Source organism: Fundulus heteroclitus, chromosome 19, assembly GCF_011125445.2.
Source record: "Fundulus heteroclitus isolate FHET01 chromosome 19, MU-UCD_Fhet_4.1, whole genome shotgun sequence".
NCBI classification, from domain to species: Eukaryota; Metazoa; Chordata; class Actinopteri; order Cyprinodontiformes; family Fundulidae; genus Fundulus; species Fundulus heteroclitus.
In genome coordinates this window covers 17638619-17710707 of record NC_046379.1, presented here as the reverse complement: position 1 = coordinate 17710707, position 72089 = coordinate 17638619, and the positions used below count along the sequence as shown (strand labels likewise).

The 72089-nt window shown below is 42.3% G+C and overlaps 2 protein-coding genes across 2 annotated transcripts in view; both read left to right on the top strand.

The window, feature by feature from the left end:
- Positions 1–17143: 17143 nt before the first annotated feature.
- spred1 (sprouty related EVH1 domain containing 1) lies at positions 17144–63849 on the top strand. Its single transcript, XM_021315925.2, has 7 exons — positions 17144–17720; positions 17816–17940; positions 39114–39366; positions 45297–45465; positions 51129–51175; positions 60424–60567; positions 61821–63849. The coding sequence occupies exons 2-7, from the start codon at positions 17909–17911 to the stop codon at positions 62499–62501; spliced, it is 1326 nt and encodes a 441-aa protein (XP_021171600.2). The 5' UTR covers positions 17144–17720; positions 17816–17908; the 3' UTR covers positions 62502–63849.
- Positions 63850–69678: 5829 nt separating this feature from the next.
- Positions 69679–72089, top strand: part of fam98b (family with sequence similarity 98 member B) — a 7654-nt gene continuing 5243 nt past the window's right edge. Inside the window, exons 1-2 of the mRNA XM_012861583.3 lie at positions 69679–69856; positions 70068–70216. Of these exons, the coding sequence (XP_012717037.2) occupies positions 69819–69856; positions 70068–70216 (187 nt within the window). The 5' untranslated portion in view covers positions 69679–69818. The remainder of the gene's footprint in view (positions 69857–70067; positions 70217–72089) is intronic.

The following is a 72089-nucleotide window of genomic DNA, read 5'->3' as shown; positions in this document are numbered from 1 at the left end:
CTGAACTGCATCATAACTGTCATGTTGGTCAGAGGACTGTGATAAACCCACATCCTTTCAGGAAGCTTGCTAATTAGTGGCAAACAGGGGTTAGTTTTCTACCCTGCATGTGATAGATAGAAGACAAACAAACCATAAAGTCCAAATTCCCCCACACTTCCTCAACACTTTTAATTACCCCTGTGATCTGAGTACAATGTCGTAAGCTCAGACTAGAGGCACCTTTGAGGGGCGGTGTAATATTTAATATGTAGCAGCTGAATGCAAAGGATAGGTTTTGTCACATTTAGTTTAAACTAACAGTTAGCTCTTTGCTATCTAGCTTTTTTTTTCTATGCTTCATTTAGCACAAGCAGTGGCCTGCAACCGTATCTATTTTGTCAGATCAACATCATTATTTTATAGGGATCTTAATGGTTAGGCAAACGAACACAAAATAGCACACAAATGAAACGTGGACCAAAATGATGTATTATTTTTTTTTTAAATGTAAAGGTGTAGCAAGTCAACACTTTGCAAAATCTTCTTCAACAACTTCTCTACCAGATTTGCACATCACTGACTGAAATCTTTGCCCATATCTCTTGGCAAAATAACTCAAACCCAGTCAAACTGGATGGAGGGGGTCTGTGAACAGCCATTTTGGTCCGGCCCTTTGCTTGACATTTCCAACACAGCAATATCCTTTGATCTAAACCAGTCCACCGTAGCTTTGGCTGAATTTTTAGGGTCACTGTCCTGCAGGAAGATGAACCTCCACCCCGGTCTCATCTTTTGCAGCCACAAACATGACTTCCTACAGCATTGTAATGTACTAAGCTCAGTCCATCTTCACGTTAAAATTCAACAGCTGCCACCACCATTTTTTTTTTTTTTTTTTTTTTTTTTGTTAATCAGACATAGGTATTGCATCGCTTTTATCTAAACAAAGTGAAATTCCAAATGAAAATTAGAAGGTGAAAGATGCGCGTGAAATGGTATCTGTTGATTGTGGTTGGGACTTAGCTAATCTTATAATTAAGTATAACTCTGTATGTCTTTGGTTGATATAGGTCTGGCTTAGCTAAGAAGTAAAATAAAAAAAATAAAAAAATGTCCATGTTGAATAAAGGAAAGGACTGACCAAGTTCCTAAATGTTGGTCATCTCCACCAAAGTTTCCAGTTTGGCTGCATCGTATCTGAGCTTCTGTGTTCAAATTTGCTGTGCTCAAAGGACTCTGCGGAGTGTATTGGGACCTGAGGGGGTTAAAGTGTAAGGGGCAGCAGATCTGGCAGGTCCTAAAAGAAGCAGCGAGCCTGCTTTGTTAGTTGGAATTCGCAGCACCATGGAACGACTTAATAACAATGCGTGAAGCAATGAAAATTACACAGCTCCAGCGAGAGAGGAAAAATTAATTGCTCTCAGGTTGCACTCCAGAGAAGTTCGCTCATTCAAGCACAGACAGAGTCATGCATAAGCAGGAAAGCAGATTTATGCCCCTTGCAATACACACCCACACTGTAAGCGCACAGACACATATGTGCATGTGGAACCTTGGCTGTGAGCAAAACCAGGCCTTAGGACTGTGTGTGTGTGTGTGTGTGTGTGTGTGTGTGTGTGTGTGTGTGTGTGTGTGTGTGTGTGTGTGTGTGTGTGTGCTCTTCAGTGTTGTGGAGGTAAAGAGAAGAATTAGGGCCTGGGCCACATTCCAGCCCAACCTCCCTGGGCGAGAGACAGTATTCAGCATTCTTCTGTCTGTCTATCAGGCCAGGTGCATTCCAGAAAACATACAAAATGCTCATGCCTGGACTAACTACACGCTTGAACAACATAAGTTCAACCTGAAATCCCTAATTTCCAAGTTCATATATGTTTTGATGATGCTGCATATACGCAGCAAAATTATTTATCATATATGAAAGGCTAATTGGGTTTAACTCTCTTTGTACACTGCATCACAAAAGTATTCAAAATCATCAATCAACTTCTATAAATGTAGATTATTGTGATTGTATGTCATAGAATAACACAAAGTGGAACATGTAATTTAATCTTATTAAATGCAGCTGCTATGGGAAGGCCTTAGACAACACAGCGAGACAGATCAGGAATAAAGTAATGTAGAAGGTTGAAACAGGGTTAGATTATAAAATAATGACCCCAACTTTAAACATCTCACAGAATAGTTTGGTAAATTAATTTCAATGGAAAGAAAATTGCACAACTGCAAACTTATGAAAACATGACCGTCTACCTAAACTGTGGCAAACTTTAAAATGGATGTTTGCAGATGCTTTCCATCCCATCTGGCAGCGCTTCTGGGCAGAACTTTTAGTCTTCAGACACATTAAGCCGGAGAAGAAGAACAAAGAAAAGCCTCACAGCCGTGATTCAAGCAAAAGAGCGTTTTTTTACAAAGTTGAGCAGAATAGGAGTGCATGCCACACTTTTAAGATTTTTATTTGAGAAAGATTTTGAAGCGCATGTTTCCTTTATATTCTAATTTCACAATTATTAAGTACTTTGTGTTGGTCCATCATTAAAAAAACTAAACATTGAGTTTTATGGTTATAGCATGAAAAAAAAAATTAAGTGGTGAGTTGCCTTCTGTTGCCTTGGTGACATGTGAGGTTTAATCAATGGAAATTTAAAATCATTTTTCTTCTTCTTCTTCTTCTGCAAAGACTGAACACTAAAGCAATGGCTGTCTCTTTAATTCCTCTTGGATGATTCAAACATTTTTTATTGCATGGATTTTTTTTTTTCTGTTTGGAGGAGGACAAGCTATTTAAAGAGCAGGGGCTGAATTCGCTATGAATGTACAGCCAGCTTCTTTTTGAAGTTCATACAGAGCTGCGATGCACTGTGAGTCACTCCTGACAGTGCAGACGGGGGTGGACGGTGTGTGTGTGTGTGTGTGTGTGTGTGTGTGTGTGTGTGTGTGTGTGTGTGTGTGTGTGTGTGTGTGTGTGTGTGTGTGTGTGTGTGTGTGTGTGCGCGCGCGCGCGTGTGTCTGTTTGGGTCTTTTCTTTCTTTCTTCAGGGATATCTGATCTCTGTAGATTTGAAAAGAATAAAACAATAATTGTGAGTCTAAACAAACCCGGTGCAATCAAGATGGACATGAAAAGAAGTAGGCCTGTTATCAAAGATGGGGTAACAATCTCATTTACAGACTGATGAAAACCATTGGAACCGGGCTAAGTTTAAAAGGCCAAACAGCTGCAGAACAAAAAAAAAACTCCACTGGGCCTCAATGTCCTGCCTCAATCTGTCCCATCTGGCAGAAAAAAAAGATTGCCTTACAGTCGAGGGTCTCCAGTGCTTGACGAATCTTGAATCAGACTGCTGCTTGTCATTCCGCCCTCACTGTTACGCTCACTTCCCTTATTCATGCATTCCCCATCTCCTTCCTTCCATGTTTGTCATCCTTCACCTCCCTCTTTTTTCTTAGCCATAACATCTTAGTTCATGTATTTTGGATCTGAGCCAGCCCTCCGCTCATCTCCCACTCTATCTTCCACCGCCACTGAACCCACGTCAGCCCATTCCCTCATCTGGTCCCATGCGGCAACTTTTCATCAGCGGAGTGCCTTCCTGGCCCGGATGCCATCACCCTGCTCTGGAGCAGGTTTAAACCAGGCTTCCCTCCTCTTATAAGCGCCACCCCCTTGGCTCCACCAGAAGTGGTATGTTCCATGCTGTGGCCTGCAGAGGTAGAGAGAGAGAGAGAGCACATTGTTTGTAATCTGGCATTACAGAGGTCACTTCCTGACTCGTGCGTCTGCTCCTTCTCACCCCTCCTCTTCCTCTTTCTCTTCCCACTCCTCCTTGGGTGCCCATCGGTTTGGCTCAAAAGCCTTAGGCTTTTGGACAAACACCGTCCGTCCTCTTTTGTGTAGGAATGCTTCGACATCTGAAAACAATCAAATAATCTGGGCACGATGTGTCTCTTTACGGGAGGGTGCTGGTGGTTCCCAGATGAGTGGAGGATTAAGCATCAGAGCCCAACAGGGGGAGATAAAAGAGGGAGGAGGAGGAGGCTACACAAATGTGGATGGGAAGAGGACTAGTGGCGGGGAAGGAGGGACTATTTGCTGAAAATATGAATGAAGAGACATTGACTAAACATATGTGTACATACAATTGCTTCGTTTTTTGCTTTTTATTGAAGTTTAAACATTTGAAATCATCAAATACATTTTAATATCAGATCTCCCACAAAATCGGAATATCAGATCAATCATAACATAACATTACCGATTTTGGACAATGCTGACTTCAATCTCAGTGCCCACGGTGAGGCCTGATTACTGCTAAGCCTACAGAATCGAGAAATGACTTAAATGGAACCTGTCTGACTAAGTAGGTTAAAGAACTCAAAAACCAACACACCAAAGGAAATTCAAGGACCAGCCGGGAACTAAGCCATTAGCATCTATCAGTCCGGAAAGGATTAGAAAGTCATTTCTAAGGCTGTCAGTCTCCAATGAACCACAATGAAAGCCGCTGTCCAACAATAGGAAAAACATGGAACCTGCTGAGGAACCTGCTGAGGAACCTGTCCGGGAGTGGCCAGTTTACTATCAGAGACTATCAGAGCCAAAGACTTATCAAGGAGGTCACAAAAGAAGTAAAACTACGTCCCGTCTGGTTTTGTTATACAACTCTTTTGAATTTCATTATACAGGTCTCAAAAAAAACGGTGAAAATGTTTCATATTTTTGTCACTCTTTACAAAGTGTAACTCATATATCATATAGTTTAATACACATAGAACGAAATGCTTTATTTCAAGCCTGCATTTCTTATAATTTTGATGGTTATAGCTTACAGAGAATGACAACTCAAACTTTTGTGCCTCATGAGGTCTTTACATGCACCAGGCTTTATTCAGAATACAGCCAGTGTGACATGGGCAGAGTCCTCAAATCTCTCTAAAAAACACAAAAGTTGTATTTCCGTCTGTACATAAGTTTTTAATTTTTTTAAACTCTATTGAAGAATCAAACATGGAAAACAAACAATTACATAAACAAATAAACAAAGTGTGTTTAGTCTATATTTCCGGAGCACCCAGAATGGACCCATGCCAGGTTCCAAGAACATTACTGCACTTGCTTATAAAGTTACAGGCTTAACAACAGATATTGAGCTTACTGCGTTACAGGATGAGAGACATAAGGCACACATGTGCAGTCAGGGCAGTTTGCCCCAATCCAAATGACAGGAAAACAATTTAATTTGGAAAACAATTTCATTCCGATTGAGCTTAATCTGATCATAATATTCCAATTGCAGAGTTTACACACCTTTTTTATTCCGTTCGGCCGTTTATTGCCCTGTAAATACAGCCAATTTCAGGTCACAAACCAAACTCCCAGGCTGTAGAAGATTTAGCTCGGGTGAATGATCTGGACCAGTGTTTTAATCGGTTTGATCAGACATTCACCCCTCCCCCAGAACCATCTCTCTTGTTGTAACCCCCCTTATCTTCAGTGACTGCCTGGTTTTCTTCCCAGAACTTCACCCATCTCAGCTCTCAGCCACTATCCCACCCCACTTCATAGGGTTCCAACCCACAGCCCCTCACCCCCACAACTAGCTTGTCCCTTTTTATACCTCAGGAGGGAGCAGCAAAACATCAGGGTACAACCTCTCCACATACATACCCATAACCGCTAGGTGTTGTCTTGTGGGTGTGGGACTGAAGCGCAGACAAGAGAGTGGGAGCCACATGATGCAACAGTAAATGAGGGTTTATTTAAAAAAAAATACATGGCGACCCCAGGATCGCGACAAGGAGATGACCAAACGGGGGAAGCATAATGGACGACTTGACAATGAGTGTGTCTGAACTGACTGAATAAACAGGGGAAGAGACAGAAGGGAAGACAGGTGGAGCAGTTAGCACAGGTGAACAGTGTAGAGATAATTAAACGGAGGGAGAGAGAGCAATAATCTGACAGAGACACGAGTGAAAACACAAACAGCATTGCACAATTAGGAACCTAAAAATAGTCAAAGACCTAGGGATCCTGACAATAACGAAAACAAAGATTCATAACTGATTCTTGGTCTACCTGCATGACACACATCCAGTCAATTAAGTACAGCACTCCGGTCTGCTGAAATAATAGAATTTGTACTGTAATACTTTTTAATAGAAAAACAACACTTTGTTAACAGTTTGCACATGTTTAAATAAATGCTGCAAACTAAGAATGGTTTTGCTTTAAAAATATAATTAATGATTGGGTATTTTCATCAATTTACAAAATGCAAAGTGGGCAAAGAAAAGAAAAATCCAAATCGCGTCAATAATTTAGTGTTACTACCCTTTGCCTTCAAACCAACTTTGATTCTTATAGGCATGCTCAGGCTCTGTTTACACGGAAACAAGATTAGGTGTACCCCAAAGGTATTTCATTGTTTAGACTGTCCCTCCAAACAGATCCAGCATTTTGGGAGACCATAAACAAAATTATTTGGAAACTGGTCCCAGAATGGATCAATTTCAAAATGACGGTTTTGTGTTTTCGTGTGGACATGCAAGCCGCATCTTTTCTGAAACGTTGACACTGTAGCTTTGCCTCTCACCATAACCGCATGCTCCTCAGTCTCACAAATAACAACAAATATGGAGGTGTGTGGTGTTGTGTTCATACTAAGGCAAATATTGACTTTGTTATGGCATTTAGTAGCTTCCTTGGACCCTTTGTAACGAGTTCACTCTATACGCCATACGAGACAGCTTCAGGTGGGAGATGGGGGTGGGGCTCAATCTTTGTCCGTCGTAGATGCAAAGCTATTCCGTGCTTTCTATTTCGATGTGACTACTTCACATCTAGGTAAGTAAAGCAGGTAGTGCCATCTAGTGTTAGCAGACACAAATTGCCAGCTCCAGTCAAAACAATTGGCTGTCACGCAGTCTGTGTCACACGTCTTAAAACAAAAGATGCCGCACAGACACACTGGAGCCAAAGGCCCAGCTCTGAGTCCAGTCTCCTTCCACGACATGTGGTGCCAGCAACCAACCCAGAAAGCTCGGTTCAAAACCCCAAAGTGACATGCATGAGCATATGTGTTGCTGAGCATTGAGAGCCGACAATATTAAGACCACATCATAAAGAGAAGAAGACGGGCAAGAAGTAAACAGCTATTAACAATGTTTTTCTGTAGAGCCATGACTGGTACTGTTTTGTGGAGAAGTCTGTGTGGATGTGTAGTGAGAATCAGGACAGTGAGGTAAACAGCGGATGAATATGTTGTGAACATTGTTTACGTACTTGCAAGTATCGAAACCTGATATAGTGGAAGCGAACTGGTCCGCAAACAGTTTCTAAACTTAGAGAGAATGATGCGCTGAACAAAAAGTCACTTCCACAATTATTTGTTTGCAGATTAGCGCAACTGTGCCCACGACTGGTCTGATCCCCTGCCATGTTGCTGTGTTTACTTCACATGACTTGTATACAGATGCCAGGTGTTTTTTTTTGTGTGTGTGTTTCTGCGGCACCATCACAGCACTACAGTGTTTTCAATTATACTGCATCCTCTCGTGTGGACACATTTTTTCTATATTATTCATGAAATTATACCACTTATCTTGGTGTGGCCTTAGAAAAAGTCAGGGATTGTTGTAGGATTGTAGTCAGGTGTATGACCAACCAATTGTACCAAACAGGTACTAATGCTAATCAATGTCACATGTAGGTTAAAACACCATCATTAACAGAAAGAAACAGCTGTACGGGAGGCTTAAAACTTGGTGAGCAACATTCAAACACTCCCAAGGTGAGGTTGTGGAAGACAGTTTCATGTCACAACACTATGCCACGACAGAGCACAGCAACGAAACACAAGGTAGTTATACTGCATCAGCAAGATCTCCTCCAGACAAATATTTCAAAGCAGACTCGTGTTTCAAGATTTGCTGTTGAAGCTCTTTTGAAGAAGCCCCAAAGAAACCGGCTACTTTGAGGAGCGTAGATGCAGTGAAGAACCAAATTAAACTTAGGGTGGCAGATGAAAAACACATGAAGCTTATGTCCCTTTAAAATCGGAAGATCTCCAGCTGTGCCATCAGCTCACAATGGGCAAAAATCAGTGGGACCCTGGTACATCATCTACTGTCTGGAGAAGTGGTCTTCACTGAAGAGCCTCAGCCAGAAGGACATACCTCTGACATGGAAGCAAGGCGAAAGGAATTCAACAGTACACAAAAACATAGTAACTTTGGCTGTAGCAGAAGGCAGTTTGTTCACCAAACGGTCTGCAGGCAACAGTGAAGCATGGGGAGGTTCCTTGCGACTTTGGGGCTGCACTTCTGGAAATAGTATGTATCATATGGTAGTGGGTATGTATCATGAAGAGCAGCTACATTTTATCTGGACGACTTAGCTGCTCTTAGAATTGTTGCTAACATTTACATTTACATTTTCTTATCTCTATTCTATGTTAGAAGTCATGCACTCCTGGGGGACCAGCTAAAGTGGGGGCCTGAAGTAGCAGCTTAGTTTTCATATAGCTTTGGGTGACTGAAGACTTAGGAGTATTTTTACAAGCTTTGCATATCTTCAGATTGGAATCATTGCCCATTTTACCTAGCAAACAGCTCAAGTTCTATCTGATTGGATGGAGTGACCGAAGTCACAATTGAAGCTGCTTTCGAGTATATGTCTGGTCTTTGCAAGACCATTCTAACGCATGAGTATACTTCTAAACTATTCCAATGTAGTTTTGGTAGTAATTTCAGGCTATGTCCTGCCCGAAAATGAATCTTCATTCTTTTTTTTTCTTTTTTTTGCAGACAGGTTTTCTTCCAGGATTGACCTGAGTCTCATCCATCTTGCAAACAAATCTGAAGTGTTGAGGAAAAGCATCACCGTTGCGTGTTGCTGCAACCATCATTTTGCTTGAAAGCAAAAGAAAGAAAAAAAATGGTCTTGGTCCTCATGTGACCAAAGCATTCTCTGCCACATGTGTCCTCTACATGGCTTGTGGCAGGATGCAAATAAGACTTGTGTGGCTTTCTTTTAAGGCTTCTTCTTGCCACCCTTCCATAAAGACCAGATTTTTGACGTGCATGAATAACAGTTGGTATGTTCCCTCACCTGGGTTTCCCAGCTCCACCACAGTTAAAATGGACCTCTTTGCAGCTTTAGGGGATCTGAATACTTTTACAAGGGGCTTCTCACAGTTAAGATAGAATCATCATCATTTAATGCTTAGCAAAAACACAGGATAGTCCTTGGTAGTAGTAACAGCAGAATTAATCTGACTTTTCAAACTTTTTGTTACCTTTACGCATACATACAAATGTACATAATTAGAAAATGACGGCACAAGCACACATGCCAAACTTCTTGTTCTTGTCCTGTCTCTTGTGCTGTTCCCTTTTACCCCCAATAAGAATTGCAAACAGTCATCTCCAACTTCCCCTCCAACATGTTCATTAATCCCTTCTATCCTGTGGGGCTGGATGATGATTACAGGGAAGCCAACCAAAGCCGCCCAAATAAACACCCCTCAGGCAGTAACAAAAGCCTGTCCACCTCACCCTAAACACAGCTTCCCTGGCTAGATCAGGTTTCAATCAAACCCACGCACAACACACTAACAAAGGGAAGTAGCAGTGTCTCGAGCGGTGAAAACACCCGGAGTGGCTGAAACTTATTTAGTTTCCCATTTTTGCAGATCAGACGTATGCAAACGGCCTACATGGTTACAATAACTGAACAATGACTTTATTAACTAAACATATTAGAAAGCCTCAGGTGGGAGACTTCTTCACAAACCATACAAATGTAAGGGTTGTTTCCCTCACAACAGGAAATACTTTTTGGTTTCTATTCTTTTTCAGCAGAAGAACTTCCCAGCGTGTTACTTTTGAATATTCACAAAGGTGGAATTCCCTTTATCAAACTGCAAACTCACACAACTTTTGCAGATGTGTAACTCTGGGGATCTCTGAGCTGAATTAACATCGATGCCCAGGTAGGGCCACAAGACTAGCACTTTGTGCTTGACACAGACCACCGAGCTTCTTCTCGTCGTCTGTTAGACGATATTCTTGAAACAAAATCTTGTGAGACGTACTTTCATGGAGACTAAAAAAAAAGATTTCAGGACTAGCATTAAGGAAACCCTTCCTGCCAGAATGTCAGAGGATGAAAGCAAGTATGTTGAACATCAAACATGCCTGAGAGCCCTCACTTCCTTCCCCTTCAGCCACTACACCTTTTTTACTCACCACCCTGCAATTAGCCTGCCTAAAAGTTGCTAGCTTCCAAGGCTTGGTCTGCACTAATCATAGGTATGCATTGTTGCGGTCGCCTGCATGGTCTTTTAAAAATCAGCCTCTCTTGTTCCAGCCACACCTTTTCGTTAAAGATTGCCAGGAGTCAGCTGTTGTTATCCAGATGGGTCTAATAAAGAGACAGCTTGAGAGGCCTCATCGTGGAAACAGCAAAAGCTTTTTAAGAGAGAAACCCTGAGATCAAACAACAGAGGCTGAAGTTCCTGAAATGTGGGTATTCAAATAAAAATCTAGTTTAGAGATGTAAGCAGCTGTCTTTATACGTTCCTTATGAATGTCCATGGGTCTCATCACGCAATGTCAACATAATTACACAGACACAACATGTCTCTACTGTAGTTACTTTAGGGGAGAAGAGTGCAGAAACTGCATGTTCAAGTCTATTTATAAGGGAGTTTTCTCCAGATATTCCAGTTTTCTTCCAAGGTCCAAAAACCTGACTGTCGGGTTTGTTTGGAGATTCTCAACTGCTGTGAGCAAATGCAAGTGTGTCTGTTCGTTCTGTAGGCCTCTATGGACTGGTGACCAGTCAAGGTTGTACTATACCCTGCCAGCTCTTTGATAGGTGGATGGGTGTGAGTGATGGATGGACGGACGGACGGACAGACAGTGGGTAGGTAGGTAGGTAGGTAGGTAGGTAGGTATATTTTATTTCTCCAGTTAACTCCTGTTGTGTGTTCGGTGTCTTAAAATAACACGTCCTGTGGGTGACTGAGTCTCATGCTATAGCATTCATTCAGTTGTCATATTGCACCCACAAACCTCAGTGTTTTTATTTATTTTTTTATATTTTTTTGTTGGGCGGCGGGGGGGGGGGGGGGGGGGGGTACTTTGTGACAGACCACTAAAAATACGGCATAATTGTAAACTGGAAGGTTTTTTTGGACGTATGTGGAGTACTTTTACATTCAGCCCCAATAAATCCTTTCCAAAACCACCTATTACTGTAATTGCAGCTCCAAGTCTTTTGGGTTATTTTCTCTGCCAGCTTTGCAGATCTAGAAAACTAGCACTCTTTGCCCGTTAAATCCCACTTTTCCCATTATTGGCATATTGTATAGATGTATGTGCAAATAAGCAATAGAAAATTAGTTTGGGTTATAAATAAGTGAATAGTTTATTTATTGATCGTTTTACTACTTGTTGTGCCCCCAAGGCCTTGCCCCCTGAAAAAAGAGTCACATTAAAAATCGGCACCACTTGTTACATTTCTGTAAATTTAGGCCTGGACCATGGCTTGGCTATTTCAACCCATAAAAAAGGCTTGTACTTTAGCCATCTTATCTTAGCTCTAGTTGTATGTTTAGGATCGCCATTCCCTCTGGAAGGTATGCCTACACCCCAGGTTCAACCCTTCTGTAGCCTTTGAAAAGTTTTACTCTTGGACTGACCAGTACTGAACTACATCAATCTTCCCATCAAATTGGACCAGCTTACCTGTCCTTGCTTAGGTTGAGAATCCCCACAGCATGCTGCTTCCACCATGTTTTACTGTGACGATGCTGTGAGGGGTACGCCTATTGTTTGTTTTCCTCTACTTATTGCATTTTGCATCTAGGTTGGTTGCACAGACATCTATTAACGTTGACCACCTTACTTGCCCCTCCTGAAGCTCTTTGCGGGGTTATGCCATATTTTGTGACTGGGATGACGTGTTTGGTAATATGCAGTGTTTGCTTTCCACCTTACACAAGGTTTACATGTAGGCCTATATAACATTTTGAGCTCATCTGAGGAGAGCCACAGCATTTTAAAGAACATGAGCTGCAGGCACTGCATAACACTTTTCAACTTGTAGTTTGCAAACTTTCAATTTGTCAACTTGCAAAACATGTCACCGTGCTACAGTTGCTGAAAAACAACTGAACATTACCCTTCACAGGTCCCATAAGAACATAATCTAGAAATCGTTTCAACTTTCTTTCTAAAAATTTAAGCAAAGTTCTGATCTGAAAGAGGTTTGTGTTACGATGAGTGCATCCCATTTTCCGTGGTTTCTTGTTGGAATCGGAATGCTGGCTTGTTTACAGCCTTGAGGAAAACCGTGACTCTGATTGCACTTGGGAGTGAAGTCAAGGGATGCCTCTGTTAGCTAAACATCCTGTTGCCCTGTTTAAATACACTACATTGTGTGGTGTAAAGTGTGTGAAAAACACAGGAAATGCATGAGGGTCATCCGCATTTGTGAGATGAGAAAGCGGGCTGACTTCCTGAACTCTAAATACTCTAAAGGATAAAGGCATGCAAGTGGGAAAATTCATGGTCACTTGTTTTTTTTTTCTGCTTCATTTCGGACAAAGAACACTTTATTTGGACTTCCAAGCCTGATCAGTCACAAATGGTAACCTAATTTAAAAAGGAAGAAATGAAGCAAAGAGGTCACGGTTTTTAAATAACAGAGTCAGTCCTCTGTTGCTTGATTACCCAGTGTGAGGCTCCACAGAGATACAGATTGTGCAAATACGGGCTTGTAACATTCATATCAAGCTGACATAAGTAATTTGGTTAAAAAAACAACACTGACAGACTATTCACCTTTGCTCTCAGAGTCAGCCCCAGAGCAGTAAACACCGCTCAAAAGAGAAAAACTAATCGAACAATAAAAAGCAATTCCACAGGATGTCATAGCTGCACATGTAAAGCATGCACGGTTGTCTATACACGGGGTGCATGAAGGGTGTTTTATATGGTGGCAACATAAGGCCGAGGCAAAAGCTGCATGAAAGCCAGAGAAACACAAAGAAACTTCTCACACAACATGCTGTCTCTATGACAACAACGCAGAATCATTTAGCCTGATCTCTTGGCTTTCCACACAGCAGAGAAATCCAATAGCATTTAAGTCTTACACAACCCAGCCACAGATTCTCTCTGCGAAGCTTTTGACACATGTGCAAAGAAAGGTTCACGGATCCATTCATGGATTTACACAATAACTTCCAAGACACCGTTATTTAGGAAACGTTGGTAAGCGTTTAGGAAGATTAAACAGATTATACTACTTTTGTTGACTTCTCTCAAATGAAATTAAAAAGCTGTATCCCAACAGCTGTATCTCGACAGAATAGTTGTACTATCACTCCCTATGTTCTTTCTACCATAAAAGCCAACTTAATTATTTGAATAATTCTGGTAAATAAACATCAATGTGTATGGCAAAATATTTCATTAATCTTGAACTAGAAAAAAGTTAGAATTTAAGCAGTAACGTCAGCGTAACAATTTGCTTACAAGCATTTGAGTATGCTTTAACCAATACTTCTGAGAAGAGGGTCCACTATTTTAATAGCCGATTAATGACAGATACATAAATTATTTACATTCCTCACAAAGGAAATTAAATTCCTTTCATTGGATTTACATCATGCTTTTTAAAGCCTTCCAAAGTCAACTAAAGGCATATATATATATATATATATATATATATATATATATATATATATATATATATATATATATATATATATATATATGCTGAAATATTGCTTTTGGTACTACGGAGTGTTCATTTATGAAATTTTAGTTGTTTTCTGGTGCTATTGTTTCCAACCAGGAAAACCGCCTTCACCCCCTCACCCCATGTGGGGTTGCCTCTGCAGTTTGTTATCAAAAAGAGCAGTTGCTGTCACTGTGCAGATTAGGTGCTAAAAGAGCCCCCTCATCCCACATTTTAATAGAAATGGCCACGCTCTGGCTCACAATACTGCTTATTGGTGTTGTCTACTGGGCAGGGGCGGCATTGTCAAGGTAGGTCCTTCCTAGAGGGGGTGGGTATGGACAGCTCTACATAGACCCAGTAATGGCCACTCGTTTTCCAGGACAAGGAGGGGCTGCTGCTCATAGAGTAAAATTCATGAGGAGTTCTCAGGCATGCACAAATCAACCAAAATACCACTTTGGGCATGATTTTGATTGATGAATAGCATTATAACCAAGTTAATAGCTCAAAATGTTGTTTTGCATGTTCTTTAAAGGGGACATATTGTGCAAAATCCACTTTTTAGCTCTTAAATACATTTTGTTGCGCACTTGGAGTCTCTAGGAGTGCAGAAAAGTTTAATTTAGTCTCTCCAAATACTGCATAGATATCTTTATGTTCTGTTTGGGTCATATTTTTTCAATCCATTTAGTTTTCTCTAGTTCCTATCAAGTTTTATGAACAATAATGTCACAGAATTAGCTGCAGAACTGCTAAACAAGGTCATGGACTTCTAACATGGACTTTTTCAAATCCACCAGTTTTATTTCTCACCGTGATTTTGCAGTCCAAGCTAAAGGATGCAGAAGCTAATCGTGGATAAGTCAAAATGTTCAGTTGTTGGGTATGGGGGTGAACAATAAGTAAATTTCAATATATATCGCCATATAACTTTATTCAATAAAGGTGATATGATATGATACATTTCCAATATTTCAATATACATTACAGTCTATGATTACAACATTTTTCATTGTGTGACGTTCTGGGTTTTATGCAGTTTTATGCATTTTTTAAAGCAAATATTTCTAAAATGTTATATTGGAGGAGTTTAATAAACATGGCACAATAATGATTATAAGTGTGTACAGGCATCTGTTGTGGGTATTCTTCGCAGTCTTTCTGAGGCTTTTATTTTGTTTACATCGATATTTTAACTATATTGTATCGACTGAAATCAAGAAATATATCGTGATATAAGTTTTGGTCATATCGTTCAGTCCTAGTTGGTTGTATTTATCCACACAATTCATTACACTGTCCCCCGGCATACTACAAAAATGGCCGAACGGGTTGGAGTGGAACGCCCTACCATCTGGATGGTGTGGGGGTGTGATGGGGCCTTCTTTGCATTGAAATGAGTTGCTCTCAGACGCACCTCAGAACAGGAGCAAAAGAGAATCCTGTGAACCTGCAATAACAAGGAATTAAGACCAAAGCCTTGCAGTTCCACTTTATATAGATCACAACTAAATGATTTAAATGTCAAAAGGAACATTTTAAAAGCATGATATACCCACTGTAATACATGGAATAACCCGAAAATATTAACTATTTATTACCAATTGCTAATGATTTGTATCACATTAAATCAGTGGCAGATATAGTACAGCCTCCATTTGTTAGTTGCATATGTTCCTTCAAAGTTTAAATGCATAAACCGTTGAAAAACACACTGTTATCAGCATGTATTGCTAGTAGTAGCTAGTATGACACTACTAGCAAATCTCAGAGTTTTGTTCGACTTGCAATTAGAAGACTTTCAACTAGAATGTGGCATAATTTTCAGATCCATTCTCCAACTCCAAAAATGTACAATGCACCATTATAGAGTTATATATACTTATATATGTTTCATTACTTATAGGCGGCTCTTTTTCTCTTTTTCTTACTTTTGTTCTAGCTCAGTTTGTTATTTTGTTAATTGCGACCCCCATTTCGTACTATGTTTTGGGCCTCTGTACCTTCCTAACACCATTTCACACCAGTAAACAAACTATTTTGTGCCCATGTGTTAAACCCCTAATGAAACAGCTGCATATTCATTAGTTAAGTATTCTTCATTGATTAGGGGCATAAATTGACTTAAAATAAACAAATCTTACATATTTTTAAATTCAATTTTACATAATCTGAAAGGTTTACGTTACTCTCTATTCTCCATACTTAACTTTTTAGTGTCTTTTTTCATACTTGACTATTAGAGCGAATGAAATATTACTTTTAAAAGTTTCATGCACCAAAAAAATGTTGGTAACCATTCTTCCTAACCTTTTCCTTGTGCACAGTCCACTCAGAGCTGCCTGCGCAACAATCCGTAGCATAAGCATAACTCAACCTTAACCCTACCCTAAATGCAGGGGACGTTTTGTAGGAGATGGGGGCGGGTTTTTCAGGACAGGGGTGACACTTGGGAAAACAAAGTGTCTTCAGTCAGAGGCTTCTTCAAATTTGCTGTAATACAGACAGCTACAAAAGATATTTCCTGCCAACAGCCATCACTATCTACAATAACTCTTTTTGGATTAATATGATTTACAACAACATGTAATTTCCTTTTGGGATCAATAAAGTGTAAACTAATTTTGTTAGAATTTTGCTGTGTCTGCAACCACAGCTGGATATATTTGGTGTGCAGGGTAAAGTAGCTTGACAAATCCCAAAGCTCGGAGATGGGAGGCCACCTGGGACATGTTTTGTAATGTTCGGAAACACTTTAAAGTCATTGGGGAATACATGAAATGCGTGACTTGGTCTATTTTTTTTTTCTTTTTGCATTAAAAATGCTATTATTTTTGCACAAATTTCCAGTTTGAGGAGCAAGTTTTAAAATTGCAAATGCTGGTATATATATATATATATATATATATATATATATATATATATATATATATATATATATATATATATATATATATATATATATATATATAGTTGGCAAAAAGAGACTTCAAGTGCGTCGGGTGCGGTCGACCACGACGAGGTTGCAAGAGATTAAACAAATAAAGTAATTTTAGTGGCTGAGAGCACGTGTCAACCCCACGTCTTCCTCCTGTTTGTAATATACTTTGCGTGATATCACACAGACGCTTCTATGCGTATTAATGCGTTATTGAGGGGAAACTTCTTTTGGGAAGTGTTGGGACTACTTTAGTTGTTACCCCCCAGCACACCGACATTAGCTAATTGACCACACATGGCTACAGGGGAAGACGTTTAAGCGCAATATTAATTCCTCTTCGACAAGTCGGAGTTCACTATATTTTAGCTGAGCATAATTTCTCGCAAGGGTGACATGTTTTCACTACGTCGCGGAAGGATCCGACTTTTTTCTCAAGCGAGGGTCGACACATCCGCCCAGTTTTCCGACGTTCCGTCCCCTACCTCCCCTCCTTCCCCGAGTTGAAAATGGAGTTCGATAAAAGCAGATGTCCACCAACTTTTCCTGGAAATTTCGTGCCTGTATCTGTTTGATATTTGCCTCAGTGTTCACATTTACAAGAGCCCATTTCTTTTGTCTGTCTGTTTGTTTGTTTGTTTGTTTGGCTTTCGGGATGCCTTTACTGCAGAATACTTGGACACGTTGACGGAGCGGACGCTGCACAGCGCTTTTTTTTTTCTTCCGAGTGTCGTCCTGGAGCTGAAGTTGGGCGAATGGATGCTCGACGTAAATAACCTGCCAAACGTTCAAGTCTGCGACATTTTCTCCTCTTTTTTTTTGTTTGGGAGAGGGAGATTTCTAAGCATTCTGTGCAAAGCGAAGAGCCACTGCGTGTTCGTTGAAGGAGGATGGTGCCGCTGGCTCATTTGTTGTGGTCGGATTTTACTTCCAGGGAGGATAAAATGAATCAACGGCTGTCATTCCCCCTCGTTGCTTTACTCTAGTCCCAGCCAGCAGAGCTAAGCTAGCTTTCACTCGGATGTTCGCAGGGGACGCTTCAGTAAGGCATGCCCCCTCTTTGTACATCGTTTCTCCGACATCCTTAATAGGGGCTTATTCGTTTTTTTTTTTTGTTTTTTTGTTTTTTTTATGAAGGAGGGAAAAAAAATGGTGATTTCTGTGGTATTTTATCCCGCCGTCACTGCGTCGTCGATGCTATTGCTAGGATTTGGATCCTCGTGAGGAAAAATGAGTGAAGATTCAACAAATCCAAACAACGAGTGAGTACTTTTTTTTTACTTCGATATACGAAGATATCTATCTATCAATATATATACACACACACACACGCAACACATATGTTCAATAAACACATAAATACAGCTGAAATTAGTAATCGGGTATGTTTAGTTAGAGCAGTGCTCTCTGCACGTTGTCCCACTGACATTTCTCAACGTGCTGCGCTGGTATTTCACAATGCTTTGCCTTCTAGGATATATCATTTAAACTTCTGAATTGAATGCTTATAGTCTATTTGGAAGAACAATGGCACAGGTTTATTGTTGTTATGACAACAGTGATACATTTGCAAACAATCCAATCGCTGCTCGTTCTCTCGCTTTGACACATCTGACATTATCTACGACGGGATCATCTATAACAGGCCTCTATATTGAAGCTACAATGTTAGTGGGATTATTTAACCCGGGTTCTATAATAATAATAATAATAATAATAATAATAATAATAATAATGATATTGCGCTGATCGCCACTTAAATTTTTTTTTTTTTTTAGCATTCTGATAATAGACAAGCTCGATTGAGATTTTAAAATGAATGTGGATATTTGTCAATCGCAGTACACCATGATCACACGGCGTTATATTGGCAGTGTGGATGTGTGTGTGTTAGTCAACTGCTGTCCGCCATGATTTCGGCACCTTCCCGTGGACGTTAAATCCTCTATTTAATCCCCGTGTTTGAATCTAGCCTTCCCTTACCCGTAACGCATATCGTAACCAAGCCATCGGTCGTTATCGTGGCATTTAAAAGAGCAGAAGATGGCTTTTTTTTTCTCAATCACACACATTTACATATGACGGTCCCCATTCATAAAAAAAAAAAAAACACGGCGTTACATTCACGCCCAGTCTCCCCGCGACTCGCGGACGCTAACGACGTCAATCTGTACATGTCGTGCTTTTTCGTTCACGTCGCTCGCATTTCTGGTCCCGGTTAGCTATTGTGTGAACGGGGCCGATCCCCCCTCCACCTCCACCCCCCCTTTCCTCCCTCCTCCACCCCCCTGTGAGGGCTTGTTGACAGTCAGTGAGAAATATCTGCTTCGGGAGGTGGTGCGGTCACATGATCTCCTCCATTCATAAAGTACCTGCCTGCCCATTCACAGCGCTGTAGACTGTTTCGCATTGCACCGACGGCCGCACAATGATCGCATTTTCTTTCTGGTTAAATACCGGGCAGTCACATGTAATGCAAGAGCAAGGTCTTATTTTATATAAGTGGGCTATTATGAGATAGAATCCACCCCCCCTCCTCCCCTACCTCCTCCCCTCCCCTCATCTCCCAGGGTTTGTTTTTGTTACAGGAGGAAGTAAAATATCCTTTGCGGCCATCTACATTGTCCAGGTTTGACGACTGAAACACACCCATTTCTTCTCCCCTTTCCTTCTGTCTGCCCTGTGTGGTGCTGATTGATTTAATGCATTTTGTCCTTGAAGTGCACTTATGTCAGCTTATGTAACGTATGCCATGCAGGCACATTTTCATATTGGACAGCAAGTGATCCAGCGTGGATCCTTTTTAACACAAATGTGTTGATTAATCGAAATCTCTTTGAATATTTTTTGTCGTTTTTTTTTTTTTGGTTCAGTTATTTTTTATTTTTTTATGTTTGATGGGCCTAGACAAGCTAAAACCTCTCGTTGTGTCGACTTGAAGAGGGGGGAAAAAAATGAACCATGCGCATTTGTAAAATTTCACCCCATCTCCTTAGAAACACGGCAAGGATCGTCAGCCGCCACTTTTGGATCTTATTTTTTTTGACGTGGGCTTATGCATTATCCATGGGTTTTAAACCACAGTGCCGGGTTTGTTCCACGCTGCATGATGGCGGCAGCGAAGAAGATAAAATGATCTGAACATCGTTGCTATGATTCCACCACCTTTTTGCTAGTTGCGTGATTCATGGTAACAGGAAAGGAACACAATACGGAGCAAAGATTGTCTTTTTTTTTTTTTAAAGACTACCAAAAGATGTATTTATACTTTCTTTTTAGCTATAGGAATTATAACAAAGACATTGTTAAGTTTCCCTTTTTCAGCTTCTAGCATTCAGGTTTTTTCCCATTGCTCAGATGCATTTAGATCTTAGAGGAGTCGGTTGCTAATTTCCAATATTCTTTTCTCAAATCCTTAGAATCCTTGAGTAAATGCTGCTTTTCTAACAGATTACTATTTATGTGTTTATTAGATTTGTGTGATAGGAACAGACACGCAATTCCCATAAACAAACTGAATACAACAGCAGTACAACCTATTAACAGGTTATATGGAAATCATACCTGTTTTCTTTCAATTGATATTTGCAATCATACTGTAGAATCAAAAACCTATAAATATTTCAATATGCAGCTTACATATTCATAATCAGATTAGTGGATTTGTCATTTTGGAGGCCCTTTTTGACATCAAGGAACCCCGTGTGTTCTCAGAGGAAGTGAGTACCGTACATGATTGATTGTGTGCATAATCTGGATTCAGTGTCCAACTGACAGTTGCTGTAAATAGACTGCGCTGTTTTTGTACTTAAAAATACTCAACCATACCACCTTTATTTTTCTTGTTAGACGTGTGGTTATCTAGCTACAAAGGTCATCCATGCAGGAATTGTAGGAGCTAAGACAGATAGCGTCAAAGAGGGAGTAAACAGCCAGACCCACGAGGCAACGGTGCCTGTTATTTTTGAGCACGGTGTTTATCAGGCATGAAATTTCGCTTTCTTGTTACGTGTCCTCTGTCAGTATAAAATCGGAACAAATGCCTGCAGATTGCCTTGCAGCGATCTTTGCAGCATTTTTTTTTCCCTTCCTCCTCTTAATCGTCTGTCAGAACAAAACATCTGGAAGTGCCCGCAGATCGCGCTAAATTAATAACCGCTCTCGTTTAGCTTTAGGCAAGGCAAGTTTATTTGTAAAGCACATTTCAGTAACAAGACAATTCAAGGTGTTGTACATGAAAAGAACATAAGGAAGAAAAAAAACGTACAAAAGAAAGCACAGTGCAGCAGAATCGAGAGAAGTTGGACTACTAAATTGATCTAATCTTTCAGTTTACTGCGACGGCATAAGTTCAACTTTAACATTCAAAAGCAACTCAAAACAAATAGGTTTTTAACTTTGATTTAAAGGATCACAGAGTTTCAGCACTTTTACAGTGTTCTGGGAGTTTGTTCCAGATAAGTGGAGCAGAGGAACTAAATGCTGCTTCTCCATGTTTGGTTCTGGTTCTGGGTATGCGGTAGGCTGGAGACAGAAGACCTTAGTGGTCTGGAGGGTTGATGCACTGATAACAAGTCTGTGATGTATTTAGGTGCTAAGCCATTCAGGGATTTATAGACTAACAGAAGTATTTTAATGTCTATTCTCTGAGATACAGGGAGCCAGTGTAAGGACTTTAGAACTGGGGTTATGTGCTCTACTTTCTCAGTCTTAGTGAGGACGCAGGCAGCAACGTTCTGCATTTTAGCTGCAACTCACTTTTTCCTCAATGTTTGAGCCAATTGAGGGAGAAAACATTTGGCTCCAGCTGCTTCCTGAATGTATATTAGTATTTTAAAATTGCTTCTTTTCACTACATTTGTACAATTAGCCCAAAGTAACTTTTTGGGGCCGAACGCCATGCTGTAGCCGGCCCATAGACTTCAAGTGACCTGACAGAACAATGTTATAACAGCTACATTAACACTACTGTAAACCCTCATGAGTGAAACACTGACTGGTTATGTGGAGAAAAGTGAGACTGGTATAGCCCCTGCTCAGCCCACTAATATAAAGCAGTGGTGAATTACAGGTAGGTCGGGCTCGTCACAGAGGTGCATTAAATCCCTCTCTTTGGTGCCGGTTTGTTAGGTTTTCAAACTACTTCTCTCAGACAATTTCTCCTGACTTCCTCCTCTTGACTGGAGGAATCTCCCCCCCCCAAAAAACCCTGTGCTTTATGAGCTCAGATTGGAGCTACAGACTACTTATGCCTTGGGTTTGATATTCTCATGTGCATCGATGCAAAGTTCGGCATTCCACACGCAACATCGTCACTCTTTGACGATGTTGGAAATAAATAGAATTGTTGTGAGCTACAAGCTTTGATACATCAGAAAATGTCCAAATATATGTCCTTTGAGCTTGCAGTGTGCGTAAATGTATTTTACGTGAGGTGGTGTTGTCTGGAATACGGCGGGTGAACCAAGCTGCCATAGACACACAGCGCAGCCCTTGTTGAGGACATGTTACCTGGCCTTGGTGCGGCGGTGTCCACAAGGCTGAAATGACAGAAGAGCTCATAAAGCCTCGTGAGATTCTTGGTTCGCGTCCTCTTCAGATGGCCATTGCAGAGATTTTACATGCCCTCGTGCATTTTTCTTTGTGAAAAGCCCGTTTCCTCCGTGCCACATGTTGCGGGGCAAGGCCTCATTGTTTGAGATTCCTGCCATATTGTCTGTTGCCAGTCAGGTGATCCTCGGCAACTCATCTCTCTGTCCGCTTGCTATCTGTGTGATTGATTTGGAAAGCTCAGTGTTCTGTCTGCCAATGAGGGTGTCCTGATCTTATCAACCCGTGAGCTGTTTTCACTCGCTTCAGTTTTGCAGAGCTTCCCAAAGAACATTGTTCCCAAACAACCCCCATCATGTCTGGAAGCGACAAAAGGTGGACGGCTCTTTCAGGTGGGCTTTATGTCCCGGGTGTCGGTAATTACTCATATTCTGTGGCTCTCATATTAAGCTGGTAAATAGTTTCATAGGCCTTTCAAAAGTTAGTATACTGTGGGATCTGGCCTCCTTTAGGCATGAGTCGTTATGAGGTTCTCGTGGTATGATGAGCTTGGTGAAAAATACTCCGCTCTCACAGTGTCATGGCATTTAAACAGAAATTTATAACATGATGCAATTGCTTGTGTTTAAAACAGAAAAGCAACAGCTGTTTCTACTACTGGTGAAATCAGACTCATAATATTATCCTTCCCATTTACTGCTTTATTGATTCTGATTCATAAACCTGACCAAAGAGATAAAACGAACACCCGCTAGCTTGAGGAGTTATCTTATTGCCTATTGCTTATAGCTTGATGTGTGTTGCAGAGAACGTTCCATGCCTGTCTTCATTAAGGAAGCATCTTAACAGCTGATGTTAGCTAACTACTGAAGATGCAGCGGTCAATTAGCTCGATTTGAAAATCGGCTATTTTTATCTTGGTTGGCTCCCATCTGTGAAAACCAGCCCAATACTGAAAAATCTGATTTTTGTTTTACTGTCCCCTATTTATTAAATGCAACAAATTTAAGAACTTCCACCTTTGCCTGTCTGTAAACACATCAACCACCAGGATGGACTTTCCTGCACTTTTTTAAGCTTAATGAGAAATGGATTAAAGGTTAGGCGAACATGCTTTGCTATATAAATAATCTTATTTTTTGTCATTTTCTTAGGATTCAAAACTACAATTTAAATCAAGAAACTCCAACCAGTGTTTTTTTATTATAATAATAAAAAAAATCAAATCAGTATTGGCAGGTCGGAGCATAAAGGAAATATGTACATTTCCCCTCACTAGTTTTGGCTATTTTGAGGTAATTTAAAAATCGCTGTTTGTGTTTCATACAATTAAGCTGTAGTTTGCTGCGCGCAACCGTCAATTTCTTGTTTTTTAAAGGCAGCCGCCACTCGGCCCTCCGTCAATAAGAGCACAACCAGTTACCATAACTGATTACAGCAACATGCTAACTTGCTCTGGCTACTCAGCCACCGTAATAACACTCTACACACAACATTTTTTTTAAATCATTCATCAAACGCTATAATCAGGAATGTGTCAGGGGACAGCTTGCGCCATGGACCGGTTGTCTAAAACTGTGACTTTGAACTGAAATTGGCGACGTATGCCGGGGCAACCCTAGGCTATCAGTAGCGTTAGCTTGTGCTAAATGACAACTCCTGTTCCCGTCGAACAGCAATGCAATACGCACAAAACGAATCACGAAGTACTTACATGTCCATCATCTGTAGATTTCCAGCAAACAGTAGGGACAGGATTTTCCTCCAGTAGAAGTCTTTTGGCAAATCCCGCCATATACTGTCGGTGGTTTTCCAAACAGTCCTTCCGGCTGGGGCATTGCCATCAGAAATAAAATAAAGCCACGCATCGCTGTTCTCCATGACTGGGAGAGATTGCAAACGTTTACTTTTGCCAAAAAAACATCTGGATGGGGTTTTGTAGTGCTTGGACTGTTTCTAGCAGCTGTAGGGGACACCAAATGGAACTTCAAAAACCTTCAAAAGATACATTTTCATAATAGGTCTCCTTTAAGGAAAACCGGAAATCTCAGATCGAAGAAGCCTGATCATTGCATCTCTACAAACAACCTTTAATATAGCTGGGCTATAAACTTAGGTAGCCAGTCTTAACAGAGAAAGGTGCTAATCACTTTTAAGTTGCAGCTGTAAAACACTGTTACCTGATAAAAGAGTGACGGATGGCGTTCCTTTATTTTCTGCCTAATATCCTCGAACAGCCGAACTTTTCCACTTCGTAAGCATGGTAAAAGTGTATCAACCTTCTTTCAGCCAGCTAAATGGCAGTGAGCAGCAATGGATTAGGGGTTCTGGCATCTCAGTAAAAGGACTTTACACCTCAAGAACGGTGTTAAAGAAAACAGTAGTTGTTTTTTGACTGTAGCATTTAAAAAGCCCCAGTATACCTTGGTGCCTGTACAGCTTTAGCTGTTTTAGCTAGCTGCGTCTACACTGCAGACACATCGCACCGCGGGGCAAACTCTTTTGAGCTGAACAAAAGGTCTTTGGTTTTGCTTCTGTTTTCTTTTTACGGAAGTCTTGGTTGTGATCAGCGTGGTTTACAGGAGCCAACAAAATGTTTCACTGGACAAACCTGAGGTTGCTTACGACAACACTTTAGCTAAGTGCACGCAAGCTAAATCCTCGGTGTTTCTCTCTCCACATGCTGTGACAAACGGCATCTCATTTCCTAAGGGTCTGCATTTCTGATCAGCAAATTTTGTCTTTTTGAAGACTAAATCGATGGCCCGGCATTTTAATAACACGCTTTTGAGCTGTGTTGTGTAGTTATATTTTTATTTTTTTTCTTTGCATTCAATGACTTATCTATCTAAATATAGATAAGTATGAACTGCGATGTTTGGCTGAGACAAGCAATCAAAAAAAAAAAGTCTTGCATCTTGATGGATTTCCATTCCCATGGTCAGCTTGTGGCTGGGATCCTCTATATTTTAAACCCAACCCACTTCCTCCTTATTATTTTCATTTCCTCTCCAAGTATTTTAGGTGCAAGCATTCAGTGGAACAAATATGTTGCTGGTGTAGAAAAGGTCTTTGCTTGAAAGATGAATGATGGTGTGGGGTGTGTAGTTGTCTCCACATGTGGACCTGAGCTGGATCTGAGGGTGTGTGCATCACAGCGTCCACATAGCAGGGTGGGGGGGTGGGGGGGGGGGGGTCTTTATTTCTTTGTCCTGGAGGGCCTGTGATGTTCACAGACCATATCTTAATGCCTTTAAGAAGTGCTTTTAGCACCAAGTTGGCTGAATTGCGGATATTGTTTTCAGTTGTGCTGCATGTGGGAGCCTGAAGGCTGAGCCTTGTCGGGAGCTCTTTGCCGAAGACGGTTCCTTCCTGTTGGGCCACAGACATAAAAGGCCACAGATGTGGATCCTAAACCTTGTGTCTTTGAGTCTCCAAACACTTTGAAAACAGGAAGGGGTTTCTGTGCATGTGTCTCCGTGCAGACACACAAAGCTGCTCTTGTGTGTTTATTTTTATAGAAACATTTGCCATGTGTGTGTGTGTGTGTGTGTGTGTGTGTTGAGGGAAAAGATAAGGTCTGATCCCGGATTGGTGAACAACGTCATAATAATTGTTGGACAAAAGTTACAGCCTTCCCAGCATTTCTAAAACGGATCAAAGTGTCCGAGGCTGTTATTTTTATGCGCCTTGTAAGTGTCTGATCCCATTCTCTCAACTCCAGCGACTATATTTAGTACCTGGAGCGGATTTGATCGGTTACTGAAATTGTTTCTTGAATAATCAAACGACAAGATATCTGTTCCTTTAATGAGATTTGTTTTTGTTGTTTTTTTGTTTTTTTTAGAACGTCAACTAGTCCAGGCTTGGATATTTCACTGCCATTATGTAACTGTGCTCGCATCATCCTCGCTTTGAGCCGTGTTTTATAACTCGTCGAGGCAGCTCGTAGGCCACCATCTCCGTGTGGCGGTTGCTCGTTCCTAAATAGCTTCAAAAGATATATTGACTTTTTTTTTTTTTTTCTTTTCAATTTTTCCCGCAGCTTACACGGCCCGGTCCTGTGGGACTACTTTCACATCAAAGCCGAGCAGACACGCCGCTTGCAGTTGAATTTCGTGGTTCCTCTTGTTGTAATGGCGAGCGTACGGTTTTAATTTACCGAATGCTTGTGGTTCGAATTAAGATCCTCTCAATATGCGGCTTTGATGAACGTTTGAGAACAGCTCTCCGGCATTCGATACACATGTGGGATTCTTTTTTAGATTTATAGTGTGCCACGGGGCAGCGGGAGTTTTGGAGCGCCGAGGTTTGCGGGCCCAATCCGGCATCGGACGGTCTGATCTGAGAGGGATCGTTCAGGATATCATCCTGGCGAGCTCAGGACTCATGTGGCCCAGCAAAGGGTCGGATACCAGCAGAACTTAGAAGCGAGAACTGTTATGATCTAGTGTTTTTTTTGTGCCGTGTCGTGAAGCAGATTAGGCTTGTTTTTATGTTGTTGCCCCCCCACCCTCCTCCTTTTTTTTTTTTTTTCTGAGTCAGTTCGTAGCTAAGCTGAATGTTCTTGTAGGGAGATGAGTCACCAGCAGCCTGAGGTGTTGAGAATAGATAGGGCAATTTTTCTTTCACTTCTCTTTCTATAACCAGCGGATTAGTTTTCACTGCAGCTAGTGTCATCCAGGCTTGCGTTGCCTGCTTGGCGTTTGCACTGTTGTTACCTGCTTTTGTTAATGGCCAACAGACGGCCTCTTGAAAAGTACTTTTTACCCCGCCTTTATGTTGTAGCTCGCAACAGCAAACCGTAAGCCTCGTTGGCTCTTTGTTCTCCGCGCGGCTGTCCCCTTTTTAGTTTTGCGTTCGGGTTGTTTAGGGGGGCTGTGGCTAATTAGGTGGCTTGTTTACACCAATTAGATTAGATGCACTGGTGGACTCAATGGGCAGATTGTTTTTGTTCGGATCAATAAAGTATGTTTACAGTCGGACAATTGCGTCGGATTCAAAGCAGCGTTGCTTTTGTCCCCCTCTCGTTTGGCCGAAGTGCGTTTTATTACGTTTCATGAAAGCCACTTAAATACACATATGGAAGAGCGACGTCTTGTCCGGGTTCGGTTTCAGGAGTCTGCGAGGCATGGGCCGCTGTGGGATTCTCACGGCGCGATAACCTTGAGGGAGAATACCACCGCTTCACAGTAGTGACATGAAAAAGTGTAAAACTAAAATATCTCCGCTGATCTGATTTCATTCGCTTAGAGCAGAAAAGCAACAATCATTGCCACCGCAGTTGAAATAATTGAATAGGGCTTGGTCGTCATGACGTATTACTTTGTGTGGCCGCCATATTGAAAGCCTCCGCGGCCCCGCCCCCGCTACTCAGACTACTGCCTATGACTACCGCATACTGTACTCCCTCTCTCAGCCGTGTTTTAATTTGATTAATTTTACCGTAACTTCATTTCAACCATGGTAAACCGTTGCTGTGTTGTGGGCTGTAACAGCGCAACACATGATCGCCATGGGAAAAACATAGAAAATGGGTTAACTTTCCACCGCTTTCCTGCCTGGAGGCGCAACCACGGGAGAGACAGCAAGCGCAATGGAGTTGTCGGCTCGCTTGGATCGCGGCTTTAAGACTACCGATCATAACTTTCTACAGTATCCCGATGTCAATGAGAGTGTGTTCCCTGCATTTTCATTTTGGTAAGTTAAAGATGCACGGTTTTATTTTATAGCCTACAGTTTCTTTCCTTCAGCCGCGACACCACATACATGCACGTAAATAATAAAACGGCAGCGGGAAAAGGCTCAAATACGTGAGAAACCCGGAGGGTTTAGGGAGGGCTGGCAGTTAACGTTACTAACTAAACCTTTGAAACACATAGCAGCTAGTTAAAAGTGCATTACATGCGTGAGTTGTTGTTTGCACTAGCGGTTAGCAGGTGTCAGAGCCCGTCTGATCACAGCTTACCTTTGTGTGAATTACTGTGTTCCCACTGTTTACTGGCTTTATGATCTACAGCTCCTGAACCCATCCATTCGTAAACTGCACATGAGACTCCAAGGACTTGTAGCTTTGGAACTGTTCTGAAGTATAGGCGATCACATCGCAAACAAGGTAGCCGAAGACGTCTGATATGCAAAACAGTGGCAACAAGTCGTCGTCGGCGCTCCATAATAATGCTGATTTTGTCAACATACCGGTCCCTGATTTCTCTATTTAATGTGTCCCGGTAAATTTCAGATCCTTTTCGGGATTTTAACATATTTTTTATATCTATTCTTTCTCAACTCTACTTCTACGTCTCTTCGTTCAACAACGTTATGTCAGAGGTATTTTAACGTTGCGTTGCTGTCAATATGGCCGCCACGTCCCACAATGCAACGCGGATCCCGAGCCCTATACTTTTATTTTTGTAGTTGCGTTAATGTTGTCTAAAGGCTTGTATTATTTCAATGCATAAACTTGAAAATCTAGAATAAACACCAGCTGGATCTGGTAGTTAACAAGTGTTTATTGAGCAGACTATTCTGCCCTTTCTTTCTTTCTTTCTGTTTTTTTTAAAGCACAAGCCGATGCATGTTCCTCTACTCCCGATGCTGATAAAACACCTATCGCTGGTATATTAAACACACGCTGTTTTTCTTTGCGTGCAAAACAACTGCTTTTTGATGGACGGGAGAGTGTGCATGAACACATCAGCAGTAATGCAATGGTGCCCAGAGAAAGGCCTGCATAAAAGTGAATAAGATTGTCTATAATTTGTAGCAGGGGGGGGGCAAATATGGGATTATTTAACAAATCAGCCGATCTCTCCAAACAAGCTGATATAAGCTAGGGTGGCACGATTTTGGAAAAACATTAAATTGCAATACTAATGTGGAATATTGTGATATCAGTTGCAATTAATCAACATTGTCCTCGTTCTTTTTCTTTTTAATCATCCGAATGACCCCAACACCTTCTATGAGTTTTATTATATTGATCATTAAGATTCTTAACGGGTGCTGGCAGAAAAAAAACAGTTAATGATCATCCAGCTGGCTAAGTACAGTAACCAGAGCTTCAATGCATGGCACTTAGAAAAATGACGTTGCGATATTACATACCTTGAAATATTTGCAGTGCTAACATTTACATTTGGGGCTCTCTGCTTGGATATCCGGCCTGTGGTCGCTTGCTTAATTGACGTGCCACTCGTTAAATGGCAGTTGCCGTGTTCAGAAAGTGTGACTTTCGCAGCTGGAACATGTCTGTTTGGTAAGCAAGATAGGTTTAGGAGCCCTCTTTCAGCCAGCTGACTGGCAGTCTGCAGCCACATGCAGAAGGGGGTCTCTAGTATCTCACTAAACTGCCTGTAACAGTAGCGTGGGGTTTTTAAAAAGATAGCCCCACTTTGTTTTAGGCAAAGAGAGCGAGTCAGCCAAAGTAGCTTTTGATGCAGAAATCCAGGTTTTACCTACTTTACTGGTAATAGCTGTTTCTTTCTGCAGATAATCTATAGAATCGGATTAGGATAAGTAGCTTGTGTTTATTTTCCCCAATGATATTTTAATGATCTTGTTTTTTTGGTTTTTTTTCCCCGCCGTCTTTTAAAAAGCCCCACGAGCTGAAGTGGTCTAGCGGAGCTTGACCGAGCTTGACAGCCTTCCTCGGGTTTTGATTTGAGGAAAAGATGGGGAGGAAAAGGGGTGATGGAGGTGGTGTGTGGGGGGGGGGTGCTTTTCTGTTCTTTTCAGATGCTAATGAAAGAACGAATGGTTTTCCAGCTTTTAGCTTGCAAAGTGTGTCTCCCCTGCAGCATGCTCCGCTGCCTGGACATTGTGGGAGGACAAAACTCCAGGCCCGGGATCCAATAACGTGAAATTTCAGCAGAGAAGCGGCCATTGTGTACAGAGAGGCGGCCGGGGAGGGACTGTGTGGAGGGGGGGGGGACGGAGTGGAGGAAAGGGAGGGAGACTTGGCGAGCAAACCAGGGCTCTCGCTACATCCTTTCTCTTTCCCCTTTCCTCCTCCTCTTCGTCTCTCTCTTCATCTTCCCTTGTCCCCCTCCCTCGCTCTAGAACCCGTCCACCCTCTGTGCTCCTCTTCACCACTCCCCTTTGGTTTAGAAAGCCCAAGGCTGAGACGGGAGCAAAGCATAATTGCATGCTGGAGCCCAGTGAGCCATGGGCCGGAGCAGCAGACAAACGGTCACTTTGTCCACTTAGGAATTGTTGTCCCAGGATCCCCCTTCTCCACCACACACTGGAGAAAGTGGCCTCGGGGCCCATGGCTCCCTGATCAGCACATGCTCCTCCAGTGCCCACCTCTTTTCTCTTCTACAAATCCATATTTACATTTACAACTTGGCTTAGGTTTCTTTCTTTTTTTTGACTTGGCTGATGGTAATAGATACAAGCACTCAAATGTCTTGTTTTATCATTTTCGATAAAAAAACAACAACTGTTTAGTCGGTTTGTATAGTTGCATGAGTTGGTATTTATTTTACTTTTCTTTAAGTAACTGGTTTGGGGAAGTCATTTATTTTCATGCAGATGATTTCCTAGACTTGCATCAGCATTTAAAAATCGATATAAATATTCAAACCTATCAAGTGTTCTGATACCACACGCAATACGCAAATTATGATGCAGATTGCAGAACTGCCACACACACACACACATATATATATATATATATATATATATATATTCATCTTTCTACAGTTGTGGAACCTAGATAATTTTTGCATGCTTTTCAGTTCCTAATAGAGTTTAAAATAGCAGGATTTTCCTACATTCTTCAAAAGCATGTATACTTTCTTTTAATTATCATTTTCACTTTTTTTTGCTTCAGATGTACGTGTGACTCTGCACCTATCTAAAGTTGCCTCTCCCTGCCATCTCATGCTCCAGCCTCAGCTCCCCCTCTGGTTTTGTTCCCCCCCTTTGCTTTGCTCGGAAATGAAGTCAGTCATCCAGCAGAATAACTTGGAATAATTCAGAATTGGGGGGCTCCTTTCTTTCATCCCGCCCCACTCCCCTCCAATTCTCCTGCATGCCAATGCCAGCTGATCTGCTTCCGCTCACAATTGTGTGTCCAGTTGACTGTGTGCTCTCAGCAAGGGGCGTGGAAGCCGGCTTTTGTCTCCACCATCCCGCGATGAGCTGTGAATGTGCACAGGGCGGATTGGGAGATGCACTTAGAGCACTGTGCATTTTAGGAAACCAAGTACACTGATTAAAGGGATGAAGTTTTCTTAAAATTAAAATGTATTGTCAGTCTGCAGAACGGTGGCATGCTCTCTGCACTTTAAACTCTCTCCAAAAGTTATCCAATATTTATATATTATACTTTGAAGAGTTTTATTTATTTTCAAAAGACCACATATCTGTTGTCCAGTTAACCTCCTCTCAGGGCCTATAGCCCCCCTCCCTGTGAGTGTCATGGTTGCTGGCGTGTATATGATGGGAGGCCCAAAGGGTCAGGCCCTGGTCATTGTGCTCTGGTCATGGCTGAGCGACACCACCGCCTGCCTTCTGTTCACCCCAGGGACCCCTGTCTGACTGACAGGCCCTTCTGCACCCAGCACCCGCGTCCATTTATTGGTGTCCATAGAGGGGTGTTGGAGTCGCAGCAGTATATCCCAATTACTGCTTTCTGCGGTGCTAAAAAAGTAAAAATTTTTATGCGTTACCTAAGTTTCTCATCGGCTGTTTCTGTGTCACTGATGTCACTAGATGTCACCAGGATGAGTGTTTCTATGTGGTTATTAAAGGGAAGTTTGTTGGGGTTTTGCTGTCTAGTCAGTTTCCCATGACCAGCGGCTGTCAAGCAAGCCCCTGGGGAGCATGTGCAGATCATTAAAGGTGCATTGCAGATGTACCACAGTTTTTGCACAAGTTCGCCCCCTCTGGCGACAAGTTGAAATGACACCAGCGACGTGCACGTACATGGGAAAAGAGGGAAAGCATCGGTTGCTGCGACTGCACAGGTCTTTTGTTTAGAGGTGTGATGTCTTCTGAGGTAAAAAAAAAGCTATAAATATTGAAGTTAATTGCTAATACATCAACTACGGCGGAGACTCAACAAAGTAGCCAGGTGAACAAGAGCGCGCAGCGCGTCACACCCACCTGGACGCCTAGACAATGCGACACAACCCCGTCCCTCATAAACTTATTAATTAAGCCTATGGAGGCAATAGAAATAAATAGAGGAAAATTCATTTTACACGGCGGGCAAATGTAACTGTATGTTTGTGAAATAAAAATGATAATATTTAACTTTTAAACTTGCGCCTCTTTACGTAACTGGGGACACATTTTCAACTATTGGAAATCTATCCATAATTCTAATAGTTAAAAGTTCAAAAATTCGTAAATGTCTTTCAAATCTTCTAATGTCCAAATTTGAACAGAACTACACCGCTATGTATAGAATTAAAGATATGTCCGATTTCCTTGTTTGACCTGCCGATGGACATCCTGGGCAGGTCCAATTTCTCTACAAGAACTGTCCAAATATATATATATTTTGGCTTCCTGCCATTAAAGATCAAATATTTATAGTAGTCGCATTAGGTGATGTAATGCCATATCATTTTACAGGACCGACTGTAAAATAGGGCATGACTCATTTAAAACAAATAAAAGGCTTTTGGACTTTACATTTGGCAACTGTGGCTCAGTGGGTAGTCGTGTTGCAATCAGAAGATTGTGGGTTTGATTCCAGCTTCCATTTGACACATGTCAATGTGCCCCTGGGCAAAGCAATTAACCCTAAATTGCCTACCAATCTGCATATTGGTGTATGAATATGTGCGTGTTTGTGAGTGCGATTGTGTCAATGTGGCTATAGTGCAAATCTCTTTGAGTGGTCAGTATGACAGGAAAAGCGTCATATATATGCAGTCCATTTACTATTTTAGCATTATTAAAGTCTTTACTGTCATTGACTGTAAACACCAGTCTCTGTGTTTATTCCTTAGAACAAAGTACAACTAGAATGACAGTAATTTTAAAGTTGTAGCACAATAAAACTTTTACTCTGTCAGCTTTTGGGGAATTTTTATGTTGCAAAAACAAAAGTTAAGAGCAAAAAAGACCTAGTAGTGGGAACTGACTGAGAAAGTTTCTGACCAACCTCTAAATCGATTGCAATCGCCTTGTATTAAAAAAAAAGTTAGCGATAACTTCACACCTAAGATGCCCATGTTGACCAGAGAGCTCAGACCGACAGAGCACCGTCATTGTGCTGGTCGTGTCCGTGAAGCTAATATTTAGACAATGTTAGCTTACCTTGTCCGGGTGGTTTACTACTCCTTTGTTGCAGATACAGGAGCTTTGCCGACCATTTTACATTTCTCTCAAGCATCAGTGTCGTAGCGCTAGCTTGTTAGCCTGGCCAGACAGACTGACTTACTCACTGGCATATCGGTCTGAAAAGCTGCCGGTAGAGCCTAATTTCAAAGGCGGGACTGGGGTCAGCGGAAACAGGGTAGAACCAATCAGAGAACTACGGATGTGACGCAAACTCCAAGCAGCACGCTCTGTTTTAGCTCCTGGAGCAGCCAGGTGTTGAGCTTTTAAAGATATATCCAGCTCATTCAGGACATAATAAAAGGTATCATTAAAACATTCCTCTGTTGTGGCCGCCATCTTCACTGTTTAGGTTACAAAAAAGTGCTACTGCATTATGGGTAAAGAGCGACACAACATAAACTGTCACGCTGTGATTGGTTGGGTAAGTTTTAGACCGAAGAGTCTAAGCCAGTCCAAACCGACAACCTGTGCATTGAATACACTTAGCGCAGGGTCAGTCTGGCTGGCCAGGCTGCTAGCTTGTAGTGTTTGCATAGCATGTGGCCCTGTTCAGCGCTTTGTTTTTTTTCTGTCCGTCTGCTTTATAGGAAAAGTTTCTATAAAGAAAAAATTTATTTTGTTAGAACCGATAATAACAAGAAAGGTATTAAGATAGCGATATTTTTACAACCCTACCTTGTAGTGCCAGGTGTGGCGCATTCACTGATCTGATTTCTTGGTACATCTCTGTATTAGCTAGCTTAAAGTTTATAAATAAGTCACCGATAGCTCCATCTATAGCTGCCTATTTTTCTGTTTGCCAACTTTATGATCTCTTTAAACATCTCCAGGAAAGTTAATGTTCAATACATTAAAGGGTTGCTGTATTTTTATATTATTGTATTTATTTATTTATTGCTGCAAACCAGTGTCTCTAAAACAGTTTTAAACTGACTGCTAAGGTCTAGGAAGTAGAGAAAACCTCAGATTTAGGTGATACAAATTTTGTTAATAGATATAATAGTGGCAATGATTTTTAAACAGGATAAGTATTTAAATAGCCTCAATAAACAAATGGGTTTAAAGATAGGACAAAGGGCTTGATTAATAATTAATTGCCTATATTGGGAGCAGAGATGTCGTCACACTGTTTATTTAACAGAGAGCGGTTGTTACACAGCCCTGTAGGTAAAAAGAAAAGATTTCTCTGATATTTCAAGCAAAAACAACATGATTTACAGAGTTGTCATTTTGAGCTGTCTTTGGCTTCTTGTTGTAATAATTGGTGCAAATAGAATAGAGTAGAACTATCCTTTATTGGCCCTTTGTGGGGAGATTCAAGTGTACCGGCAGCAAAGTCAGGGCAAGTCGTAGCATGCAGATTCGCACAAAAGTAAAGAAATATAAACAGAAACTACGAACAAGACTGTCCAGTAAAGGCAAAATTACAGAATAACAAAAAAAGTGCAGTTATAGAAAATAGTACACTCGGATATAAAGGAAACTGAGTAAGATTTAAAAAAAAAAATTGGACAAGCAAGAGTAAAGCAATGCTAAACAACTGCATGTAATTAGACCCTCAAAAGACTGCCATGATTCCCAAAGCCCCATGTTCCAACCAGATGGAAGTGGACTCATTAAATGAATTAAACAGGCTTTGCCGTAGTAGCTGAGCTTGCCTGTTATTGACCTCTCCCTTCATAGCAACAGTTGACATGCCTCAATACAAAATACAGTTTCCTTTCTGGAAACTTCTTACAACAAAAAAAAGTAATGTTTGGTACTAAATGCTTATTTCAAAGTACTTTATTTCGATGCCCTCAGTTGTAATTCTGTAAAACTTAGCAGACTTGTTTATTAATGACCAAATAGCAATAATGCCCTTTGTTTTGACTCAAAGTCAGCCTTTGTTTAAAAAAAAAAAAAGAATAGAAAACAATGAGCGTTTGATTTTTTGGACCATAAATGTCATGCTCATGAATTCTTGGTGCCAAGTGCTGTTGAAAGAGACAGACGTGGTCACTGGGTCTATGAATGATCAAGAACCAGGACCCTTGTTTTTGGGGAGGGCGAGGCAGGAAGTAGGTCTCATTGAGTATGCTAAGATAAAAAGCTGTAAAAAAAAAATAAAAAATGGATGCTAACCTTTTAGATCAGGAACACCCAATTTATTTATTGTTTTATGTCGCACTTAATGAAAATCCTGTGATTCGCATTTGGCTACAGCTTGTGTAGACGTTCTTAACCAACGCTGCACATTCTGACACGATCTCCGACCTGTTAGGCTGAGCAGAGAACGGCGTGTCACAGGAAGTCATCTGCTTGTAAACATCTGGACTTCTTTTCTGTAAGGCCTGTGATCTTTAATGTATTACTAGCCCTCAGCGCGCCGTGACCTTTGTCGTTTCCGACGGCCCTCTGTACTCTTACCTCATCAAGGAAACATCTGACTAAATGCGAGAAGGAAAGAAGAAGACCAAAGTTTAACCACATTTTTTTGATTTTTAAAATGAGTAATTAGTGGCATAGATACTAACCAGGGCCTGTGAGATGAGTTTTAGTCTTGTCTTTCAGCCCTTTATGGCAGTTGTTGTACTTTTCACTCGAGTGATTGATTAATCTGCAAAATCTCTCGGTCTACAGCTTTCGCTAACTATCAGGAGGACGGAAACATGCCGATTTTTTCCAGAATTTTACGTTAAGAAATTATGAGAAATGACGTGACACACTCAGCCAAACCACAAGCTTGTAGCACTCTTCAGCCTTATTAATCTGCAATATAATTTAATAAAATATGTATTTACTCAGACTGAACATTCATCAATAACTGCTCAGACGTCAACGTAATCAGAAAGCCACCTTTAGTGATGCCGTCCTTTCATTTGTCGTTTTAAATCCGTGACTGTATTGATCAGCCGTGCCGCTTCAGGAGACCTTTTGGGTTTTTATTGCCGTTTAATTTCGGAGCATTATTGGCATACAGGGGGCACGATTGTTCTGAAGGGTTTACTTTGTGACTCGAAGGACAGAGCGGCGGTTTGATGCGATCTCCAGTTTACAAACCTCTGCTTCAGCTGGAAGTTTGGACTTCAGCTGTGGCCAGAGACTGAACTTGACCACATGGTCAGTCACCCTCTGGCTGGGGTTAAAGATACACTGACAACTTCAGACAGCTTTCAGCCTGTTATGTGAGATGACACAATAAATACAAGGAAACCCATTGCTGTCTTTTTCTCTTTATTTCCCATGGGATTCTTGGAACTGTGATCTGTAATGCTCAAAATGGAGCTGAACTGCTAAAACGTTTAGGTAAATGTGCTTTTAGAATAAAAAAACAAAACATATATATACATTTTTTGTTAAAGCTGCTACCAAAGAGACTGTTTTTAGATATAATTTCTCACCTATAAACACAATGTCCTGGTCAAACTTTTATTTTCCTGTTTTGTTATCAAAAATTAATTAAGCAGGTTAATTTGCCTGTGCAAAAAAAAAAGGCTTCACCTGCAATGGCTCTGGTGACATCATATGAGGCAACCGATTATAGTTTGTTTAAATGCTTTTTAGCATTTATCTTGGGGTGGGGTTTTTTTTAGTCTTTATTTGCTTGTTTTTAATAGAGTTGCTTGTTGAAAGTCTGTATCATTTGAGCCGTGTTGGAGAAAACATGGCATCCAGGAATATTTTCTCTGGAATAAAACGATTTATTTTGTCGGGACGACTGGGTAGGGGACTCAGTACTTCAGAATCTATGTGGAAATCTGTGAACAATTATTATATTTATTATTATTATTGCAGCCGAGTTGTGTTGCATTCACTTGACACAGGGATGTTCTTGACATACTCATGTTAAATTTACACACATGCAAACACTTAATCCCCTCTCACACTCCCTCAGACAGGACCCTGACAAATACATGAAGTCAAACACACCTGCAGGGCTCCAGAGGCGTTCCCTACCTCTGCCGTTTATCCGTTTCAGCTGCAGCAGACATGGTAATATTGGGCTTGAGTCTGACGAGGACGTCTCTAAGTACCTGTTCGTGTCTGCGGACGCTTTTTATCGCGTCCCGAGTCGATTTCCATCTGGTTGGAGTGTCTCGCATAAGCGATTCTTGCATTTCTTTTTCGTGTTCAGTTTGTTGTCGCTCTAATTCTGCAGCGTTTGCTGGACTGTGTTGATAACAACTTTCCTGCATCTGCTCAGGACTTTGTCAAACGCACTGCTCTGCAGAGCGCTGGGGTCCGTGTGCAACGCAGGGGGACGTGTCCGAAAAGACAGATGTCTTGCGGCTGCCACCGTGGAAACAAAAATGAAATGTCCTGTGCAAGTTGCAGCAAAACATCTCTCTCCTGTTTTCATTCCCGTCGTAGCGCGCGACTGGAAAAGGCTCATGCTAGCCGTGATTTGTTGCGGCTCTAAGAACGTCCCGCTAGGACTATAATACGAATCAGCCGGCGATTTGTAGCTATGCTGGTGAAGATTCTTAGTCATCCAGGTCATGGTCATTCCAAAAAAAGTTAAAAAACAAAACAACTGGACTTTTGTTTTCCGAAGTTTGAAGACGTTTCGCTTCCTATCCAGGAATGATATGACTCTGGATAACAAGCGAAACGTCGTCAAACTTCGGGGGAAAAAAAACTCCAGTTGTTTTGTTTTTCAACTTTCTTGAAATTTGAAGCTATCCACTTCGCTGTGTCATTTGTTCACATGTCTTGCCTTTGTTTATCTAGTCTTCTCCCATCAATCGTAGTCTGCAGAAGCCTCCCTGCACTGTCTGCTACGGTTGGCGATTTGCTAGCATCAACCGTGTGTTTTGAATTTAAGTGATCTCTCAGCCTCGATCTACTCCGATCACGAGACAATTTAACGTTGCGATGCTTACAAGTAACTTTTGCTTCTATCCAGCCGCCGCCAGGGGGAGTTTTGAAACGAAAATGCCGACGTAAGAGTCCAGTACATTTTGCCGTTGTTCTGTCCTCGCTAGTTTTTTGTTTGGTTTTTTCTGTAGGAGGTAAAATCTAAAGGCTGTGATTGGTCGAGACCTGTGACGATGCTCTTGCAAAGCCAATACTGACCCACATCCCACTCTTAATGGGACCCAGGGTTTACTGTGTGTGTTCATAGCCAGGTAGCAACAGACTTAAGAAAACACAATGCATTAATGAGTGATAAAAAAAATCTAGGCATTAAGCAACGGCTGCGTTATGATGATGTGTTAATGTGCCCCAGCACTAAATATGAAGTTTTTCTTTTTTTGTTACTTGTTTGGTGTCTAGTGGTTGATGAATCTCCCGGTCTTAAACCTTTGCCATTGTTGCCAGTATCCAAACTTATAATAGAACCCTGTTGGTTCATTATAGGTTGAGTGCTTTGAATTTCTATAGCAAATTCTCATCATAGTAAAAAAAAAAATAGTATTCTAGACGGCTGCATTTGTCGTAAGCTAAATATAAGCAGAACTATGTAGTCCAGGTGATCAGATACAGATACAAAAAATGCTGTGAATATATAAATATTGTTTGTTGTGCATCATTTCGCTAACACCACTGCTTCTCCTTCATCTTTCTGCCCCGCTCGTCTTCTTCCCCTCCTCCCATGCAGTGACAGTTATGCGCGCGTGAGAGCAGTGGTCATGACTCGGGACGACTCCAGCGGTGGGTGGCTTCCCCTGGGGGGCGGAGGACTTAGCTGTGTCACCGTCTATAAGGTCAGCCGGGCAGAAGACAGCAACAGCACCCACAGCGGAGGCAGCGGAGGAAGCGGCAGCAACCTCAGCCCGTGCAGTTCCAGCCCCAGTCCGAGTCCCAGCGCTGTGGAGTTCCACATCAGGGGCGAACGACTCAGAGACAAACTGGTAAGAGAGCTCAAAGCGTACAAACTGGGTACACAGTGGCGTTAAAAATCTGGAACTGTCTACCTGAACCCTTGAAAGCCTGATCCATGAGCAGAAACCAGCAATTTTAAACGAACGAACTCCACCAATCCTGCCTGGAGGAGGGGTTAAAAATCAAAAGAGAATGATGGCAAAAGCTGGACGTTGGCTCCAAAAAGTGTCATCTGGTCGAGGCTCAGATGACCAGGAGACCTTTGATCAAACATCGCTGGGGGTGTATGCATATATGTGACCCCTGACATTCAAACGAATTGTTAAAAGCCCGTTATGAATTCAATTCAATTCAATTAAATTTTATTTATATAGCGCCAAATCATGAAACATGTCATCTCAAGGCACTTTACAAAATCAAGTTCAATCATATTATACAGATTGGGTCAGATTATACAGATTGGTCAAAAATGTCCTATATAAAGGAAACTGAGTAAGATTCAAAAAAAAAAAAAAATTGGACAAGCAAGACTAAAGCAATGCTAAACAACTGTATGTAATTAGACCCTCAAAAGACTGCCATGATTCCCAAAGCCCCATGTTCCAACCAGATGGAAGTGGACTCAATAAATGAACGTCACACGGGCCATGGCGAGTCTACAGAAATGTCTGACGGGGAACATTTTAACTAAGCAGTTCTATTTAAATTCCATTTGACGCACGACCATTTGTCCGAACGTTGGACGATCTGTTCCGCTGAGCTGGATCACCTTGAGCCCAGCTTATCCCAGACTCCCCGCTTTTTTTCCTCTGCCTCGCTCTCATTTTCAGGCGCACAGGAAGGGTTTTTTTTTTTTCTTTTTTTTTTCTGGGCCCTGCTCTATTGCTCAGGTAACTGAAAATAGGAGCAAACTGCGCGATGCACGTCACGATGACTTCACCGGGGAGAAGGCCGTGTTACTCAGACGAGAACGTGGGATGAGGGATGTGAGAGGCACCGGAGTCATGGAAGGATCCTGGACAGTTTAAGACGGGCTCACAATTTACACTAAATCTCATTTCAGCAGAATACTCTTCCTGCGAATGCAAAAATTTGAAGGTGGAAATTGAAAGCAGCTCGCTGGGGGGGAAAAAAAATCTATCGCAGCTTGTGGGGCTCTTGTCGGTTTTTGCTTTTACTAATCACTTTTAGGAGATGTTATGTGTTATTTAGAAGCTTTGACTCATTGCCTAGTCAGAGCTTTCCTTCGGTGACACAGTTAGCAGTTTGATCTCCGGCCACTCTGCATGCTGCAGGAAGCAGCCAGACCCGCGCTTTGCATGACAGCTCTGCTGCTGAAGCTGTAGGCCTGTGAGAGTAAATCTGTTTGCATTACTTACATTTTTGTCATTTTATTTAACCACAAGGTGTAAAATTCACACAATTATTGAGATATATAAATATAAATCATTTTTTTTATGGTGCTAAACCACATTATCATATTAAGAAAGAAGACGCAGTTATTTATCTACACTGTATTTCTTTTTAGTTTTAATTACTTCACCACGCTCTTTTAGATGCAAGCCAGATCCAGTAGATTGTCTTAGAATATCTTCGGTCTGTGGTAACGGGAGTGTAAATCTATTTGTGCTGGAAATGTCGGACGCCAGATCCCAGAGGCCACCATGATGCACAGAATCTGGCAGACTATCCGACGTTAGAGACTTGTTACACGGGCGCCCGAGTCGCCGCTTTCATCTTTGTTGACTGAACTTATTTACGCGTGTTTTTTAATGCCTGCGACGTGTTTGTGTTTTCGTGCCGTTTGCCACCCGAGCAACGCGTGTGGCAACGGCAACAAGGGCGTGACGAGAACGCTGTTGTTCAGACGCGGCGTAGACGCGGTTTCCGAGACCCACGGCAACTGTTCTGGGATGTGGCGAGGCGCCCCGATCACCGCCAAAGGGGGCCCCGGCCGCCACAACAAACACGCGGCCATATGTGGGTCTGCCGGGATGCCACCCAGTGCCAGGGTGTTGGCGTCAACCTCAGCGCTACCGACTGTCTGGGGGCATTAGAGGGATGACTCTGAGAGAAAACAGCAAACCACACGCTAATGTTAGCCAGCGCGAGGGAGAAGAATCGCAATATCAGCGCTCGTGCCGCAGTTTTTAAACAGAGACGCTGCTGTTGTGACCATAATTAAATTAAATGAATGATGTTACAACTGGGGAAGCTAAAGGAAAGGCTTGAATGTTTGAAAAAGAACCTTGTTTGCCATCTTCTAGCTCGATACAGCAGTGTTCATGAAGGGGCCGGTTCCCCAGCAGAAGTGTCCAGACCCCAAGAGGTAGTAGGAATTTTCTTTGTATTGGTCTTTCACAAACAAGAAAAAGCAGAATGAGCCGTTCAAGGAGTCTTCATACTTTTCCAAGGCTCCGTTTGGTTTAAATGCAAACTCCAGCCTGAATCGAGCAGATTTCCTCCCATCTACGGCAGGAGAAAGCAGGTCAGGATTGCTTTTAATTTAAAGCGAAATGTGAGGCGTTTGGCAAGCTGTTATCAGGTGATTGAGGACACGAAAGATGTGAGAGGAATTCAAAAAAAAATAGAATGGCTTATAATCAAAGAGCAGGAAGTGGAGGTGGAGCCACAAAGATGGGGGGGGGGTGGTGGAGGGGTTTTGTCTATAAGCGCAGTGATGCGGCACAGAGTGTGCTGGTGATGACTCAGCTGGCTCTCCATATAGCCACCAATCACTCGCTGACTTCCTCCCCACTTCTCTCCCTCCCCTCGCTCTCTCCGTTTCTCTCACTCTGATTCTTCGCCTCTCTTAAAACTACAGATCTAATTGGCGGGACGCTAACTGACCATAGCGCGTCTCGGATTATGATAAATCTCTGACTAAGCTCTCAGCCTCGCCACCTTGCTTTCCCACCCTGTGAACGGGGTGTTGTCTAAGGTTGTCCTGAATAGCCGTGCCTCAACGCACGCTTGTGCCTAATTGTTTTGACTGATATGAACAGCCTATATTTTAACATTTAGCTTTCTTGTTTAGGAAGGAAAAAATTTTCCAAATTATGTATGTTCTTAAATTATCTTCAAATACTCCTCAAGCGTTTGGTGCACTCTCTCACTGATCTAATATTCATTGTGTTTTCTGTCTTGCCTCGCAATGGCAGCGTTTTCCACGGGTCTCGCATCCGACCGTCTCCGTCCCTCACCTCGTTTAACACATCCTGTCTGTGTTCTCTCTCTCTCTCTCTCCGTCTCCTTTTCTGGAGAGGCGGCTCCGCCTCCTCCTCCTCCGCTCCTTTCTTTGAGCACATTATGGAATGTGGTGTTAGGTGTCGTCCTGCCATGCAACTGTGATACTTCTTCCTCTGTCAGGCGTTGCTGCGACGCTCACCTTACCTGCTCTGGCTCCATTCAGTCTCGCCTCCGCAGTCACCCCCCCCCCCCCCCCCCCCCCCAGGGGCACTACGCGTGCCCCTCCTCTTCCCTCTCCCGCCTCTTCACCCCATCCTCTCCACGTCGCCATCCCTCTCGTCTTCCCTCCCTTTATCCCTCAGCTCTGGGAAAACACACAAGCATAACCCTTTGGCCCTTTCTTTTCTTCTGCGAGAAAGGTATGGGGACACGCTGGGAGGTTACAATGCAGCTCAGCCGGACAGAATGACACGTCCCCTCTCCTGACAGGCCATGATACTTATGATCAACCTCTTCAATGCACCGGCCTCTCCCAATATTCAGATCCGAGCAAAGCCAGCATTCATCCACTATTAGTTAGGGGCCGTTATCCTCCAGCTCAAAGACGCTGTCTTTATTTTAATTACACCGGCTGCGGTGGTTATGCGTCCTCGCACATTGTGTCACCCACGTGCGCAATCTGACATCCACACTCGGTTAAGTCACCTCTCGTGCGTGTCAGTGAAAACCTCACAGAGCGTAATGGCCGTCTCTCATTTCATTTAATCTGCCCAGAGGAAGGCCAGCGGGCGGCCCAGTAGCCCTGATTAATAATAGGCTTTGGAAGCACAGCCTCTCTCTTCTGCGCTGCTCTGGGGCCTTCCTGGCTTTAAAACATTCCCACACACACACCTAATCTCCTGCCGCCACAGCTCTTCAACTTTTAGGATGATCAAGTTGACACGAAATGAAATCGTTATAATATAGCAGCTTTAAATTATAGGGTTTGGTGGTCTTAACAGAAACAAAATTTGAGAAAAAAAAGGCTATTATTCCCTTTTGAATAATAAAAAAATACCCATTAAATGTTAATTTCACAAATGTTTTGCCTGTCTAATGTTTGTGGCATATCGCTGAGAGTGTAACAGATTATTAACTGGTAAATTAGTTGGGCTACCTGCTCTTGCACTGCAAAAACGGAACTAAAAATAAGTAAAGTTTTCTTAAAATGAGTGCATCTGTCCTTGATCTGAGCAGGTAAATAAGATGATCTGCCAATGGAATAAGATTTTTGCACTCAAAATAGGAACAACTCATCTCCATCATCTTATTTCAAGAGAAAGGATGTCTAATTATCTTATTTTAGGGGTCAAAATACTCGTTCCATTGGCAGATAATATTGTTTATTGCTCAAATCTAGGATAACAATACTAACTTTAAGAACATTTTACTTATTTTTAGGTCCGTTTTTGCAGTGTGTAGCCAGCCTGCTGCTTATAAGGCCAGACAAGTTTATTTGTAAATCACATTTCAGTAACAAGACAATTCAAGCTTGACACCTGCACTATTTAAACCGCGATACCATGACAAGATTGTATGGGTGCCACCCCCTTAATTTCCACCTCATGGCCGTTATTAAATATTTGACTGAAGAGCTAAACCATTCAGCGCTTTTTATTTATTTATTTGTCCTAATGTCATTTATCTGTTCTGTCTGGCAATGTAGCAATACGAATTGTTGTCTTAATGCCAAAGAGAGCCCAACAGATTTTACTTTCAAAAGTGGAGCCTTACTGCTTTCGCCATAGTGCTCCGCTTGATTTATATGTGCTAGAAGCTTTATTGGATTTTATGCTGGGACTATGTCATGTTTAATGGACACTGAAACAGGGAGGTAAAAGAGGGAAAAAAGGAGAGAAACAGATGAGACAAAATGTTAAAAGGGAGAAAAGGTGTAAGGGAAAGAGAGAGAGCAATACAACATCCTCTGAGTCTGCTTCTACACCTGCAAAGAGAGATGTAAAAAGCAAAACCAGCCAATACAAACACCATTCAGGACTTTTTATGTGCTCCTGCCATTGTTTAGCTCAAATATATATATTTTTTCTTTTACAAAACAAACTTCACAAATCTTCCTTCAAGATCCTCACACCACGGTGCTGCATCATGTATGCTAGGGTGGCCATATTGAGTCGACTTCAGAGTCTCGGTGGTGCCGCCACCGGGTGAGAGAGTGTTGGTTCTGGTTGGAAATTATGATTGATGGTGAAGAACTCACATTTTGCTTTTATGAAAACGATTAAACTTTATCACTAGCTACCTATGTTCAACAGGGTGCACGTTGTTGTTTTTCATCTGCAAGGACAAGACAAATATGTGAATGTCTCTTTTTTTTTTGCCTCCATTCTCTCTATTTTCAACCCTAAAATAATCAAAATGCTGACACTTTTTTTCCCCACTCAACGATATTTCTGTTATGATGATACGATCGCATCAAGACATAACAGCTTAGGTTTTGCTTTGTTTGTTTCCAGCCTTTTCTCTCTGATTTATAGACTATTTGAGCCCCAGTGATGATTGGGTGGGATACTGTAAACAACTTGCAAAGCTGCTCGGACTGAATGTGGTCCAAACACAGATGAAACATGCGCCTAATCTGGGCGCTAACGTCGATTCGTGTCTAAATTTTCCCTACATGTAGCCTCGGCGCTGTAAGCAGGTCTGTGTTTTACACAGCTGGACCTCCTGTCATGTACGCCTTGTTGACTGGGAAAACTGTGTGTGTCTCCAGGTGGTTCTGGAATGTGTTCTGCAGAGAGACCTGGTGTACAATAAGGTCAACCCCATCTTCCACCACTGGCGGATCAACGACAAGAAGTTTGGACTGACGTTCCAGAGCCCCGCTGACGCCCGCGCCTTCGACAGGGGAGTACGCCGGGCCATTGAGGACATTAAGCAAGGTGTGGGCGCCTCACCGTGCCGTCAGCGTGGCTAGCACCTGGGTTTGAGAGCAGGTCAAACCAGCTGAATCGGCATTACCTCAGCTAAACATACCTTACCTTAAAAACACTGCAGCTGACTGCTAGCTATTGTCCCACCCCTTTGTCAAAAGCATCTAATTCACTTCCAGAATTCTCCCTTGTTTCAACCAAATTACCTAACCGCGCTGTACTTTTAAAAAATATCGTGGTATAACTGTGTATTTGGGTGTTTGGGTTAGTGTTGATGACTCCACTGCCTGTCAGTGCTGCTCGTTCGCTGAACCCAAGCAGGAACCTTCTTGTGTTATCCCTATCAGTTCCAGTCGCCCAGATAAAATCCTTGCCGCTTCCTGTTGAGACCACTGAGCTATATAATACACTGGAGTGCTGATTTTGCCGAAAAACTGAAGTCACTGGCCGCCATCTTGCTACTCCCTACTCTCACAGAATCCCATAGGATTTGGTTGCAACAACAAGCAGTTTTCTGGCTGTGTGAAAACGTTTCACAGGTAATTCTACAGTCAGTGGATGTACTAACACTATCAACTACTAGGAAATTATGTGCTGAAATATTTTACATGTTATTCATATTAAATATATATATATATGTATATATAAGTATGTGTATATGTATATATATGTATACACATATGTAAATATATGTTTTTGTATATTGTTATTTATATATTTATAAATGTTAAACATATATTTAAATGAATAAAATGCAAAATATTTCAGCACATGACTTTCTCAGTACTTAATATTTTTAGAACATAACATAAAAGTATGTAGCATTTGACATTTTAAAAGTTTTAAGCCCCCCCTGAACATGAGAAAATCCTCGTTATTCGATGCTGCAGCGCACATATTCCTTAGTTACTGGGGGGAAATACCAATATGGCGGGCGGTGGCTTCAAAGCAACTCGTTCAAACAGACGGCGATTAGCACTCCAGTGTATAATATAGCTCAGTGGTTGAGACGGGCAGGGCAAGGGTTCTGTCATAAACGAGTGTCACTCATGAAGGCCAAGAGAGGAGCCGAGGCGAGGTGAGAAGCTTACAGAGCGGACCTGGGCGGCACCGGCAGAACCCTTTCATCGGGTGGGGGCTTCAGCTCGTTCCGATGCTGGAAAGGAGCTGAATGTGAGGAGCGGCCGGACCACTCTTTGGTCTGAGTGCGATTTGAGTAGTGATGGACTGGAGTTGGCAGCTTCGGGTCCTGATAAGCAATATTTCTCCGTACTGAGCCAAAGGTTCCAAAGTCATCCAATTAGTAGGAGACTTGCTAACTCAGCAATCTGCCACTCGGTATTGTTACACAAGAGGTGAGCTAGCTAGCTGGGAAGATATAATCTTTTTCTCTTTTTTTTTTTTTTTTTTACTCTCTAGACTATGGAACCCTAGGGAGTGTTGAGGAGGAACAACACAACATATAATAAAGGCTTATCACTGCTTTGCATCAGTCTCTTCTATGGCCACATCTGCTTATCAGAGATTCGAACTTCTGGGCACCGGTCCAGGCGGTTTTCTAGGTAGAAGGGGATTTTAATGCCAAACTGGGTTTGCAAACTGCATTTTCCTGCTAGAGAACACGTAATACTGTTTTATTGTGAAGAGAAAACTTCCAACAGTTACAATATATTTCAGTTGGAGAAAGTTTTTTTTGGATAATTTAGTCACTTAGTATTTTGTTTTTTATTTAAATGAACTTTTTGTTTCTCAGTGCAAATTCTACTTCCTTTTACATCTTGTCACATCTTAACAATAAGCTTCAACCTACTTGGTGGGATTTGTATGTGATAGGCCAGCACAAAGTAGCAGATAATTGAATTAGGTTTTTTTGTATTAAAAATTTAAATCTGAAAAGTGCATAATAGTTTAAGCTCAGTCCGATTGGACAGGTTCTACGTCTGGACTTTGACTGGACCGCCGTAAGACACAGATACGTTTTGAGCTAAACCCTACTGTTGGGTGTGTTTTTAAGGTCATTGCCCTGCAAAAAGACAAAGTTTCCTTCAAGGATTGCCTCGTACTTACCACCAGCCGTCATCCCATGGACTCTGACCGGCTTCCCTGTCCCCGCTGAAGAAAAGCGTCCCCCACGGTCTGATGCTGCCAACACCGTGTTGCACCGGGTCTTTCTGTGTTAAGTTTTCCACCGCACACAGTGTGTGTTTCGTGGTTATCATCTGAGCAGAGCCCCTTCTTCCTCATGCCTGCTGTGACCTCCACACGGCTAGGGGGGGGGCAAAACAGAGCACGGGACTTCTTATGGCTTCCTTTCAACAGCGGCTTTCTTCTCGCCGTCCCATAAAGGTCAGGCCAACTAATGGTTGATTCTCCCAGCTGAGCGTTTGATCCCTGCAGCTCCTTCAGAGTTACGGTGGGACTCTCGGCTGCTTCTCCAGCCTGTCAATTTAAGGTCGACAGCCACGTTTAAGTCTTTTTCAGTGTAAAAGCTTCACAGTTATGTAGTAATTTGCCTTCGTCTATTACATAACATGTGTTAAAGTTTGTTTTTTAATATAATGTAGGGGGGAAAAGGGCTTCATAGCTGCTTTAAATGTGAAGCGTTCCAGTGAGGCGAACATGGGTCCTGCCTTAGCGCCTGCACTTGTCTCTCCTCTCTGTTTTCCCTGCCACCCTTTGCCTTTTGTCTGTTTTCGTCTCTCTCTCTCTCTCGCTTGGCGTTCTCTGCATTCTGGCAGTGTTGTGTAACGCCTCAGCTCCGCGCAGGCAGACGGGTTCGTCTGTATTCCTGTTGCATTACTGTACTGCCGGACCTGCTGCACGAACGCGTGTGTGTGCGCGCGCAGCAGCGGCAGCGGCGAATATGTTTTTTAGCCCGCGCGTATGTGCGCACGTGTGCATATCAGTCTTGCAGTCTCCTGTTGCCAAGGCAACAGCGGGCACATGGCTCAGGCAGCTTGGCGGCGCAGCACCGCCAGAGAGTCGTGCTGCAGGAGGACTCTTTCTCTCAGAGCCGGAGAAAACGCGCCCAGACAAAGCGTTCCTCCGTGTGACTCAGAGGTGGACGGACAGACGGACGGCGTCTCACACAGGCCCAGTGAGATGTTCTCTCCCCCCGACAGAGACGATACCATCACGTTTCCCGGCTCTCATCCCGAGTACAGGCGACTTGCCGCTGCTTTAAATTAGGCATCTAATTAATTGATTTTAATTAAACGAGACAACGTTTTCTAAGATTCGCTTGGTGCCTGAGGTACAGTAAACTATTTCCTCTGGAACGGCGCGCGGAGGACCACAGTGTTACAGCGGGAACAGACGACTTTTCCCCTGGTTTTCCTGCACCACTGCCCTGATTATGGCTCAGTGTTTATTTTCTTTAAAAAATTCATTATTTAAAGGCAGGTGTCATAGTCACTAAGGGCATTGGTGTCATGATGCTGCTTTCACTGCCAGCTGGGAGATCACAGCTTTCCTGTCAGTTTTCCTGGTCAGTAACTCAGTCAAGTTTTTTTTTTGTTTTGTTTTGTTTGTTTTTTTTTAACAGCAATTTACACCGCAAACAGAAAGATTCAGACTTGTGGTCAAAACTGACGTGATTTGGAGTTCCAACTTCCCACTTCCAAGGTACAGATGAATGCAGCATTTACCGGGCAGCGTAGCAGGGAAAGGCTCCGTTTAAGCGGGCGTATTCACAAACTGTAACAGCTGAATATTCTCCATAAATGACCTTTGACGGGAAACCCTTGTTGTACTGGTGAACTTTATGAGTGCAGTACAGTTATTTGGTTATCGACGTGGATGCTCCAGAAAGTTTTTAGGTATAGGACGCATCAATCTGGCAGAATTAAAGTAAACTTGTAAAGTTGTGGTCATACCTATCTTCACACTGTCGGTTTGTTTATAAAACGATTGATGATGGTGTTGAGGCACACTCGACTATATAATGTTGAAACCAGATATTTACATACATTATAAATTAACTACTTCTTTTCTCACTTTCTGGAATTAAATCTGACTAAACTTTACCTGCTTTAGGTCGGTTAGAATTACCAAAATGATTTGTACTTGCTAAATGCCAGAACAGTGAGAATGAACCTTTTTTCTTTCTTTCTCCAACTTCAGAAGCGCACGTGGTCCAAGACCGCTATGTGCAGTATGACCGTATGATGTCATTGATTTGTAAGACTCTGATAGGTTAATAGACACTATTTTGTTAAAGTCGGGGAACACCTGTGTATGTATTTGAGGGCAAAGCCTCAAACCTATTCCTTTTGAGATAGCATGGATAAATCTAAAGAAATCAGGCAGGATATACATGGAAAAGAAGGGTTTTCAGATGCAGAAGGTGCCGTGTTTGCACGTATTAACACAGTAACATTTAGGTTAGAGTTCTGTGTCCCAGAGAGGAACATCAGAACCAAAGTCTAAGACCTCGTGAGGATGCTGGCTGAAATTGGGAAAAGGTTGTCATTATCCACAGGAAAGTGAATTCAGCACCGGCATGAGCTGAACGGCCACTCAGAGAGGGAGAACGCGTTAAGTCCACAGGCTGCATGAAAGCCCACATCATAGTTTGCACATCCCCGGGACGAAGACGTTGATTTCTTAAGACATATCCTGTGTTCTGATGAAACTAAAATTGAAGTGTTTGGCTAAATTGACTATTGTTACATTTGGGGCAGAAAAAGGAAGGAACCTTTCCCCAAAAATGTATTCTTTATATTATCGATTTCACAATATCACAATTTCTCTCAGTTTCACTTGGGAAAACAAATATTCCTTGAAAATATCTAATATCTATTTTATATATATATATATATATATATATATATATATATATATATATATATATATATATACACACACATATATACACACACATACATATATATGTATATGTATATATATATATATATATATATATATATATATATACACATACATATATATATGTATGTATGTCAATGGCAAGACTACCACAGTCTGCCACATCTTCTATATTATAAAAAATTTATTGAAACAAAATCTCACACCTTTCTTTACAAAGTATGAGCAATTAAGCAAACCTTTACTTCCTGAAAGTTTTTTATTTATTATTATTTTTCCATACAGATACTTGTCGCACAGTTCACATGATGTCTAAAACTTTGCATCAGCTAAGAAACAGTTTTGGATCTAAAAGTGGTTCACAGCATTTTGGGGTCACATTATTCTGGCTCGTGCAGATTTTTTGACGAACACAAGGCAGCTTTCATTTCCCCATTAGATGACGGCAAAGGAAACCAGAAGCCTTGACCTTTTGTGGCCTGACAAGGATCCGTTGTTGTAAAACCTTTGGCGTGCTTAGCAGGGTAGACTTTGTCATTAATGTTGAAACAGAGAAACAAAAGCTAAACTAAAGCCGAGAGTTGAAAAATTTTCTGCTTTGGTTGGAGGAAAATGAATGTTGTGGGCCGGGGGACAGGGTTCTGATGTAGTCTGAGTTTCTGCCCTCTACTGGTGAAGTTTGAAATAAACACTTTAAGCTATAAGTTTGCCTACAGTAGTACTCAAAACTATATATATATATATATATATATATATATATATATATATATATATATATATATATATACACACACACAAAATTGCTCAAGTCCAACCTTTTTTCTTGTCCCCTCCTTTTTTTCCAGCGTGCAGTCCGTTTGGTGAAGGGGACACTCCTGAGGATGGACTACCGGTGAGTTAAAGAACCTTCAAAATGAATAAACACTTTTTTTATAAATACTAGGCCTGTCCAGATCTAAATCTAGTTCCTAGATCTAAATGCTTGATTTAGAACTTTAAAGCACAAACATGTACATCATGAGTGATGCCTTGTGACCAACCTTTAAATGTAAAGAACCAGGACGCCTTGGTACAGTTTTATTTTTCAAGGCAAAAACCAGGTCAGCCGCTGTCATGTGGCCGCATGTTGACTGTCGATGCCAGTGGTTCTGAATGCTGTGCTTTAGCAAAAACAGGCAGCAAGCATGCCGCTCAACACACACTTGATTTAAAAGAAAAATAACAATAATAATAATAATAATATATATATATATATATATAGAGAGAGAGAGAGAGAGAGAGAGAGAGAGAGAGAGAGAGAGAGAGATTTTATTCAAAGCTGTCACCTGTTCTGCTTATTATTGTGCTTATGAGGTGAAAAATAAATTAATAAAATAATAAATATAGAAACATATATATTGCAAATCTTCCCCCATCGCCATGAATGCTTCCTTTTTTTTATAAGCCTGCAATGACTTGCAAAACTATTCAGGCCTCTCTTTCTCATGCTGTCATATTACAACCCAAGCACTTCCACACAGAAATTAAGAGCCTGAACGGCGTGACATGCATTTGTATTCAGCTCTCTTGAGTTGATGCGGTCACGTCCAGCTTTCGCTGTCATTCTGAATGTCTTTGGTGTGATAGACACATGTGCTGTTGCCTTCTTTGTGTAACAAAGTTTAGGCTCAGTCCGATTGGATGAAGAGTATCTGTGATCATCAGTTACTCAAATCTTTTTAGGTGTTTAAATATGCTTCCATTGAAACCAATCCACTGTCTGTTTAGAGTTGTGTTCCTGGAAGGTGAACCTAGGTCCTTTTGCAGCTCCTGACAGGTTATCTGTTTCAGGTTTCCCCTGTTTTTAGCTGCACCTCACAGTCTGATGCTGCCACCACCATTTTTCACCATGGGGATGGTGTGTTCAGGATGCAGAAGTAGTTGTTCACACCTGTGGATTATATTTACTGATCAGAGGACTACCGTTGGCAATCGGTTCCACTGGATTTTATTGAGAGGGATCACTGGGACTGAATTCAAACGTCTATTTCTAATTGTAAAAACAGTTGGGAGCCACGTGTCCCTGTAACGCCACTTACACTGCAAAAACGGAACTAAAAATAAGTAAAGTTTTCTTAAAATGAGTGCATCTGTCCTTGATCTGAGCAGGTAAATAAGATGATCTGCCAATGGAAAAAGATTTTTGCACTTAAAATAGGAACAACTCATCTCTTATTTCAAGAGAAAGGATGTCTAATTATCTTATTTTAGGGGTAAAAATACTCGTTCCATTGGCAGATAATATTGTTTATTGCTCAAATCTAGGATAACAATACTAACTTTAAGAACATTTTACTTATTTTTAGGTCCGTTTTTGCAGTGTAGCAGCGGTACTTTGTGTTAGTTTATCGCGTAAAATCTTCATAAACTGCACTGAAGTTTTCTGTTGCAATGTGACAAAATGGTGAAAAAGCTCCACACTTCTGCAAAGCGCCGTAAATACCCGAAAAAGGTATTTAGCTTGTGAATGTCTTTGTGTCTACCTGCGATGATTTAAAGAAGTCCCACCGCCAGCTCCTACTGTTGACGTTTTTAAAACTTGCTGTGATATCCTTTAAAATGAGTGTTGGTGGCAGTCCACCCCACCATTAGAAGGTTGCCATTAGCCCTGAATCTGCCTGCCGTTGGAAAGTTTTCATAAAACGGAGCAGGAGAGCGAAGATAAGATGTAACGCCTTGTTTCTGCTCTTGTGGTAAAGTTCCTCTTTAAGGAATCCGCACGAACATACAGGAAATCCAATGGCACCACTGTTGCCAGGCAGCGGGGGGGGGTTGCATTTAGAAACTGGTAGAATTGGAGGGGGGGGGGGGGGTGTTCATGGGGTTCAGTGAGCCACCGAGGGTGTCACCATGGTGATTTGGCATCCGAATGTTGCGGTGGGAGTCCTGGGCTACAGAGAAAGAGAAGTGAACCCGAGGCGAGCTCTGCATCCAGAGAGCCGGCGGACGCCACCGTCCAACAGGGCGTGACTCTCTGCAGTTTCAAGTGATGCCGCTGCCGCCATCACTTCCTCGCTCTCGTCTCTTTCTTTGTCTTTATCGGCAGCTCAGGAGTCCAGAGGAGCTCTGACCTCGCTTTGAAACACAATGCAGTGGCTCATTAGCTGATGTCACCGTCAGGCCCTTTTTGTTTCCTTTTTCTTTATTATTAGCTTCAAATATCTCTTTTAATAAGTAGAGTTTAACATGGATAGGACATCCTCATAGGCTTGCATTGTTCCACATGTGTGCTTGGAAATGTATTGAAGATGGTCCCTTCCACCCACATCCTGCCCACTGAGGCCAAGCACCCACATGCATGCCCTTCACAAGCTTACCACACTCTTCCTCTCTCAAAAAAGAAATCACAACACACACACACATAATCGCACAGACAGAATGCACATGTTACATATTTCACCCATATAGTGGTTAAACCTCCTGCCCGTTCGGTCAGGTGTCGTTTTTTTCCCCCCTTTCTAACAGCGCAGGAAAACTTCCACATGGAGTTTGGCTCCATCAGGAAGTTTTCTCTTATCGCTTCTGTGCTCAGTTTGTTTGTCCGTTGACGATTACGGCCTCTGTCACACACAAAAAAATGAAGGTGAGTATTTCTGCTATGGATGGTCAAAGTTAGGGAATGGACACAGACGTCACACGCCGCGTTGCATTCTGGGATCCTTGGGGTTGGCTGTCAGCTTCGAGTCTGTGGGTGGCGATCAGAGACAAAAAGACAAAAAGAGAATATGGAGAATATGAATAAAAAAGTCCAAATGTTTGTATTTATGGAGAGTGAGGCTGCGGCCCGTGCACTGGAAAAATGGATCTAAAAATAAGTAAAATGTTCTTAAAGTTAGTGTATTTGTCCTTGCTTTGAGCGGGTGAATAAGATTATCTGCCAGTGGAATGAGTATGTTGACCCTTTAAATAAGATAATTAGACATCCTGCACTTGAAATAACACGATGGAGATGAGTTGTTCCTATTTTCAAGTGCAAAAATCTTATTCCAATGGCAAATCATCTTATTTACCTGCTCAAATCAAGGACAAATACACTAATTTTAAGAACATTTAACTTATTTTAAGTTCTGTTTTTGCAGTGTGGTCACGACAAAACGAGGCTTTTTAAAGCGACTGGATCCGTACGAGCGTCCAGACAGGGAGTGTTTCCTTGGAGTTGTTGCCGGCGCGTTTCATCCCTGGTTGCATGCAGAGCGCACGTTTATGCACGTGAGCTCTCAAAACAAAGCGGATGACATTTACGTGCGTCGGCGTCTCATTTCGGCTTTAGTGGCGTTTTAGAACGTAAGGCGGGCAAAGCTCAGGCATCGGTGGGGATAGCGATGGGAACTTCCTCGTCGTGAAGAATCGCAGGGATGGGAACCTTGTTGTGAGTGCCGGTGAGACCCGCAGCATCAAGTAGCAATCGTCCTCGTTTTGTTCACATCCGTCATCTAACTTCCATCGTCCTTTGATCCGTTCTGGTAGCTTAACCTCAGCACACGTAGATGTCAAACCCTACATCTGCAGTGGTCCTATACACAGTAGCCACAGCTTACTTAGCCGCCAACATGCCGTTGAAGCCTTTCCCTGTTACCTTACACTATCGATATATTAGAGATTAAGAGACGTTGCAAGAAACGGCTCATAAACTGCAACTGTGCTGTTCTCGTTTAAAAAAGGGCAATACATATATGGGTTATAATGTTGTTGTTTTTTACTTTTCTCTTAACGTATTGAACTTGGCTAACTGGAACTGCGCCCACTCTGTTATTTCTAGAGTTTAAATATTGAAACCTTGTACAAAAGTCTTCCCAACAGGCCGCCAGCTGTTTTCTAGGTCCAACATGTTTCGTGTCAAAATATGAGAAAAGGTACGCACACAAAAAGAGACGCTTTCTGTAATCCGGTTAGCCGTCTCCTGGTCGCTCCTCTGTAAGGCTTAGAGTTTTCTCCCCCGTTATTATTACGGGACCATGGCGACCTGACCTCCACCGCTCTAAACGTTTACATAAAACGCGTAACGAACGCGCGTCTTCCCCTTCCTCCATTTCCTAAAATATCTGCCAAAAAGGTCACGTCAAGCAGCAGATCTGTGACGAGCTCCGCCTTCATGTCTTAACGTTACACCTCGTCTGCAAATGCATCTGTTGAAAAACCTGAAATACCTGATTTATGCATCTTATGGGACAATTCTTAGTATTTTCCTATTTAAGAAGGGAATTAGCGTTATTGCTTAAACCGAAGCACCGGCTGCAGCAGCACCGGACTGCGGTGGCTGGATCTGTGGCCCCAACCCGACATTTCCTACTGAGACATGACGGCCGATCTAGGAGCAAATCCGTCTTGTTTCTACACCGACGCTAGCCTGGGTGCCAATCCGGACTTAGTCCCGCCCACAATGTTTTAGGTCGGGAAGTTCGGTCTGGCATTGCTCAATAGTAGCGCGAGTATGCTCGCCCAATATCTGGCGGGCCAATCAGATTGTCAGGGCGGGCTTTATACGATGATGGACAGGTGATCAACAGTAATGTGATCAACCACGTCACCAAAGCGCGCTTGGGTTGAATTCGTTTACAACAACGATGGCTGCCGCTGGAGAGTTGAGGTGTGTAGATTCTGCTATTAGGTCTGTTCTAGAAGATATCAACAGGTTCGTGTGTTGAAGGACTCCTTGGATCCTTACATTCTTTTTGCAACACCGGCAAAAATGGTTAACGCTCATCTTCTTATGCTAGGCTAACCGTTGAGTTCCGTTGACAACAACTATGCGTCGCTTAACATACGTCACACACTCCGTTGCTCTTATTGCTTGTAGGTCTATCCGATTGAGTGCAGAGGAATTTTTTTTTTCCTGGTTCGTTCGAAACACGCCCCATAATCACAGCTCTACGGAGCAGTATCAGACTCAAATTCTGACTAGAATGGTGTACCGCGAGCGAGCTATTTTTAGAAACGTAACGTCACGATGACGTCACATCTTGTGGTACGCAGTGGGGCAAGCTTGCATAGTCCGCCGCTGTTTCGCTGTAAAAGAGACGTGCGTTAGCCTAGGTTTTACTCGGTAAACGACTGCTTTTTCCAAATCTAAAACCATAGTTTTTTAAACATTGTTGCTATGGAACGTGCAACAGCGACTCGAGTTACGCTGATCGGCCGCATATGAAGGATGTTTTCTTCAAGACTGCCAAGGAGAAATGTGTGCGCTGGGTACACCGGTGCGGTCAGCCTACACAACAGTTCAACCTGGAAAAAGTTACCAAATTCAAGTACATATGTAGCAAGCATTTTGTCGGAGGAAAGGGCACAACCGAAGAACATCCTGACCCAATTCCAGCGACATCAAGTCAAGGTAAGAGTATTTTGGTGGCCGACATGTTAATAAAGTAGCGCCTGCTACCATGACAGCATATAGGCTATCATGGTAGCAGGCGCTAACATGATAGCCTGCTACCATGATAGCTTACTCAAAAACATTTCAAATGAGACAAACATTAAACATATACCGATCCCTGAACGGTGATTACAAACAAAAAAACGGCCGACGCTGCCATGATCGCCGCGAACCTCAAGCCATCGTTTGAGCTGAAGGTTGGTGTGTTCTTCCACAGTGCGACCAGTAATCCGTGTGCCTGGGACATCGTCTTGGGAAAGTTTAACGGCTGTAAAGTCAGTCATATCGCTGGTTCTGTTGCGCGTGTAATAACTGGTTGCTACGGGCGTTCTCTACCTGTATGCCCTACCTAAGCGGCAAAAGGGGCGTTGCTCTTGAGTCGGTGACGTCACGTGCGCGGTACCGCATTCTGACTAGAATTGAGTATGACCATGTCAGGCTACACCGACGCCATTCACCAAGTGGAATCGGACCGACGACGCCTTTTTAGTGACAGAAAGTCACAAGACGGTCAGACACAAAGTCACTTTGACGCGCCTTAAGTACGAACTTATTAGCTACCTTCACAATTTCTATTGCTGCTTCAATATGACATAAACACTAAAGCGTCCTTTAATAAGGCAGAGCAGTCTGTGCTTAATGGGGGTTCTTTTTTTTGCGGTCTGGCATAAATGATTCTTGGTTCTTGTCAACAAGAACACTCCTAGCGCCTCTGAAACCAGTTTTTGAGGCGTAGAACTTGGTTCTTTACTCTCCAGAACAACCCCCCCCCCCCCCCCCCCCCCCCCAGAGGTCTGTTAATCATAACTCTATGGCTGCGCTGCAGAGAACCTGTAAGCGTTCCAGTGTGCCGACAATCTTCCACAGGCCTCCCGGTCCTGAACCCCTGTGCCTGTGAGGGGAGGAAGTGTCCCTGATGTCGGTGCGTTGCTTTGTTGCCCCCTGGCTTCCTCCTCCTCCTCCTCCTCCTCCTCCTCCTCCTCCTCCTCCTCCTCCCCCCTCAGCAGCCAGCCACTTCTCCAGGGTCAGATCAGCCTCAGATTGGCCCCCACGCATGCCTTTGAATGGCGGGGCTTAGGCCAGCGCTTTAAAAGGAAGCCCAAGTCTGTTTCCCATTTCACCCCCCCACACACACACTGCCTCCACCACTCCTTGCTCGTTCCTCTCTCTCTCTCTCTCTCTCTCTCTCTCCCCTCTCTCACACACACACAGCTGTCAGTCGGCTTTTCAGGCTCTTGTGCTGCTTTTCCCCCAGCTGGAGCTAGTTTATGACATTCCCTCTGCAGACTCCTGGCCTCTCGTGCTCTCTCCGTTTCCCCGGCTCCAACAAACAGAAGCGCGCACAGAAACGCGCGCGCGGCCCCCAGCTCATTTTTTCCCTGCTCTGTTCTTTCTCCTCTCCCGTCGTCCTCCGTCTCCTCTTCCTCGCATTCCCATGCAGACACGGCCGGCGGACGTGTATATACAGATATATATCTTGCGTTCTTCGGTGCGTTTCGAAGGCAAGGAAAGCGCGCCATGTGCTAGCAGTCTGGAGAGGGTGGGGAGAAGCGAGGGAGGGGGGGGGAGTTAAAGGAAGCATCTCTTAGCAACCACAGGACAGTAATTACTGTAGCAGCAGCTAGGAGCAAACCAGATTTCCGCTGTGCGTTAAAGCACCGGCGTGGGCTACTTTACACACGGCTCTGACTAACCAGAGCCAGCAGCCTCCTCCACACGCAGGGAGGGAGGAGAGAGAGTAGGACTAACCTTGCCTTGTGAGGTCGGGATGTGTGTGTGTGGGAAAACAGGGACTTCAAGCTGGTGTGCGTAATGTTTGTGGATGAGGTTGGATCAAAGTTGTGTGAGGATGCCTCGGCATGTGTTGCACCTCAGCCAGAGCGGGCAGGACGGCCGCATGCGCCGCCGGTGATGCAAAGGATAGGGATGCTTCGTGCTGAAACGGCCGAATCCCTTTTCCTCTCGCTCGCCCCATCAGAGCGGCCAAAACGCTCCTGTCTCACCAAGCCTGAAATGCTATTTGTAGACCTGCTTCCTAATTTTCAGCAGTGAGTTTTCCTCATGAGATCAATCAGCGCAAGGTAAAAGCAAAATTTGCTTTCCTCTCTGGCTTCATGCCTTTCAAGAGCCGTGTGTGTGTGTGTGTGTGTGTGTGTGTGTGTGTGTGTGTGTGTGGGAACACATGCAAGCCTAATGGGAACTTTGAGTTCTTGTAACAGAAGGGCCTTGAGTCATCACCACACAGCACAGTCATTTGTTGCAGCGTGGGTGCAGGATGCCCCCTGGTGGTTAAAGTGGAACACTTTTATACACACACACACACACACACACATACTCTCCACAGAGCCTACGCATCTTGAGTCAAAGCCTGTTTTGGTTATGAAAAGTGACCATTAGCGCCTCTGAAAGTGAAATGATAATGTAAGAATTTGAGAATGTCAAATGTTTGGGAAGCAGGATTTGCTCTTTGTTATCTAGCAGAGCCTATAGGTTGATGTCTTTTTATAGATCCAATGTGCTTTTTAGCTTTTAATGCCGTTTGCTGGCTCCCTTGGTCTGTTGGTGTCTGAAACAGAAGCACAGGTTCCCACAAAACCTTTAATTTCAAGCCATTTTTTCAGGTCATGGATGGAGATTGATTCTTTGCTTGAACAGTGCTTTGGATCGTTATCCTGCAGAGAGGACACCAAAAAAAAAAAGTGTCAAAAATCTCCTTATACTTGTATCTCAAGCAGTTAATGACGCATGAAAGAGGAAACCGGCCCTCAGCACCATACATCCTCTACTGTACATAACACAGCCGTCATGAAGAGTCTCCAAAAAGAGGGGATGTGGTTTGAACATTTCTCAAGTCTGGATAAATAAGAGAAAATTGGCTGCAGTTGTCTAACAGTTATCTTTGGAGATTCCCAAATGTATAGTTTGACTGCTGAGATCATGCAAGGCAAGGCAAGGCAAGGCAAATTTATTTATATAGCACAATTCAGTACAGGGACAATGCAAAGTGCTTTACATGATTAAAATATAGCAAATTAAAACAGAATAAAAGCAAGTAAGAATAAAATGTAGATAGAAAATAGAACAAAAAAGTGGTGATTCAGTTAACTAGAACAGTTGAAGGCAATCCTAAACAAATGTGTTTTTAATCTTGATTTAAAGCACAGGTGTCAAACTCAAGGCCCGTGGGCCAAATCTGACCCGTCAAGGTAAATTATCCGGCCCTCGAGAGCCAAAAAAAAAAGGATATATACTTTTAAAGTCTATAAAGTGGCTAAAACTGTGCCTCCTGTAAGTGTAACTCACCCCAATATCAACTTATTTTGCAGATAAACTGTATAAACTGGGCCTAAGGGTGCTACTTTTATGTTACTGTGCATTTTTTATACTACTCTGTGAACTGGAATGAAATTATGAAATGAAAAGTATCGTCTCTACACATGCAAGCGGCCCTTTTAATGACTTCATGATGCCAAAGTGGCCTCATATAGAAATTAGTTTGACACCCCTGATTTAAAGGAACTCAGGCTTTCCGCACTTTTACAGTTTTCTGGAAGTTTGTTCCAGATAAGTGGAGCATAGGAACTAAATGCTGCTTCTCCTTGTTTAGTTCTGGGTATATGCGACACTGTACCCAGAGGCTGCCCTACAACGGTCGGGATGCTGTTTAGTTTCCTTCACACGTTTTCCTATTGATGCTGAATTGTCTAACCGGGCGTTTCTGTCTCCAGGTGTGTGACGAGCCTCCCTCCATCTGCACCCCAATCAAAGAGCCCTTCTCCTCTCTGAGCAACGTCGTCTCCGGCGATCATTTCAGGAGCTGCTACGTCCCCCCACAGCCATTCGATGACAACCGCCGGTACCTGCCTCCCCAGGTGAGCCTCTCACGAAGGCTACAGAAATCTGCCTGTTAGATTAGAGTCCCGCGTGTTGTAGCCAGAAACCCCCCTACAGGTTTCTCCTGTTTTTGTATTCTGCCACACTTTAGATGTTTCAGTTTATGTCGTTGAGCATCTTTGAGAGGTAGAAATGAGCTTTTTTTACGTCGCTGTGGAGGAAGTTGGGGGGCGCTCCTTGCAGAAAAATTTTAAATCAGCCACTTTGGAGGGCTTTCCAGCTTGTTAATGGTCACACCTGCCCAACCTTAATTAGGCTTAAGTACAGACTTTGACTAGGCCATTCCAAAAGCATGATTTTTTTGTTTTTTTAGCCTTTCAGTTTTGGATTTGCTGGTGTGTTTTAGATACAGAACAAGTGGGCTTGAGCTTAGGGTCACAAACTGATGGCTGGACGTCCCCCCACCCACCCCCTGTCCTATTCTTGTGCACATGGAGGACACCTCTCTCTGTGATTCGCTGGAGTCCCAAAGCTTTGCAGCCGTTCTCAGACAGATAGATGTCAGTGGCTTTATTTCTCATCTGGCCATAAATCTCATGTAGTCAGACCAGGGGCGGTTCTAGACAGGGGCCAACAGGGGCCCATGCCCCTGTACTAAAAGCATGATGTTAAATAAACTTCTCATAATTATTTGCAATGGCAAAGAAACCATAACTGATTGGTCACTTTGACCAATATTATTTTTTACCTATACAGCTTTAATCTAAAAAGAATATTAAAACTTAAGATGTTTTAGTTTAGCTTTAGCCGTATTCAGCAGGGGGCAAAGTTTTCAACTACTAGATCGGGGGTCTGAAACCTGCAGTTCCAGAGCCACAAGTGGCTCACTTAATATTATTATACAGTTAAATATTGCCATTTTATTTATTTATTTATTTTTTTGTTCAGTGCCCCCCTGGTAAATTTGGTCTAGAAACGCCCCTGAGTCAGACCAGTTCCTCTTTATAAGGGATTTCTTGATTCTACGGGTTCGGTAGGAATCAGGACCAGATGTGGAAAGTGATGCTGAAGCTCAACTGATTCTTTCGCCTATTTAGCTAAATTGTTATTTGAGAACCCGTTTTGCGTTTACTCTTTGCTTTCCGACCCTTTTTACTGAACAAGTCTAAAACGATTTGTTCTACCAGGGTCATGATTTTATCGTGCTTCCTCATATGTGTTGATCCTGTTTTTCCACTAACTATAACTAAATAACTCTTAACTTTTCTCTCTGCCGACGGTCTCCTGGAAGCCGGCTCGCCGGGTCGCTTTTCGCGTGGACGAAGAGAAGGTGGAGCGCATCAACCCGCGTACGGAGGTCCTGATCCGCGGCTACGAGGACTACCGCCACCCGGTCATGAGCCCGCACGACGCCGACCGCGAGGACCTGGACTTCCCCGGCCACTTTCACAAACTGGACAGCAAGAAGTGCGAGTATTTCTTCGACGGCCCCGGCGGCGACTGCCTCTCCGGTCCCGGCATGGGCCTCGGATCGGGCTTCGGTCTGGGGCTGGGCAAGGACCCCGCCATCAAGACTCAGCCCTCGCCCCTTCCTAAGCCGAAGGGCCGGCGGCGGCGCGAGGACGGCGAGCGCTCGCGCTGCATCTACTGCCGGGAGATGTTCAACCACGAGGACAACTGGCGGGGGCAGTGCCAGGACGCGCCCGACCCCATCAAGCAGTGCATCTACAAGGTCAGCTGCATGCTGTGCGCCGAGAGCATGCTGTACCACTGTATGTCCGACTCGGAGGGGGACTTCTCGGACCCCTGCTCGTGCGACACGTCCGACGAGCAGTTCTGCCTGCGCTGGCTGGCCCTGCTGGCGCTCTCCTTCATCGCGCCCTGCATGTGCTGCTACCTGCCGCTGCGCGCCTGCCACCACTGCGGCGAGGCCTGCCACTGCTGCGGGGGCAAGCACAAGGCGGCGGGGTGAGCCGGCGGGCCCCGCTCCCTCTACCACCGACTCTTGGGACACCCTTCAAAGCTAGCTTAAAAAGGCAGCAGATACAAGCGGAAAATTACTAGCCGGCATCCTTTTTTCATTCCTCTCTCAGAAGGAGGGGGGGGGCGACGCGTTGTTGATCCCCCCCCCACCACCACCCCCAGCTCTGAGGGCTTTTGGAGATTTCAGTTTGTGTTTGTCGCCGACAAGCAGCAGCGGAGGACAAACCATGATGCTTTGTGGGAGCTCTGAGGCAACGAGTTGGGTACAGGAGCTTAAAGCCGAGGCGGGGAGGAGGAGGAGGAGGAGGAGGAGGAGGAGGAAGAGACATCATGATCAACAGACTCTGAGATGTTAACACACACACACACACAGCTCTTTCACATTCACCCTCAAAAGTTGAGTCGGGGCCACAACGTGCGACTCGATGAAGGAAAAAAACGTATTTTGTACAGACAGCGACGGCTTAAACTGTTTCACGTCGAGGACAAAACACGAGTGCTCGCTGTCTGAGTGTGCTAAAAGGGACGCGCTCTCGCTTCTTGTGGATTTGCAGTGGGGTAACAGTGGCCTTTTCCTTCACGGTTCAAGGATTTGCAGACAATGTAATTACTAGCCAGCAAAAAGTGCACTAAATAGTATTTATCCCCCTCAAAGTAAAGGTAACCTCCAAAAATTCATCCCCCCCCACCCCACCCCCCTTTTTAGTGCAACTTTCAAGTTTGCACGGCCACAAATCAAAAAGCCGAAGCTCCATCCTGTCGGTACGGACTTCCTTGAGCTGAGGTTATTTATGTCATTTGATTGCATTCTGCATTTAGGCGATTATTTCCACGACAAAACGGGCTGAGGTCCCTGAAACGGCTTTTCCAGGCTCCACCTCAAAGGAGGCCCGCCAGAACCCCGCCGACCCGTTTCATTTCCCCATTAGGATCTACTCCATAGACGTGTTTTACCTCTTGTATTTACAGCTGTAGAGAATTTGTACATTTTTTTTTTATTATTATTATTATTATTATTATTATTATTCGTGTCACTTCTTATCTTCTTGCTCACGTGTGTGATTATTGTTAAGTTAAAGGTTGAAATGTTGCTCAACCAGCAAGTTTTTAACTGCGGTGTGACCGAACAAAGGAGTCGGAGCTCCTCGATTTGAACCACGAGGCACTTAAATTCGGGATTGAGGAACCATTGGAACAGGTCGGCTCAACGGATCGGACCCCTTAAAGCGCCGCTCTCCAAGCTTTGGTTGCAGCACCGCCTCCAAATCTCTGTCTGTCCTTTGAGTCCGTTTTTGTGTTCTGTCCTTTCCGAACGTTAGCGTTTTCCCCCCTCAGCGCCCCGCTCTCATTCACTGGGCCTGATGGGACCCATCCGTAAAAAAAAAAAAACACCACAGCCGACCCAAACCCAACAGAGGAGCACTGCAATATTTATTTTCTGCCCTCTATGCGACGGTGGAGCCTCGTTTCCGCCCGCAGGATAACAAGGATGTAACATTTAGGGATCAGATTGGTTAAAACAAAGATTCAGTTTTTTCATTACCGTTACCTTTTTTATTTTTTTCCTTCCAATGTTTTTGTTTTTCTAGAATACCGGCGAACAATCCAGATATCCTTTCACCTCCAAACAAAGCCTCCTCAGGAGGAACGTCCGCCCCTCCAGTGCTCCCTTTACTTTCTATGCAAACTCCAACACGGGGGGGGGGACCACCCCGTCCTCTCCCGCAGACCAGGGTACCGTGACGGGACGGGGGACACTTCAACGCTACGTGGGTTAGTGGGCCGACCCCCCCCCCCCCCGGGTACCAAACCAGACGCCTGTAAATACGTAACACTATATTTAAGTACTGACAATAATCCCAGCTTCTGTTCTTCGGAGTTTCTAACGATAGTTGTATTTATCGTGGCTGTCAGCCTATACCGTAGCTTCTAATGACAGCAGGTTGTACATAGATCACCTTTTAGTATTATTTCACATTGAAAAGTAGAGGGCTTCGTGATGGATATGACTATTGAGCTTCTAATAGAGTCTTTCTCTAGTTTTTGTACTGTAGGAAGGAAAGGCTAGCGCTAACACGGTACGGTAGTGGGGGGTCCACTTGTTTCTGAAGTTTGCCATAGAAATATAAATATAAATATATATATATATATATAAATACACGTGTAAAGCTGCTAGATACAATCACTAATTTTATTGTGTTGACAGAGAAATCAGCTATGAACGACTGTTAAGCCTAACTCTCCAACAGCATAAACAGCCGTCTTTTTTTTTTTTTTCCCCAACGTCTGATTGTGCTCTGGGTGACGTGTGTGTGTGTGTGTGTCTGTGTATATGTGTGTGTGTGTGTGTGTCTGTGTATATGTGTGTGTGTGTGTGTGTGTGTGTGTGTGTGTGTGTGTGCGCGCGCAGAAGGGGTTGGTGTGTTCAACCAAACGTTTGGTTGCTTGTCATTATTCTCCCGTCGTTTATCGGGTCGCCCCGCGTTACCGAGGTTTGATGCACCTGATTAAAACTTGCTGGCTGAGAAGCAAAAATTTAAAAATACAAAAAGGTTTCCCAAAAAAAAAAAAAAAAAAAAGGACGTGCGTTTATACAAAAAGTGTAGAGAATGCTGAAATAACCCTTCTCATTCTGCATTAACCAGCGCAGTGCAACTTCCTGTCTTGTACTGTATATATATATATATATATGCAACATGTGTCTGTCCGCTTTAATATATATTTATATATATATATTAATTTTGTTTTTTGTTTTTTTTGTTTTTTTGACCTGCATTATATAAAGACTTCAGTTTTAACCACTTTGCTGCTAGTCTTCTATCCTCCTTCGATCTTGGAAATTGTGCATATCTTTGGGAATGCATACAGGTGTACATTCTTGACATTGTGTAGATTTAAAAAAGAAAAAAAAAAAAAGAAAGAAGCTATATAAACCTGTTTTCTCTTCAGTGTATTGTTTAAAGAAAATAGAAAAAAAGATTACTTTTCACAGCAGTGGAGTGGTTCTGTTTCAATTCTCCGACGCTTTGGTGCACTGATGATACGTGTAAGCTTTTTCTTTTTTTTTCTTTTTTTTTTTTTTCCTTTTCATCTTACAGCGGCTTGATGTAACATTTGTGATTAGTTCTAAATAGTGGAAGACATTTGTGTTTTTTTTTTTTTGTTGTTTTTGTTTTTAAACTTGCAGTATAAATGGTACTACTCTTAACGATTCTGTTAACACTGCCTGTTTGTTTTTTTCTCTCCCCCCTTCGGTTCTTTCTCTCCGCATATTTTCCAAGCATTTGTGTTTCCTTTTGAGTTTCCTAGTGCCATTGGCTTTCGCATCCTGACAACCTCAAAAGAAAAAAAAAGTGCCTCACGTCCATCCTAGTTTTCCATCTTACGGTTTAACGTCACTCATCCGGGTTTAATTGGTTTCGACGCGTCTAGGTATTGTCATGGTTTGAGAATACCAAGTATCTGATGTAAAATTTAGAGAACCAATAACTCATGTCATAGTTGTATTTTCTTTATACAGATGTAGCTTGTTACTTTTTCATAAATATATAATGTAAATATGCATACATATGTTTGTAACTGTTTTTATGTTACATCATACACTTGTAATTTGACATATCAAATAACATTATCATAATAAAATGGTGAATTTTAAATCTTTTTTTTGTGTGGTTACTTCTTCTTTTCTGTATATGCCTGCATTCCACTCTACCTCTAAATAAAACAGGTGGTCAAACTCGCCTGAACACTAAATAGAGGCCATGTTTGTGTGACTTAATCTGAATGAATCCAGCTCACCCTTGAAGCCGGACACAGAGCTTCGTTTTAAAAAGGTTTATTGCAGGAGATGAGAAGTGGCAGATGAGGCAGGTAAGTAGAACCAGGTTGAACTGGACTCACAGATAGATAAGATAAGATAGGCTTTATTGATCTCACATTGGAGAAATTCACATGTAACATCGGCTCAGTAATCATAGGAAGAAGGTGTCAAGTAGGACAAGGTGCATCATATATACAGGACTGTCTCAGAAAATTAGAATATTGTGATAAAGTTCTTTATTTTCTGTAATGCAATTAAAAAACATGAAATGTCATACATTCGGGATTCATTACAAATCAACTGAAATATCGCAAGCCTTTTATTGTTTTAATATCGCTGATTATGGCTTACATCTTAAGAAACCCAAATATCCTATCTCAAAATATTAGAATATCGTGAAAAAGTATACTAGTAGGCTATTCAACTAATCACTTGAATCGTCTAATTAACTGGAAACACTGCAGGGTTTCCTGAGCCTTGAAAAACACTCAGCTTGGTTCAGTAAACTAAATCACAAGTATAGTAGTGGTTAGGAGACGACATAAGATTCTCACAGTAATTGGTGTACTGACCATGGCATTACTGTCCTTGATTGGCCTGCCAATTCCCCTGACCTGAACCCCATAGAGAATTTGTGGGGTATTGTGAAGAAGAAGCTGAAAGACACCAGACCCAACAATGCAAATGAGCTAAAGGCCGCTATTGAAGCATCCTGGGCATCCATAACACCTCAGCAATGCCACAGGCTGATTGCCTCCATGCCACGCCGCATTGATGCAGTAATCTGTGCAAAAATATTCCCAACCAAGTACTGAGTGCATTAATGGACATTTTCAAATGTTTGATTTTGTTTTGCTGTTATAATTTTTTTTTTTACTTGGTCTGAGGAAATATTCTAATATTTTGAGATAGGATTTTTGAGTTTTCTTCAGCTGTAAGCCATAATCAGCGATATTAAAACAATAAAAGGCTTGGAATATTTCAGTTGATTTGTAATGAATCCAGAATGTATGACATTTCATGGTTTTTAATTGCATTACAGAAAATAAAGAACTTTATCACAATATTCTAATTTTCTGAGACAGTCCTGCATATACACAGTGTGTCCTCGTTATAGCATGGATCAAAAGGATTAGGTAAGAAAAAGAAAATACAAAAAGAAATAAGGCAGAGGATGTCTTATGTACATTCACAGTGACTTATACGCGTGTGTATTGACATATATTCGGGTGTAGTAGCAGCAGAAGTCACTTCTTTCAGGATTATTGCACAATGTGTTAAATAGAATTGCACATTAGTTATTGCATGTTGGTTATTACAGTTGCAGTTATTTTGCAGCATTGTATAATCTGATGGCAGCTGATCCGGTGCAGAGTGGTAAGATGTGACCGAGCTGATTGGCTGGTGACCGAGGAGTGGACTGAGCTGATAGGATAGTGGCTGGTGGTAGAGAGGAATGTAACAATAAAAAGTCCAGAAATAAACCCAAAACCATGACACAAGCTGTGAACAGAGCACTGTTCATTCCACCCCACGGTAGCTCAGGAGGAGCTGCAGGGTTCCACGGCTCCGCGTTGACTATCTGTTGACCGGGCGACTTAATGCCTGCATGTACTCAGTCTGAACAGAGAACTGTGTTCTTTTTGTCGAGGTAACGTTTCATACTTCACATGAGCTCGAGTACAGAAATACTGTCAGGTCCTCATAAATCCCTCCGTTCCCTGCAAGAACAGAATGATAACATTTTGTTCTCACAACCCTGAGAGATATAATTATTTCTTGAGTTTGTGGAGTGCATACAGGTCTTTAGACGAGAAGAAAGTTAGAAGCGACGTCCACCAAAAGCTACGTGTCAGCAAACGTGGAAGACTGTTCTGGTGAGATGAAGAAAATGTGTTTTGGCCTGAGTATGACATGATATGTGTGGTGGAAATCTAACCATGTACGTCACTGTCAACACGCCATTCCCACTGTGAAATATGGTAGTGGCAGAATCATGCTGTGGGCTTGCTTTTTTTTATCAGCCACTGGTTTGAGTTGATGAGAAGATGATTGGATCTAAATACAGAGAAATCCTTGAAGATAAACCTGCCAAGAGTCTAGCAAAAGACTTGAAACCAGGGAGGAGCTTCGTCTTCAAGCAAAACGGTGAACCTAAACGTATAATTTAGATGAAAGCAGAAGAAAACTAGAGAAGAAGACTCTATTTCATTCATGTATGTAAGCAGAGGTGGGTGGAGTATCCAAACATTTTCTTCAACTTATTATTACCCAAGTAAAAGTAAAAAGTTGTCAGCCAAGAAATTAAATAATGAAAAAGTATTCAGCGAGAAGTCTATTCAAGTACTGAGAAACTAATCATAACAACTGATGATTTAATATTTATAGATTATGTAATTGGACAGACAAACATAAGGTTATGTGCAAATGCTGATATTTTAAAAACAGAAGATACACTAAAGACAAAAGAAACACTTTTCTAAGTAATCTTTTCAGCATTAAACTTGAAAGCAATACTTACAGCAGTTAATGTATATACAGTATGTTAGAACAGTGCAAAGTACTTCCAATGATAATATCCACTGTTTACTGTTCATTTATTTGACCTCCAAATGGCTCAGTGAGCTCAGCAGATAAAAAAATAACATTAAAATGACAAACCTTGAATCCAAATAAGAAGTCTCACGTTAACATAAACTCCAGGTTTTTGTCTCTTGTGCATTTTTTTGTTAAAACAAGTCTGTTCTTTGATTCATGACATTACTCACAGTAGGTAGAGTAGCTGGAAATTTTACTCAAGTAAGAGTAGCGATACTTGAGTACTAATATGGCTCAAGTAAAAGTAAAAAGTACAGCGCGGTAAAACTACTCCTGAAAGTATGTTTTGTTAAAAAAGTTTCAAGTAAAAGTTACTGAGTAAATGTAACTAGTTACTACGCTGGTGAAGATTCTCAGTCATCCAGGTCATGGTCATTCAAAAAAAAAAGTAAAAAAACAAAGCAACTGGACTTGTCTTCAACTACGGAAAACAAGTCCAGTTGCTTTGTTTTTTACTTTTTTTAACCTGTTACTACCCACCTCTGTTTGTAACAATATGTAATCATTTTTGTTGATACTTAATATCAAATAATAATAATAATATGATTATTATACTATTATAATCATATTATTATTATATTATTATTATTATTATTATTATTATTATTGTTATTATTATTATTATATAATATTGTTACTTAATATTACAACACAATCTTATTTGTGTGATCGCGTTCGTTTATTCATTTATTTTATTCCTGGCGGCGGAACCTTCTGTCGTCCTTGTTTCCCTCCGGCTCGCGTAGCTACACGTACCGAGTTGGACGCACCGGCGCCATCATGGTGGAAATGAATGGCTGCAGAATCAGACGCTGTTCGCTGTTGACCCTCGCCCGCCCCCGTAACGTCGCCATGTTTTGATCGTTTAACGGGATCCCAGCGTTGGTGATGGAGTGCGACATCCTGGACTCCCTGGAGCAGCTCGGGTAAGCTACACCTCCGCTAGCGTGTTGAGCAGCCGATCCTCTCCGGACGGACACACACGCACACACACACACACACACACACACACACACACACACACACACACACACACACACACACAGGGCCTGTTTGTGCTGAAGGAGGCTAAAGTGGCGGCTTGATTAAGCATAGTCTAAATCTAAAAGCCTGGCATGTGTGTGCGACGCTCCGCAGCTATGACGGCCCTCTGCTGGAGGAGAAGGCGCTGCTTAAAGCCGCAGGGGAAGGCCTGTCCTCCCCGGAGTATGTGGACCTCTGTCGATGGTTGACTTCCAGACTGAAGCCCCTGTGTGGTCTGGAGGAGAGCATCACATCTGGACCAGGTGAGCCACGCCCATAAAAAAAAAACCAACCCTGCTACATCTGATCCACGTTTTTAGATCTAAGGTGCCTCATTTGTGTGACAGACCAACACGCAGGAGCTTTGAAGTAGAGGGATAGGGATTCACCTCGTTCATTAAAATAAATAAATACATAAATAAACTCTGAAAAGTGGGGCGTGTTTATTTGTACCCATTTACTCTGTTACCCACTAAAAAGTCTGGTAGATATACTCTTACATGCAAAACTCCGGCACTGTGCCCTTAAACGCCTCCTGAGCTTCATAAAACACGGTAGGGTCTAGTCTAGGGCTGCTGACATCTAGGATGAGCCGATTCGATACAATTCTCGATACAAAGCTCAGCTTGATTTGATTTGACTCCAGTATTGATATTTAGTACTTTCAAATTAATGCTCAAAGTCATTCAATCAAAAAAAAAAAAAACAGCCAAATTCAATTTATTGAACACTGATATGTTAACAGGAAAATAAAGTGCACTTGGTTCAATGCCTTTAACGTATCACAGAAACCAAAAACGCGCCCAAACGTAGGGCTGGACGATACAGAAATAAAGCATATAGATAAAGTAGATATCATATTGATCGATATCGATAATTATCAACAAATTCAAAACATATATTTTAAGTGCAGCCCTGGCCACTTCATGCTGTTGCTTAGCGACCTATTTTTAGATACAGAAAACAAACAGTGAATTCAAACTCAACACTTCATTCAACCACCGTTTTACCAAAACTGCAGTTTTTTTTTTTTTTTAAAAGAACACCTGCTCTCTGAACTCTTTGAAGGGGGCGGAGCTTGGTTCCTGGATCTGCGTTTGTGATTGGTTGGGAGGAAGTAATGACTGCAATATTAACCTACATGATAGGCTAGAATGCAAAAGGACGGAAATCTGTTATTCTATCGAACTTTTTATTGATCTTTTTTCTGTCATCTATATACGATTATCTATCGACATATATTGTTATTGAATTATCGTCCAGCCGATACCCAAACATCTGATTTTAAGGGACGAAGGCGCTTCTAAAATCCTGTTATCCAGCAGTAACACTGAGCTATATAATACACTGGAGTGCTAATCACCGTCTGTTAGAACGAGTCGCTTTGAAGTCACCAGCCGCCATATTGGTACTCCCTATTTCCCCCTAGTAACTAGGGAATATGTGCGCTACAGCATCGAATAACGAGGATTTTCTCATGTTCAGGGGGGGCTTAAGACTTTTAAAATGTCAAATGCCATATACTTTTATGTTATGTTCTAAAACTATCAAGTACTGAGAAAGAAAGAAATTTTATTCATTTAAATATATATGTTTAACATTTATAAATATATAAATAACAATGTACAAAAACATATATTTACATATGTGTATACATATATATACATATATACATATACACATACTTATATATACATATATATATATATTTAATATGAATAACATGTAAAATATTTCAGCACCTAATTTCCTAGTAGTTGATAGTGTTAATACATCCACTGACTGTAGAATTACCTGTGAAAATTTTCACACAGCCAGAAAACTGCTTGTTGTTGCAACCAAATCCTGTGGGATTCTGTGAGAGTAGGGAGTAGCAAGATGGCCGCCAGTGACTTCAGTTTTTCGGCAAAATCAGCACTCCAGTGTATTATATAACTCAGTGAGCAGTAATGGTGCGCTGTAATAACGCCCCCTAGGGGTTTGGAGGTATATCGATATTGAAAGCCATCGATATTAATCTTTGTATCGATTTTTATGCACCGCCCTAGTAGGGTCCGCATCATGGTTTGGAGAATAGCTTGGCTAAAATCCCTCAAAGATTGTCTGTGCAGTAAGGCGCTAAAATATTTGTGTTAC

Excerpts from the sequence above, each read along its gene's own strand:
- spred1 (XM_021315925.2), top strand. The coding sequence starts at position 17,909 with ATGAGTGAAGATTCAACAAATCCAAACAACGA. Across the intron at positions 17,941-39,113 it reads TCAACAAATCCAAACAACGA|TGACAGTTATGCGCGCGTGA; the intron begins GTGAGTACTTTT and ends CCTCCCATGCAG. Across the intron at positions 39,367-45,296 it reads AACGACTCAGAGACAAACTG|GTGGTTCTGGAATGTGTTCT; the intron begins GTAAGAGAGCTC and ends GTGTGTCTCCAG.